General features: G+C 47.8%; 3 protein-coding genes and 1 pseudogene across 3 annotated transcripts; 1 reads left to right on the forward strand and 3 right to left on the reverse strand.

The window, feature by feature from the left end:
- Window positions 1-19176: 19176 nt before the first annotated feature.
- On the reverse strand, window positions 19177-20410 carry LOC125506432 (LOB domain-containing protein 41 pseudogene; annotated as a pseudogene).
- Window positions 20411-27077: 6667 nt separating this feature from the next.
- On the reverse strand, window positions 27078-28199 carry LOC125506433 (LOB domain-containing protein 41-like). The gene has a single exon (XM_048671248.2). It carries the CDS (start codon window positions 28118-28120, stop codon window positions 27299-27301), a length of 822 nt encoding a protein of 273 aa, XP_048527205.2. The 5' UTR covers window positions 28121-28199; the 3' UTR covers window positions 27078-27298.
- A 15083-nt stretch (window positions 28200-43282) lies between these two features.
- On the forward strand, window positions 43283-44973 carry LOC125506434 (uncharacterized). Its single transcript, XM_048671249.2, has one exon. It carries the CDS (start codon window positions 43388-43390, stop codon window positions 44501-44503), a length of 1116 nt encoding a protein of 371 aa, XP_048527206.1. The 5' UTR covers window positions 43283-43387; the 3' UTR covers window positions 44504-44973.
- A 422-nt stretch (window positions 44974-45395) lies between these two features.
- On the reverse strand, window positions 45396-48794 carry LOC125506435 (uncharacterized). The gene is made up of 6 exons (XM_048671251.2): window positions 47922-48794; window positions 46720-47372; window positions 46386-46626; window positions 46139-46307; window positions 45923-46022; window positions 45396-45793 (listed from the first exon to the last, which is right to left on the reverse strand). The coding sequence occupies exons 1-6, from the start codon at window positions 48792-48794 to the stop codon at window positions 45676-45678; spliced, it is 2154 nt and encodes a 717-aa protein (XP_048527208.2). The 3' UTR covers window positions 45396-45675.
- Window positions 48795-72089: the final 23295 nt, after the last annotated feature.

Here is a 72089-nt window from a genome sequence, read left to right on the forward strand (position 1 = left end):
GTCCGTTTTGCATTCCGGCGCTCCTATCTCCTCCGGTGGTCCTTTCTACCTCTTTTTTATGTGCGGGTGTTAAACGTTTTCGGATTGGACCGAGACTTGCCAAGCGGCCTTGGTTTACTACCGTAGACCGCCTGTCAAGTTTCGTACCATTTGGACTTCGTTTGATGCTCCAACGGTTAACCGAGGGACCGAAAAGGCCTCGTGTGTGTTGCAGCCCAACACCCTTCCAATTTGGCCCAAAACCCACCAAAACCCTCTCCATCATCTAGAGCGTTCGATCACGATTGCGTGGCTGAAAACCGCACCTTATTTGGACTCTCCTAGCTCCCTCTACCTATAAATATGTGCTCCCCTCCCGAAATTCGCGGATGAAACCCTAACTCCGTCCTCTCCGCGCCGCCGGACACTTCTCCACCGCGCCGGACAATGTTCGCGCCGCCGTTCCCGTCCAATCTGCGCCGGCCACATCACCCTCGCCACCTTCTCTCTCCTCCAGCCCCGTCGGCGGCCTGCGCGGCCCGGATCGGGCCCGCGGGGCCCAACCGCCGCCGCCCGAGCGCCTGCTCCCCGCCGCCGCCGCTGCGCTCGCCGCCGGTCGCCGCCTCCACCGCGCGCCGCCTCTACCGCTGCGCCACCACCTCCCGCTCGCCGTTGTCACCCGGCCCGAGGCGTCGCTCCTCCGCCGCCCTCGTGCAACTCCGACGCCGGCGCCGCCCTCCGTCGCTTCTCCGGCGTTCTCCGTCCGCTGGAGCTCCGCGCCACCGTGTCCTCGACGCCGGCAATCGCCGGAGTTCACCGCCCGCGTCGCCGGCGTGCACACCGGCTAGATCCGGCCCGAGTGGATCAGATCCACCGGGTGCCCGAACCAAACACGCCCCGTCCAGATCCGGATCCGTGCCGTCCCGCTTCTCTCCGTCCCGCGTTGACTTTTCGCGGAGGTATAAATTCCACTAAGTCCCCGATTTCCAGATTCAAATGCCCTTGTTCTTCATGTAGTAACTTTGCATCCATAGCTCTGATTCATGCGTGTAGCATATCAAAATGTTCGTCTCAGGGAGCACCTCATTTCATCTCATTGCATCATTTTCATTTGAGTTCATCTTGATGCCCGAAATGCTGTTGGAAGAGTGCTATTTGAGTTAAATTGTCAGATCTGTTGTACCAAATAGCTATTTGTCATTTTTGCCATGATTAATGTGTGCATGATATGCTCCTGAGCTCTACATGTGTTTTGTTATATGCCATGCCATCTTTCCAGAGGTGCTATCCATGTATTTTTGTGATGTGTGTGGTGACTAGCACAAGCTTGCAAAGTGGTGCATTTGTTAATGCTGATTTCAGGGACTTAGTAATTCCACTAAGTCCTTGATCTGTTTATCTCAATATGCCATATGTTCATGTTGTTTTTTAGTGATCCGTGCCTCTTTTGAGGATGATCAGTAAGGATGTTTTGTTAATCTTATAGTGCTCTATTCATCCATGTCTTTGTTTGCATTTATGGAGCACCCTAGCTTGAGTCAATCGAGCTCTACTTTTGCTATTTCGTGAATCTGGGCAGATTGTCTACTTGTTAGCGATTTTGCCGAGGATGTTGTTGTTGATCCGTGCATGCTATGTTGTTGTTCTTGCCATGTTCTAGCTTATATAATATGTATCCTTGATGGGTGTATGCTTTGTTTGTCATGCCTTGCTCTGTAGTGAGTACATCGAGCTCGTAAACATGCCTACTCGTTAACTGATTTGTATGCTCCAGTTTTTCACTAAGTCTGAGATCTATTAATGTTTTTGCCATGTTCACATGCTTGTAATTGTATTTTCCGATCCCTTTTGGCTCAAGGTCACTAAGGGACTTTTGTTAAGCTCTTTGAGTAGCGTCATGCCATGCTTTTCTTTGCCATGTTAAGTTCCTGTAGCATATACTTTTATTGCTCCAAAGTGTGCTACCTGATCTGAAATTTCAGGCTTGTGTTAATTTCACTAAGTCTGAAACCTGTTTACCAATTGCACTTTTGCCATGCTTGTTTGAACCTGTTAGTGGATGAATTGGCCGTAGCTCAGTGTTCATATTTTGTTAAGCATTATGAGTGGATCCCTGCCATGTATTTTTTTCCATGTTTGGGTGTTGTAGCATATTTATCTTGTTGCATTTAGTGGGTCACTCGCTGTTTATCGCAGACCGGTGCCATATTTGTTTTGCTTGCCATTTCCAAACCGTGCATCCGATTCCGGCGATCTTTATATCGATTTCAACCGAAATCACCTCAACTTTCCAGTGGCACACTTGGATTTCCAAGTTGAGGCCAGGTTCATTCATCTCTTGTCAAATCATGCATATGCATCGCATACCGCATCTCGCATATCATACCATGTTCATTTGTGGTTTGTTTACTATGTTGTGTGCTTCTTTCCGGTGTTTGCTTCTTCGGGTTGGTTCTGGTAACGTCGTGTTGTGAGGATCCGTTTGACTACGTCCGTTTGTCTTCTTCATGGACTTGTTCTTCTTCCTTGCGGGATTTCAGGCAAGATGATCATACCCTCGAAATCACTTCTATCTTTGCTTGCTAGTTGCTCGCTCTGTTTCTATGCCTATGCCGTGATACCTACCACTTGCTTATCATGCCTCCTATATTGCTGAACCAAGCCTCTAACCCACCTTGTCCTAGCAAACCGTTGTTTGGCTATGTTACCGCTTTGCTCAGCCCCTCTTGTAGCGTTGTTAGTTGCAGGTGAAGATTGAAGTTTGTTCCTTGTTGGAACATGGAGATGTTGTTCCTTGTTGGAACATGTATTACTTGTTGGGATATCACAATATCTCTTATTTAATTAATGCATCTATATACTTGGTAAAGGGTGGAAGGCTCGGCCTTATGCCTGGTGTTTTGTTCCACTCTTGCCGCCCTAGTTTCCGTCATATCGGTGTTATGTTCCCGGATTTTGCGTTCCTTACGCGGTTGGGTAATAATGGGAACCCCTTGACAGTTCGCCTTGAATAAAACTCCTACAGCAATGCCCAACCATGGTTTTACCATTTGCCTCACCACCACCTACTTTTCTCTTGGGAGGTGCTCTCTCGAGGATCATCATTATTTTAACCCCACCGGCCAGTGCTCCTCTGAGTGTTGGTCCAAACTGTCAGCCGCCGGTGGCCACCAGGGGCAACTCTGGGCTGGCCTACCAGAAGTTTGGACAATCTGAGTGTGCCCTGAGAAAGAGATATGTGCAGCTCCTATCGAGATTTGTCGGCACATTCGGGCGGTGTTGCTGGATTTGTTTTAACTTGTCGAAATGTCTTGTAGAACCGGGATACCGAGTCTGATCGGAATGTCTCAGGAGAAGGTATATCCTTTGTTGACCGTGAGAGCTTGTCATGGGCTAAGTTGGGACACCCCTGCAGGGATTTGAACTTTCGAAAGCCGTGCCCGCGGTTATGGACAGATGGGAATTTGTTAATGTCCTGTTGTAGATAACTTGAACCTTAACTTAATTAAGATACATCAACCGCGTGTGTAACCGTGATGGTCTCTTTCCGGCAGAGTCCGAGAAGTGAACACGGTGTTGGAGTTATGCTTGACGTAGGTTGTTCTAGGATCACTTCTTGATCATAGTTTCTCGACCGTGCTTTGCCTTCTCTTCTCGCTCTCATTTGCGTATGTTTAGCCACCATATATGCTAGTCGCTTGCTGCAGCTCCACCTCATACTTTTACCTTACCCAAAAGCTTAAATAGTCTTGATCGCAAGGGTGCGAGATTGTTGAGTCCCTGTGACTCACAAATACTTCCAAAACCAGCTTGCAGGTGCCGTTGAACCATGCAGCTGATGCAACCAAGCTCAGGAGGAGCTCGATGAAGATCTTGTCCTTTGTGTTGTTTCGCTCTAGTTGATCAGTAGTGGAGCCCAGTTGGGGTCGATCGGGGGACCTTGTCGCATTTGGGGTTCTTCTTTTCTTTTGGCTCCGTAGTCGGGCCTTGATTGTAACTGGTTGATGTAATGCTTTATTCATGTAATTGTGTGAAGTGGCGATTGTAAGCCAACTATGTATCTCTGACCCTTATGTATTACATGGGTTGTGTGAAGATTGCCTCACTTGCGACATTGCTTTCAGCGGTTATGCCTCTAAGTCGTGCTTTGACACGTGGGAGATATAGCCGCATTGAGGGCATTACAGAAGTGTTCATGTACTCACATTTAATGTCGTGCAAGCATGCAAAATCTTCTGACATGAATGAATGCGATGCACCTGTATCAAATAAAACAGATGATGGTACTGAATTTATGAGAAGTGTACCCATCATGGTAGCAGGCTGGTCTAGAACTTCATTGAGATCAACGTGGTTGGCATGAACACGACCATAAGACCTGGCATTGTTGTTGCGAGGCTGGTTGCTTCCACGACCAGCTGCAGGAAGGGCCAGTTGATTCTGGTTCTAAAGGCAGCTCCTAGCGAGGTGACCTGGTTGGCCACACTTGTAGCACAGACCATTATTGGGAGTGGGAACAGGAGCTTGGGGTGGTGGAGTTATAAGCCTTGGCTGCCTAGTTGGTGGGGGAGGCAGACGCGGTGCAGCATAGGACTGCCTGGAGCATGTGCAGTTGGCTGGTACATGCTGTTGGGAATCCATATCCTACGCTTCTGCGAGGATGGACCCGAAGATGAGCCCGGGTCACGGTTGCGCCTGTGAGAGCTCTGGTGTTCCTGTAGACCAGTTTCGGCATTGATGGCCTTGTTCACCAAGGTGGCGAAATCAGCAAAGTCATGCACAAGAAGTGCGAGCTTGATATCAGCTTAAAGGCCATCATGGAACTTCTCCTGTCTGTGTGCATCAGTTGTAATGTCTTCTTCAGCATAGCGGGACAGATCCAGAAATTCCCGCTGATAAGCTTCCACAGTTTTGTTGCCCTGAGTGAGGTTGCGAAACTCGCGCTTCTTCCGGTCCATGACTCCCTGAGGAATGAAGCGAGCACGGAAGGCAGCTTGGAAGTCTGGCCAAGTGATGATTGTTCCAACTGGTAGAGTACGCCTGTGGCTGTCCCACCATTGAGCTGCGGGTCCCTTCAGGAAGGAAGCAAAGGTGACATAGCTGGCAGGGGCTACATCAGCAGACTCCATCTCATAGGTGATGTCACAGAGCCAGTCATCAGCATCCAGGGGCTAAGTTGAGCTGCGGTACACAGTTGGGTTCAGGCGCATGAAATCCTGCAGAGTTACTGGGGTTGGCTGCTGGTTCATATTGGGGCGAGGAAACTGAGCCATCATATTCTCCATGAACTGGCGATTCTTCTCAAGCTATTGGATCATACCAGCCATGTACTCAGGCGGCGACCACCTGGTCTAACCATCCTGCTAATATATAACAGGAGTAGTTCAGCATTGAGAAATTGCGAGGACAAGAATCATTCATGATGAAACATGCATAATGAAAGGAACACGATAGATACTACATAGTAGTTGGCACATCTTACAAAAGTGATCATGCATAAAGTTCGGTACACAGAGTTCAGTACATAGGCTAAGAACATCATAGGCGGCACGCAGGCTCGCGGCGAATGCATCTAACACTAACAAGCAAGCCTACATCAGTCCCAGGAGGAACTGTGGAGGTAGGTGTAGCCTGACAGCTGGTAGTGACGCGAAGGGAAGTCCTCCACTAGCCTGGGGTCTGCGGATACTCTGATGCGGAACCCGACGCGCAGGTGGCAGGAGAGGACCAAGTGCGGGAGAGTAGCCTCCCACATCTGGCCAGCCAACGCCCTGGGGCATCACGGTCCTGGAAGGGTAGATTGCAGAACGCGGCAGATCACCAGATCGGACAGAGGGGTGCAACAGCGTCAGAGCACGGTACAGGTGCCGATGGGTGGTGTACAACTCGTGGCGAAGAGCTCGGTTAGCTCTATCCAGCCCATCGGCATGCAGAACCAGGTTCTGATGGTAGAAGGGCTCTCGGGTGACAGTGGAGTAGGCAGCAGTGTAGTATCCCTCCGCACCAACATCGGATGCGATAGCAATGTGCCTGAAGGAGGAGGTGTCCAACTCCTGATACTCTCCACGAAGACATGTCAGAGCAGCATAAGCAACATCGTGGACCGCCATGTCGATAGTCACTCCAACACCATGAGCATTGTGCAACACGGTAGTGGAGTCATACTCCCGAGAGTAGAGGTGGACGATGGCACGGTACTTCCCCTGGTTGAAGTCCTGGTACTCCTCATAGACGGTGTACTCAGGGTGCCGCGATAACCCAGATAGGTCATCATCCCAACCAACATAGCAAGTGATCCTGAGGCACCAATGGCCGTCGTGTGGCGCACGAGCTGTCTCGTGGGTTCCATCTAAAAACAAAGATGTTTCAAAGGAGTCAACTGACAGTGTGGATAATTTTCAATATACTACTCTAAAGAATAGCTAGGGCTTATCCAACTTTGGGGTGAACGTGGTCACGGGATCCTAATGTTAAAGTTAGTAAAATCGTTTAACCCGAGTAGGAGAGATTTCAGAGTCCCAGAGTAAGGATCGAGGAGTAAAAGATACTAATACCACCCAGATGGCGACGTGGGCCCGTAAGGCACACAACCATGTTATAAAAAGTTTTTGTAATGTCTAGACTCAACTTCGGCTAAGGACTGTGGAAGGAGGATTCCTACAGGCAGTCGGCTCTGATACCAACTTGTGACGCCCCCGATTCAATCGTACACTAATCATACACGCAAACGTGTACGATCAAGACCAAGGACTCACGGGAAGATATCACAACACAACTCTACAAATAAAAATAAGTCATACAAGCATCATATTACAAGCCAGGGGCCTCGAGGGCTCGAATACAAGAACTCGATCATAGACGAGTCAGCGGAAGCAACAATATCTGAGTACAGACATAAGTTAAACAAGTTTGCCTTAAGAAGGCTAGCACAAATTGGGATACAGATTGAAAGAGGCGCAAGCCGCCTGCCTGGGATCCTCCTAAACTACTCCCGGTCATCGTCAGCGAGCTGCACGTAGTAGTAGGCACCTCCCGAGTAGTAGTAGTCGTCGTCGACGGTGGCGTTTGGCTCCTGGGCTCCAACGTCTGGTTGCAGCAATCGAGTATAGAAAGGGGGAAAAGAGGGAGTAAAGCAACCGTGAGTACTCATCCAAAGTACTCGCAAGCAAGGAGCTACACTACATATGTATGCATTGGTATCAAATGGAATAAGGGTATCATATGTGGACTGAACTGCAGAAAGCCGGAATAAGAGGGGGATAGCTAGTCCTTTCGAAGACTACACTTCTGGTAACCTCCATCTTGCAGCAGAAGAAGAGAGTAGATCGTAAGTTCACCAAGTAACATCGCATAGCATAATCCTAACCGATGATCCTCCCCTCGTCGCCCTATGAGAGAGCGACCACCGGTTGTATCTGGCACTTGGAAGGGTGTGTTTTATTAAGTATCCGGTTCTAGTTGTCATAAGGTCAAGGTACAACTCCGGGTCATCCTTTTACCGAGGGACACGGCTATTCGAATAGATCAACTTCCCTGCAGGGGTGCACCACATTTCCCAACACGCTCGATCCCATTTGGCCGGACACACTTTCCTGGGTCATGCCCGGCCTCGGAAGATCAACACGTCGCAGCCATACCTAGGCACAACAGAGAGGTCAGCACGCCGGTCTAAATCCTATGGCGCAAGGGTCTGGGCCCATCGCCCATTGCACACATACACGTTGCGTGGGCGGCCGGAGAGCAGACCTAGCAACCTCCATTACAAAGAAAGTTGCGTTACGCGGTCCAACCCGGAGCACGCCGCTCAGTCGCTGACGTCATGAAGGCTTCGGCTGATACCACGACGCGAGTGCCCATAACTGTCCCCGCGTAGATGGTTAGTGCGTATAGGCTAGTGGCCAGACTCAGATCAAATACCAAGATCTCGTTAAACGTGTTATCTTGAAATAACCGCGAACGCCGACCAGGGCTAGGCCCACCTCTCTCCTAGGTGGTCTCAACCTGCCCTGTCGCTTTGCCACAAAGATCCACATAGAGGGCCGTTGGGACAAAGGTCCTTTCAGCCCCCAATCCGTGAATCACTCGCGGGTGCTCCACGAGCCGACCCGACTTTAGTCACCACATGTATCATGTATAAAGTATATAGTATATACCCGTGATCACCTCCCGAGTGATCACGGCCCGATAGTATAGCATGGCAGACGGACAAGAATGTAGGGCCACTGATGATAAACTAGCATCCTATACAAAGCATTAGGATTGCAGGTAAAGGTAACAACAGTAGTTGCAAGGACAGGCTATGCATCAGGATAGGATTAACGGAAAGTAGTAACATGCTACACTACTCTAATGCAAGCAGTATAGAGTAGAGTAGGCGATATCTGGTGATCAAGGGGGGGCTTGCCTGGTTGCTCTGGCAAGAGAGAGGGGTCGTCAACACCGTAGTCGTACTGGGTAGCAGCGGCATCGATCTCGGTGTCTAGCGAGAGAAGAGGGGGAAGAAACAATAAATATTAAGCAAACAGATGCATAGCGATGCAAGACATGACAAGTATCGGCGCTAGGGGTGCCCTAACGCGGTACGAGGTGGTACCGGTGAAGGGGGAAAACATCCGGGAAAGTATTCCCGGTGTTTCGCGTTTTCGGACAGATGAACCGGAGGGGGAAAGTTGCGTGTTTGCTATGTTAGGGATGCGTGGCGGACGAACGGGCTGCGTATCCGGATTCGTCTCGTTGTTCTGAGCAACTTTCATGTACAAAGTTTTTCCATCCGAACTACAGTTTATTTTATATTAATTTTTCAAAGTTTTAAATGATTTTCTAAATTTTTGGATTTAGTTTAATTTGAAATTAAGTTGGTATTTAAATGCTATGGATACACAGGAAGTGTACCCAGAAGTGTGCACCTGACGCTGACAGGTGGGGATAGTTGACTAAGTCAACTGCCTAGTCAGCACCCAGTCAGCAGAGGCTGAAAGATGGGGCATGTTGACTGAGTTGACCCGGTCAACATCTGACTGGTCAAAGGGTGAATAGTAAAGGTGGGTCCCGGCTGTCATAGACTGTTTAGTTAACTAACAATAGTTAACTAGGTTAATTAAACATAATTAATTAAGTTAATTAATCTAGTTAATTAATTAATTAATTTTTTTATTAATTAATTATATTTTTTATTTTTGTTTTCGTTCTGGGCGACGAGCGCCAGCCCGACAGGGCGCCGCGGGGCAGCGGGCGAAGGGGCGGGCGCGCGGCCTGGCTCCGGCGGCCATGGCCGCGGCCGGAGCAAGGCGACTCGGTTTACCGGAGAGGGTCACCGCGACGGACGCAGCGGGAGTGGGGTGAGGCCCTGGCGGACGCGGCCAGGCGCCGCGGGGCGGAGACGGCGGCGGGCGCAGGCAGCCGGGACAAGGACCGGGCGGCGATGGTGTTGAGCTGGGCGGCGGCGTCGCTCGTGCGCGGACGGGGATGGCGGGCACGACGAGGTCGCAGCGGCAGGCGGGCAGCGGCGGGGAAAAGCAGGAGCATGCTGGAGCGAGCGGGTGCGAGGAGTGAGAGGCGACGGCGCGGGGCGAGGCCACGGCGGGCGCAGGTGGGCGCGTGCAGGGCGAGCCCCGAGCAGCGTGCAGGGGGCGGGCGAGCGGCGTGGTGGCGCTAGGTGAGGGCGGGCGCGTGCGCGCATGACGGCGCGTCGCTCGGTGAGCAGGGGAGGGCGCGCGTCGGCCGGGAACGATGCAGAGGAGAGGAGAGGGGGGTAGCGGCTCACAGGGGGCCGTAGGGTTCGCGGCAACGGGCTTGGGGAGGAGGACGGAGACGAGCGACGGAGAGGACGGCAGGGCAGCTCCGGCGATAGTGGCCTCCGGCGAGGTCCTCAGGCGGCAGGCGCGTCCAATCCGGGCGGTGACAGACAAGGGCGAGGTGGAGGCGTCGAGCCCGATCCTAATTGGATCAGGGGAGAGTGAGAGTGGGGGCGCGAGTGGGGGGGAGTGGGTGCTGTTGGATTAGGGTTTCGGGATCGGGGGGGATAACGGGCGGCCGGATGGGTCGCTTCGACCGGGCCGGCGGAAGTGGCCAGCTGGGCCGGTTGGCCCAGTTGGGCCAGGGGCACTTTTCCTTAGTTTAGTTTTTTTTCTTTTTTATTTTCTTTTCTTTAATTTATTTACTTTTATATTTTAAATCATTTTAAATTATTTAGGCCTTTTATAAAAATGTGTTTACTACACCATAAATTCCTAGGCATTTATTTGCACACATCGAACAATTTTGTTTTAATTTTTGAAAACTTTTATTATTTAACCTTATTTTAAATTTGAATTTGAATCGGTTTTGAACTAGCGATAGGTTAGCAACAGTAACCGCGGTGACGTGGCATGATTAGCGTTGGATTACTGTAGCACGATTATCCAGGTGTTACATGAACGATGATGAAGGAGAAGCGGGGTGGAGCCCTGCTGCAGCGCTGGAGGTGATGGATGAAGGAAATATGCCCTAGAGGCAATAATAAAGTTGTTGTTTTAGATTTCCTTATATCATGATAGAAGTTTATTATTCATGCTGGAATTGTATTAACCGGAAACTTGATACATGTATGGATGCATAGACAAAATACCGTGTCCCTAGTAAGCCTCTACTAGACTAGCTCGTTAATCAAAGATGGTTAAGTTCCCTAACCATAAACATGTGTTGTCATTTGATGAACGGGATCACATCATTAGAAGAATGATGTGATGGACAAGATCCATCTGTTAGCTTAGCATATTGATCATTCAGTTTCATTGCTATTGCTTTCTTCATGTCAAATACATATTCCTTTGACTATAAGATTATGCAACTCCCAGATACCGGAGGAATGCCTTGTGTGCTATCAAACATCACAATGTAACTGGGTGATTATAAAGATTCTCTACAGGTATCTCCGAAGGTGTTTGTTGGGTTGGCATAGATCGAGATTAGGATTTGTCACTACGAGTATCGGAGAGGTATCTGTGGGCCCTCTCGGTAATGCACATCATAAGAAGCCTTGCAAGCAATGTGACTAATGAGTTAGTTAAGGAATGATGTATTACGGAATGAGTAAAGAGACTTGCCGGTAATGAGATTGAACTAGGTATGAAGATACCGACGACCGAATCTCGGGCAAGTAACATACCGATGACAAAGGGAATAATGTATGTTGTCATTACGGTTCGACCGATAAAGATCTTCGTAGAATATGTAGGAGCCAATATGAGAATCCAGGTTCCGCTATTGGTTATTGACCGGAGAGGTGTCTTGGTCATGTCTACATAGTTCTCGAACCCGTAGGGTCCGCACGCTTAAGGTTCGATGATGATTTTGTATTATATGACTTATGTGTTTTGGTGACCGAATGTTGTTCAGAGTCCCAGATGAGATCACAGACATGACGAGGAGTCTCGAAATGGTCGAGAGGTAAAGATTGATATATAGGACATACTATTCGGATACCAGAAGTGTTTCGGGGGTACCGGGTACTTATCGGGTCACCGGAAAGGAGTTCCGGGCACCCCCAATAAAGATATGGGCCTAATGGGCCAAGAGGGGAAACACAACAGCCAGCATGGGTTGCTGCGCCCCCCATATAGGCCAAATCAGAAGGGAAAGGAAAGAGGAGAAGAGAGAAGGAAGGGGAGGGATTCGGCCTCCCCCTTCCTTCCCTTCTCCCTCCTCCTTCCTCCCCCCTCCGGAAATTATGGTAGGGGGCGAATTGGACAAGGCCCCCAAGTAGGATTCCTCCTACTTGGGGCGCCCCCTTGGCTGCTCCCCCTCCCACCTATATATATGAGGGGGGGAGGCGCCTAGAAGAGATATCAACTGTTGTTAGCCGTGTGCGGCGCCTCCCTCCACAGATTACACCCTCGGTCATATTCTCGCAGTGCTTAGGCGAAGCCCTGCGCGGATCACATCACTATCACCGTCAACACGGCTCGTGCTGATGAAACTCATCTACTTCCTCGACACTTTGCTGGATCAAGAGTTCGAGGGACGTCATCGAGCTGAACGTGTGCAGAACTCTCCCCTTCTCGTTGCTCTGCATTTCCTAGATAGATCTTGCGTGAGCGTAGGAATTTTTTTTTGAAATTGCATGCTACGTTTCCCAACAATGGAGACGTAGAGTTCTGGCAGGGGTGTGGCGTCGCGGCTGGGGTGGTGGAGCGGCGACGAAGGCAAGAGAGAAATAAGGACGAAGAGAAAATGGGGAGGGTGGAGGCGCAGGGTCCGGGAATGGTTTTGGGTGGGCCGAGGGTGTTGGAGTCCTACGTATCTGGTATCCGGGCTCCAGCACACTTCCCCCACATAGTCTCTGGTTTGCAGGAGAAAAAGCGTCCGGATCGCCCCGGGAACCGATACATGCCCGTGTTGGATGGCTTCGACGGTCCGGACAGATGCGGGCGGTTTTGTGGGTCCGCCTTGAAGATGCCCTAAGGTTCTTTTCCGCTTTGTCCCCTCTTAGGTGGTGCTTCCGGTGCCAACGGGAGACGCGTGAAGATTATGTTCAACCGGGTTTTGTTTGGATCCTGTGGCGTGTGCTGGTGCAGCCGGTGCCGCTGTGTCGAGGCTCGTGAAGTTCCGAACTACCTCTAAAAGTACATGTATCTCTAAGGTGTACACGCCATGTTCCGATTTTAATAGTGCAATCAATCACTCACCCCCACTCCCTCTCACGCCATTAGTAGGGCTTCTGTTTCTTCCTTTTTACGTTTTGTATCTGTTTCGGGGCGGCGAGAGACTGTCACGTCCTAGAGTTGGAATAAGTTCCTTTCCCGCTTTGTCCCCGTTCGGGTGGTGCCTCTAGTGTTGGCAAAGGGTGCGTGAAGGTTATGTTCCACCAGGTTTGTTTGGATCCTGCGGTGTGTGCTGGTGTAGCCGGTGCTGCAGTGTCGAGGCTCATGAAGTTTCGATCTACCTCTAAAAGTACATGTATCTCTAAGGTGTACACGCCATGTTCTGATTTTTTTGAGGGTGGAATATCTATTCCATTAAACTTAGTGCACCAGATCGGCATTCACTAATACAGAAACAAAGTCAGGGGCATCCATCGCCCAAACGGAAAGAGGAACCTCAGCCGCTAGGCCAAATTGTGCCAGGGCATGTGCTACGCTATTACAACCATGAGGACAAAAAAAGAAGTCAAAGAACTCAAAGGATGCATGGCTCAGACTCCTTACTTCCCTGAAGAGAACTCCGAGTACGGCCGCGTCATAGTCCCTGGACTTGATGACGTTGATCAGTGTGAGGCAATATGATTCAAAAATGACTCGCTGTGCACCCAGATCAGCAGCACCCTCGATTGCATTCAGACATGCCATTGCCTCAGCCTGCAAAGGGCTTTGCACATGTTCCAGCTTGCCTGCAGCAGCTGCAAAGAAGCTTCCTATTTCGTCGCGAGCCACAAAACCCCAGGCACCGGACCCTGTCTCCACTCGGTAAGCAACGTCCAGGTTTATCTTAACAGTATTAGAGGTAGGTGGCTTCCAACAAGGCTGTGAATTTGACTATGGAGCTTGTGTAGGGGACTGGGGTTGCCCACTTGCAAAGTCCAGTAGATGTTTAGAGACGAGGGCACTCACTTCTGCTGCTGATTGTTGTTTCTCGCCTGCATTTGTTTTGTTCCTGGTAGTCCACCACTCCCACAATAACACCGCTACACGGAGCTTCTTCTCGACTGGAAGCGCATAAACCTCATGAATCACATCAATGGAGTCTCGGCACTGACATAACTGAAGCCTAACATCTTCTAACCGTTGCTCCCTCCAAACTTCTTTAACCGTCTTACATCTCAAGAAAAGGTGTCCTCCATCCTCGTCCAGTCTAGCACACATGGGGCATCGAGTGTCAAGTTCGATCTTCCTGCGTTTGATGTTTAGTTTTGTGGGAATACTATTATGTGCCAACCGCCACAAGAACATGCAGACTTTCCCTGGGAGATTCAAGCTCCATATATGCTGCCACTTCTCTGATGTCAAAGTGTGGGCGCTGGAGGTTCCAGCATCCTGGTACTTTCTTGCCTCTTTGAGACTCACCCCAACCTGATACGCCAACTTGACCGAAAATACCCCTTTCTTATCATAGTGACATGATAGAAAATCCTCCATACCGGATCTCAAGGGAATAGCCAGAATGGTTCTTGCATCCTCTAGTGTGAACAATTCCGTCACAAGCTCAACATCCCAGTTCTCCGTCATTGGATCAATCAGTTTGTGTACCTTGGTTATGATTGCCCGCCCCTGGTGTGCCACCGGCTTTTGAGTAGCCCCCCTTGGAATTCATGGATCAGTCCAGACATTGACCTGCCGACCATCGCCAATATGCCAAATGACCCCTTCCTTGAGCAGATCACATCCCCTTAATATGCTTCGCCAGGTGTAGGACATACCTTGTGGTTCTGGTGCTTCCAGAATGGAGCAGTCCGGGTGGTACTTGGCTTTCAGCACCACAGAACACAGTGACTTTGGATTTTTTATGAGCCTCTACACCTGCCGAGCAAGCATGGCCATGTTGAAAATATGCAAATCCCATAAACCAAGGCCGCCCTTCTTTTTCCCTCTCATAATCTTATCCCAGCTAATCCAATGGCATTTGTGCACTCCTTCTTGTTGGTTCCACCAATACTTGCTAATCATTGCATTGATTTCATCAGACAAACTTTTAGTCCAGTCAAAACAGGACCATAAGTGGGAATGGCCTGTGCAACTGCCTTAATTAGAATCTCCTTTCCCGCCTTGGACAAGAGCCTCTCAATCCACCCCTGAATTCTTCTCCATATGCTCTCCTTTATGTACTCAAATTCTTTGCTCTTTGCTGATCCCAGGTGAACCGGCAAACCAAGGTATCGTTCATTCTGTGATTCAGATGGGATACCTAGGACATTCAGTACTTGCTGTTTGTTGGTAGAATCAGTCTTCTTACTGAAAAAGGCCGAAGACTTCTCTCTGTTTATTTTCTGTCCAAACTGGGCCTCATATAATGCAAGTATCTCCTGAAGACGGGCAACACTTGCTGCTGTAGCTTTCATCACTATTAAGGAGTCATCAGCGAAGAACAAATGGTTGATGCTCGGGGCGCCAGGACAGACTTTAACTCCCGCAATGGTCTGATCCACCTCCGCTTGCTGCAACAACACTGAGAAAGCTTCCGCACAGAGGATAAACAGGTACGGTGACAAAGGGTCGCCTTGTCGCAAACCCCTCTGAGGGAGGAAAGCCTTGGTAACCTTATTATTGAACTTAACCCGATAGGAGACAGACCTCACACACTTCATAACCAAATTCACCCAGGCAGGAGCAAAACCCATCTTGTCCATCATTCCTTCGAGGAAACTCCACTCCACCCTGTCATATGCCTTGCTCATGTCTAGTTTCACATCCACAATCCCTTGTTTGCCGCCCTTCTTGTGATGCATTAGATGGGTGATCTCGTAGGCGAGCAACACATTATCGGTAATCATGCACCCAGGAACAAAGGCAGATTGGGTTGGGGAAATTATGTCTGGCGGGATCAACTTCAACCGATTTGCCAAAACTTTTGAAATGAGCTTGTACAGGACATTGCAAAGACTGATTGGGCGATATTGTGATAGAATTCTGGGTCCTTAACTTTGGGGATCAGCACTATTGTAGTCTCATTCCACCCCTCCGGCATAGGGTTACCATTAAGAACACCGAGTACTTCCTCTTTCACCTTCGGCCCAACCTTCTGCCAAAACTTCTTATAGAAAACCGCCGGCATGCCATCAGGTCCTGGAGCTTTTAAATCACCAATTGCATCGAGAGAACTTTCCACTTCCTCCCCTGAAAAAGTTTGGTGAGGATATCATTCATTGGCGGGGTCACTGACAGGGGAACATGCTTTAAGATATCGTCTTTTGGTGTTCCTGCAGAAGATACGAACAAACTTTTGTAGTAGTTATATGTAAAGGGTCCTATATCTTCCTCCCTCTCCACTACACTCCCTTCTTCCTTCCTCAATCTTCTAATTAAATTCTTCCTCCGTCTCTCCGACGCGTGTGCGTGAAAGAAACATGTGTTTCGGTCGCCGTACTGCAGCCAATTTGCATGTGCTCTCTGCTGCCAATACAAGTTGTGTTGGCTCTCAAGGCAGTTCATCTTATACCTCAGTAAATGCTCTCGGGAAATGTTGTGCTTGTCTTCCTCCTCGTCTACACCGCTCAAGTTCCTTTTTGACATTCTTAATTGTTTCAACTCCCCCAGCACCTCCCTATCTCACTTTAGTAATCTTGCACCCACCCTTCTCACCGCCTCTCCCACCGAACTAACCCCCTCCTAAAACACTTCATTCCAAGCCTCCTCCACCACCTGGCCACATCCCTCTTCTTGGAGCCACAGCGCCTAAAATCTAAAGCACTTTGGACCCCGACCCGCAGCCGCCTGCAGACTTTGTCCGTTAAGCTCAACAATGATTGGGCGATGGTCCGAATGTCTTGGGTCGCCGTTAATAATTTTATGCAGAGGGAACATACACCTCCAATCCACGTTCGCCACTGCCCGGTCTAGTCTCTCCCGCGTGTACCCCTCCGCATCCGTCCAATTATTTCTCCAGGTGAAAGGATCTCCAAGAAACCCCAGGTCCTCCAGCCGACGGTGTTCAAGGCATCTTCAGAAAGCTTCCATACAGCCATGGGCCCGAGCCGTCCTCCTTCCTTCTCACCCCCAAACAGGATCTCGTTGAAGTCTCCTAGGCAGAGCCATGGTAGGTTTGACTGCCCATGGAGAGCTCTAAGAAGCCTCCACGTGTTTTCCTTCTCTCCTACACTCGATTCGCCATAGACTCCTGCCAATCTCCACTTGCTGCCATCCTCATTTACTACATCCGCATCAATATGGTACCTCCCCTTCCATCTCAACCGTACCTCCACACCCCTCCTCCAGAACATCGCCAACCCGCCACTACGCCCCACACTATCCACCACCACCATGTTTGCCAGATTCAAACGCCACCGTAGAAAGTCAATCTCCCTCTCCCTCATCTTTGTTTCGGACAGGAAGAGTATGTCAGGATCTTCAACCCTCTGGAGCTCCAGAAGGCCCCGAACTGCCGCTGGGTTCCCAAGCCCCCGGCAGTTCCATGCGATAACCTTCATTGGTGGCTGCAGTGTTGTTCCGACAGCCCCGCTTTAATGGTGTTGGTCATGTTCCCCTCCGCCTTGTACCTCTTAGCACTCCCATCCTCCTCTCCCTCCCACTCCATGTCCACTCCCCCCTCTTTGCACCCACAGTTACGTCCAGCACGGTGCTATCATCCTTCCCACTTTTGCGTTCTTTCCTTCTGAAACTGCGCCCTCCCCCTTTGCCACCGTCCTTGCCCTTTCTTGTGTCCTTTGTTGGCTCCCCCCCACACGCGCCTCCCTTTCCCCTTTCTCCTCCCTTCTAGCTACACCAACAAACTCGCCAGGACCCCCTTTCTTCATCTCTTCAAAAGTACCCGCTGGCATTCTGGATGCACTTAGATCCCTTCCCAGGCCACTCCTCCCCAACCCATCTTCCATGGGTTCATTCTGTTCTCCTCCAACACCAAAAATTAGTTGTTTTTTGCTGGTCTTGTCCTGCCCCACATTGTGAAGATCTTTATCCTTCTCCTCAATCTACATATTTTCATTCGATTTTTTTGCGGGCTCGTAACCTCCTGGGATACATGCTCAGATATACGATGCCGAGCACCAGTCTTTTCTTTCCTCCAACTATCACTGTCACTCCCTGGTTTGCTCCTGTTGTAACCCCAGCCAAAGCTCTTTCCGCTCCCGCTGTTATGCCCATCATATCTTCCTCTGCCATCACTCCAGCTCCCCCGGCTCATTTCATTTGTAGCCTTGGGTATGCTTGCTTTAAGCCAGGGTCCGAACTGCTTGACTTCCCCTTTTTTCAACCTTACTGAGCACTCATTCTCCACATGGTCGAGCCTGCCACATATATAACAAAAGTCTGGTAGGAATTCGTACTCGAAACGCCTCCAGTTCTCTTCCTCCTCCTTCTTCTTTTCCTCAACGGTTAATATCTTCTTCTCCTTCTCCTTATCATCTTCAACATCAAGCACAAAGCCTCTCATAATTGGCCTCGATATGTCCATGCGCACCTTAATTCGCAAGTACTTCCCTGCTGCCATACCATCTGCTCCCGCATCTACTTCTAGTGCTTCACCAATAATCTCCCCAATAGCCAGTCCTGCATCGCGACACATCATTCCCAGCGGTAGATCGAAGACTCTCACCCAAATCGGCACCCGTTTGAACTCATACTCCTTGGTGCTTTTGTTCGGATCAAAATCGTCAACCACCAACAACGACTTCCCAAACATCCATGGTCCTTCGTCCAGGGCCGGGGTGGTGGAGCGGCGACGAAGGCAAGAGAGAAAGAAGGAAGAAGAGAAAATGGGGAGGGTGGAGGCGCGGGGTCCGGGAATGGTTTTGGGTGGGCCGAGGGTGTTGGAGTCCTACGTATCTGGTATCCGGGCTCCCGCAAACTTCCCCCACTTAGTCTCTGGTTTGCAGGAGAAAAAGCGTCCGGACCGTCCCGCAGACCGATACATGCCCGCGTTGGATGGCTTCGACGGTCCGGACAGATGCGGGCGGTTTTGTGGGTCCGCCTTGAAGATGCCATAAGGTTCTTTTCCGCTTTGTCCCCTCTTAGGTGGTGCTTCCGGTGCCGACGGGAGATGCGTGAAGATTATGTTCAACTGGGTTTTGTTTGGATCATGTGGCGTGTGCTGGTGCAGCCGGTGCCGCGGTGTCGAGGCTCGTAAAGTTTCGATCTACCTCTAAAAGTACATGCATCTCTAAGGTGTACACGCCATGTTCTGATTTTAATAGTGCAATCAATCACTCACTTCCCTCTCACGCCATCAGTAGGGCTTCCGTTTCTTCCTTCTTTTTTTACGTTTTGTGTCTGTTCCAGGGTGGCGAGAGACGATCGCGTCCTAGAGTTGGAATAAGGTCATTTCCTGCTTTGTCCCCGCTTGGGTGGTGCCTCTGCTTCCGGCGAAGGGCAGGTGAAGGTTATGTTACGTTGAATCTTGTTTGGTCCCGCGGGTGTGCAGGCGGAGTCGATGCCGGTGTGTCGAGGTCCGTGAAGTTTTGATCTACCTACAAAAGTACATGTATCATAAGGTGTACACGCTATTGTTGTATTTAATAGCACAATCAGTCGCTCACTCCCCCTTACGCAGTCATTTATGTTCTGAAAATTAATTGATTTTATTGATGTATACCCAGGAACAAAGCACTCAGCATACACAGATACTTCTTGAATTTAATTTGAAAAATCTCCAGGTTTCAGGTACGGCATTATTCTTCTCTCTTATACTCACTGGTGTCAGTATGACACGAACGATGATCCCAAAAAAACTGCCATTTTTGTCTCTTTGTCTCTCTCGGCCAGCAGTACGAAGGACGGCACTGTCGCCGCGTCTCTTGTCTCACACCGGCAGGTCAAGCAGCAGGCCGATGTGGCCGCACTCGGCGCCCGAGCTGCTGGCCGCGTCGGAGCGCGCCGGCGGCGACCTCATCACGCGCGTTGACGGCCCGAACCCGAGCGTCAGCTCCAGCCCAATTTCGTCGTCGTCGCGGGCCACCTGCGGCAGCACTGGGGGGTTCCGCTCTGCCTGGCTGACGTGCGAGGCCGCCTCAGCCTCGGTGTCCCCGGACTCTCCCCTCACCTGCTTGGCTGCCACTGCCACCGCCACGCCGTCGTCTTCGACGTGGTCGTGGCTGCCGGCCGACTCGCCGTGGCTCGGCACGCGGTCGAGGTCACCGTCGCGCTTGGCGCCGGAGGGGCTCTTGGATTTGGCCGTCGAAGAGGAGGACGCGCGCTTGAACATGGTGCGCCCAGCGTGCGAGACGCCGAGCGGGCCGGCGGCGTTTGCAGGCGCAGGGACGACATTGGGCCTGGGGACATGGCGGCGGACGTCGAAGGCCGCCACGAAGCCGGGATGCCTGAAGGCCCCGGACGGGACGGGGATGCGGCGGCCCTCGAAGACGGCCTGGACGGCGTCCTGGCACGCCTCCCACTGGCCCGTCGTGAAGAGCCCGGTGGCGCCGTAGACGGGGTTGGCCACCCGGCCGCACGCCTCGTAGAGCAGCGAGCGGAAGAGCGCCGGGCGGAGGGCGGGGTCGGTGCCGGCGGCGAGGAGGTTGAGCAGCCCGGCGCGGCCGTAGAACTTAGCGAGGAAGACGGTGGCGTTGGCCTGCGCGTCGGCGCCCCGGATCCAGGTCAGGCAGGGGCGGATGGTGCAGTCGTCGGCGCAGCCCTTGCGCAGGGCCCGGCAGCCGTTGCAGCTCGCCCGCATCGTCGGTCGGTCGGTCGGTGGAGGTGGTTCTGTGTTCCTGCTCCGGTGAAGTGGTGGTGGTGATGGTGATGTGGGACGGCGGAGAGGGCCGGAGGGTTTTATAGGTGTGTTGGCCCACGGTTTTGGGAGGGTGGGTTCGGCGCCGCTGCCAAAACAATGGGAGATCGATCATGCCGGCCGGTGCTGTGCTCACCCGGGGGTTCCACAAATGGAAGAAACAAAGAAACGGATGCGGCTATTCTCTCATATGAGCAACAGTAAAATCGTCTTAAATAGTAAATTTTTTAATCTATTTCTTTTTGTGGTTCAAAATGCTCATGTGTGTGAGCATATTGCACCACAAAATAATCGGAATTTTCAATTTTTTCATGCTATTTTATTTTATCTTATTGTTCACCGGGTCTAATGAGTTCGGGCTCATCCAAAGGTGCCGGTCTTCTATGGTAGGAATGGGGTGTTTGGAAAACATAGTTACTGCATTCACTTTTCAACCGAATTGATTTTTCAGAAAGAAATGGATTTTAGCCGAGAAACAATAGGCGGAAGGGAGCTTTCGGTGGAGTATCTTTCCGGGGGGTGCCGCCGCGGTTTTCTTGGAGTGCTGTGTGCGCGTTGTATGGTAGGGGACATCCTGGCCAACCCGAGAGGGAGGGATATGGTGAAGACAGGCAGGTTGCCTGTCTGACAAGAAGACCGCGGGCATCAGGCTTCAACCTCTACCTTTTCGGCAACAATCTACGCCACTTACCAGAGCATGTCAAGGAGGTATCCTTTTTTTTAATATTTAATAATTACAATTGTGTTCTAAAAAATATAGTCCTTCATAAAATTATTGTGTCTTAAATAATGTTCACAAATACTACTTTAAAAGTTAGTGTTTTTGAAAAAAATTCAAAAACAGTTTCACCTTTTAGCAAACATGTTCTCAATTTTTTTTAAATTCACCTTTTCTAAAACTAAATAAAGAACCGACTAAACAATATGCTTGCTACTATCCAAGTCAAGGCTACACAATATTCGGTCAAGTCACTGCAGTACCCTGGGTTGAAAACTAAATGTTCGACAATATTCAAACCACAATATTTCACAATGTTCACGATTTCAAAAAATAAATCACGAATTCAAAAAATGTTGACGAATTTTTAAAATGTTCACAATTTCAAAAAATGATCATGATTTTAAAATATGTTGATAATTTCAAAAGATGTTCACGAATTAGCAACATGTTCGCAAATTGAAAAAGAAAGGAAAAAATAAGAAGAAAAAAGGAAAAATAAAATCACCACTATGCTTCACACGAAAGTAAACATGTACTGCCCACTCGTGACAGAGAAGAACCTGGAAAAAAAATCGAGAAATGGAAAAAACCTAAGAAAACCAAAAAAATTAAGAACCCTAAAAACTCGAAAGAACAAAAACACCATGAAAATAAAAAGATAAAAATAATCATACAATAATTTTTAGCTTTCATCATGGTGCAACTTATTTTTCTCTCTAAATTTAGCTTTCATCACTTTTCTAGGTGTTCTCGTAATCATACTATATTTTTTGCGGGTTACAAAAAGGATTTATGAATTAAAAAATAATTGCGGTGTTTCAAAATGTTCACAGATTTAAGAAAAATGCACATGAAATTTAGTTTTTCATATACTTAAAAATATTAATGTTTTTTTGCAAGTGTTACAATTTTAAAATACATATGGACTAAAAATTGTATGTGAATTTTAAAAAAAAGTTCATGGGTTTTAAAAATATGTTCAAGGGTCTAAAAAATGTTCATGAATTTTGGTTCATGAAATTTACAAGAGATAGTTGAATTCTTTCTTTTTCTGTTGATATATTTCAAATTTTAAAAGATAGAGACAAACAAAAATAAAAAATAGGTAAATATTAAAGACCATACATCTTCAGTCCAAATTTAAGACAATACATATAATCATAGATAAATATTATAACGCTTTTTATGACCGAAATATTATAGCTCACTTAGTCAATTTCTATGTTTGCCATATTTTTATTTATTATTTACTTGTTGATTCATATTTGTACACATGAGAATCATCCCCTCCTTCCAGTATTTCTGTTATGCAAAGCGGCGCTCATCACCTGTAATAAATGTTTCTAGTCTCACCCACAGTTCGCAACCACAGTAAATTTGATACATATGTGGGAACATGTATGCATGCAGGAAGACACACGAGTAGGATTGAGTGCGTTAAGGGAGATCATGATTTTCGCTAGTTTGTGATTAATGAGCTTGGTATACGAGTTGTCCATAAAAAGCATTGTATAACCAGTTCATCTTGGAGTCATCTTTAGTCCAGTTTTATAACTATACATCTAATAGTACATAAATATTATACCTCACATATTATCATTTATATTTATACATAGTGCTGTGATTGTAATTATTATTCGCTTGCTGATTTAGATTTCTACACGTCAAAATAACTCCCTCATCTCCACAGCCAGAGGCAGGATTTCTCAAAGCCTAGGGCTAAGTTAAGTTACTAAAAATAATGTCAAATACCACACATACCAAAGTATGTTAAAAAATCACATTAAAATGAAGCATGAATTCATTATTACCACGAGAAAAAAAAATCAAAAAACATAGTTTTAACAAAGTGCATCATTGCAAGCGTTGGTACCAAATTAACGAAGACTTGCTCAACTTTAGGTCATCATTCCTTCACCAGAAATGAGAAGGACCTTCAGCTGCAAACATAAAATGAAGTATTTAGAAACAAGACAATAGACATGGACCAAGTCGATCGTTCATATGAAATTTTGCACATAGAAAGATAACACATAATACATCATTCTCACAAAGTGCACGAGGTAGTAGCCTCTTGCGTTTCTGCATTTATGATAGCACTGTTTGATCTTAATATCATTAACGCTTGCAAATACATCAAGCTCCATATAGCACACCACCTTGGATTTCTAAATCATTGTTCACAATGAAATAAAATTGACTAAGTAATATATTTAAAATCAGCAACTCACTGAGTTTGACTGATATGGAAGGAGTAGCAAAAACGAATTTAGATGGTACAAGTTACAAATTACTTGTTTTAACCGGGTGTGTGCGCACTGCAGTTTAGCAGGAGTTGGAGACTTGCAGAATAATGGGAAGAATGAGAGGCAAACGGGGCGTAGCGTGGGTTGACTAGGGCGGCGGCATAGTGCCTGATCGAGGTGAGGTTTCCTCCGCTTTCAATCGGGTGAGAGATTCTTTTTTAATAATCCTACACTTACGAATAGTTACGCAGTAAGATTTTACGTAACCTTCCCTGGATAATACCCCCCCCCCCCCTCCCGCAAGATTTTAATCGGGGTGGGCCCCTCCTCACCCTAATCCCAATCACAAATTTTGACATGTGGCTAATCACGTAAGATTACATTAAATTTCTTCGTAAGTGTAGCATTACTCATTTTTTTTAGGAACGATCGGACGAGAGATGGTCGAAGTGTTATCTGCACAGCCGTGGAGGGATTACAGTTGGGCTAATGGGCTGGCAAAAGCCTGGGGCTGGGGGTTGGGTTTGTTTGTATGTCAAATTCCAAAATAATAGTTCCTCGCTTTCTCCATGTTGATGGCCTTCCTCGGAGGGGTAGGTGTTCCAACGAGTTTTAGGTTGGTGTCAACCGTTGGGCATACGTTCTGGTGCAATTAGTGCTTGTCCAAGGCAGCGACGTCCTAGAAAGGGGATGTCATTGCATTAGTGTTTGTTCCATCTTTGTCCGATGAAACTCGATGAGATACAACTCCATCGTAGGACTTATGAGGTTTGTGTCCTCCTCCCATGTCTTTCCGACTCATTTCAGTTGGGTGGACCCAACAAATTGATCTCATCCCAATTTTCCAATCATAGCCAACTTTTTCTTTCTAAAAAAAGACAACTTTTGCTACCCCTAAAAAATACTTTTGCTGCAACTTGAGTGGGTGATTTTTCCCTATACGAATCTCACCCATCTTTAAAGAAAAATCATGTCTCCTCACATCCAGCAGCCCTCGCTTCTCGTAGTTGTCGCTCACGGCCCGCCTCACCTTCGATGGTCCTATGAGCCTTGGAGGTGCAGCGGATCCAGGTCCACCACCAGTAAGAGGGTCTCGTTTAGGTTTTGTGTGGTAGTGAGGCATCCACATCCTAGAGTTGGAATAGGGTAATTTCTGCTATGTCCCCATTCCGGTGGTGCGATCAATGGCAGTGAAAGGCGTGTGAAGGTTATGTTCCATCATGCGTCATGCGCTCATGTAGTCAGCACCATTGTGTCGTTGAAAATTTCATGCTTACTTGAGTCGTTGTTCCTTTGATGGACCTTAATATATTGGAAATTTCTCGCATCAAATGATATGGAGATTGGGGGCAGTGGACAGATGAGTGGAGGGGGGTTGGGGAGGACATACATACCATCAAATTCAAGGAACAGAAGACAAATATGGCGGGCGATAGTGACCGGGCGGCAAGTGTTGCGGCGATTGCAACCAGTGGTCGGCAATAGAAGGAACCTTGGCAATGTTCCACATCCTCTTAGTGTCAGAAAGATGTAGCAGCATGCACTACATGGGGACGGGGATACCTCGATCTAAGGTCGGCCATGTGAGTCGGCGTAGGCCCAACTTCCGGCCCATTCCCAACACATTTCGCTCATTCCCAACTTCCCGAATACAACCAACTTTTGCCGCATAACTTTATCAGTTGTGATCTTAGTTCCAAATGGTGTGAGTTGAATTATGAAGCCCATAACCTTGCCAAGTTCTCTCTCCATTGCAGGGTCCCGATCTCTAGCCTGGTGTTCCTCATGACCCTTTATGTATCTCTATGACCACCTCTTCTCATTAATAAAGCTCCAACTTTTACTGCAACTTAGTGGATGACTTACCCCCTATACGAAAATATCCCTCTCATATCTTAGAGGTGCGGCGGATCACGATGCCCCGCCAGCAGGAGGGCTCCCATGCCTTCTTTTTTCCAGGTTTTTTGGCAGGAGTACATTTTTTTATGTTTTGTGTCTGTTTGGGGCGACGAGGCGGTCACATCCTAGAGTTGGAATAAGGCCCTTTCCTGCTTTGCCTCGGATTGGGTGGTGCGTCGAGTGTTGGCGGAGGATGCGCGAAGGTTATGTTCTGCCGGATTTGGTTGAATCATGCGGCATGTGCAGGTGCAGTCGGTGCCGCTGTGTCGAGGTCAGTGAAATTTCGATTCACCTCCAAAAGTACTCCCTCCATTTCTGTTTAGTCTGTTAGTACAAAGTTGAGTCATCTATTTTGGAACAAAGAGGGTAGCTTAGTATTGTAGACCTTGATATTTTTTGCAACAAAGTTGGTCAAACTTTACAAAGTTTGACTTTGACCAAATTTTATATGCAGACTAAAAAGAAACGGAGGGATTACATGTATCTCTAAGGTGTACACGCTATTGTATTCACTCCCTTCTCACGTATAGTCTTCAAAATACCAAAACAAGACAGAGATAGTCATTTATTTTTGGAAATTAATTAATAGATGTATCCCTTTGAACAAATCCCTCAGCAGGTTTCTTGATTTAATTTAATTTTTACAGGTTCTAGGTACTACACAATTTTCTTCTCTTCTAGTAAGAGATATCTCTATCCCAAAGGTGTTGATATGGCACGAACGATGATCCCAAAAAACTAACATTTTTGTCTCTCTCTCTTAGTGGCGGGTGACAGTGACCGGGTGGCGAGTGTTGCGGCGGTTGCAACTAGTGGTCGGCAATAGAAGGAACCTTGGCAAGGTTTTACATCCTCTCAGTGTCAGAAAGATGTAGCAACATGCACTACACGGGGCGGGGATACCTCGATCTGAGGTCGGCCATGTGAGTCGGCGTAGGCCCAACTTTTGGCCCAGGTTCATTTCAGTTGGACCTACCCAACACATTTCGCTCATTCCCAACTTTTCAAATACAACCAACTTTTGCCGCATAACTTTATCAGTTGTGATTTTAGTTTCAAATGGTGTGAGTTGAATTATGAAGCCCATAACCTTGCCAAGTTCTCTCCCCATTGCAGGGTCCTGATCTATATATAGCCTGGTGTTTCTCATGATCCTTTATATATCTCTATGACCACCTCTTCTTATTAATAAAGCTCCAACTTTTGCTGCAACTTAGTGGATGTCTTACCCCCTATACGAAAATATCCCTCTCATATCTTAGAGGTGCGGCAGATCACGATGCCCCGCCAGCAGGAGGGCTCCCATGCCTTCTTTTTTCCAGGTTTTTTGGCAGGAGTACATTTTTTTTACGTTTTGTGTGTGTTTGGGGCGACGAGGCGGTCACATCCTAGAGTTGGAATAAGGCCCTTTCCTGCTTTACCTCGGATTGGGTGGTGCGTCGAGTGCTGGCGGAGGATGCGCGAAGGTTATGTTCCGCCGGATTTGGTTGAATCATGCGGCTTGTGCAGGTGCAGTCGGTGTCGCTGTGTCGAGGTCCGTGAAATTTCGATTCACCTCCAAAAGTACTCCCTCCATTTCTGTTTAGTTTGTTAGTACAAAGTTGAGTCATCTATTTTGGAACAGAGGGAGTAGCTTAGTATTGTAGACCTTGATATTTTTTGCAATAAAGTTGGTCAAACTTTACAAAGTTTGACTTTGACCAAATCTTATATGCAGACTAAAAAGAAACGAAGAGAGTACATGTATCTCTAAGGTGTACACGCTATTGTATTCACTCCCCTCTCACGCATAGTCTTCAAAATACCAAAACAAGACAGATATAGTCATTTATTTTTGGAAATTAATTAATAGATGTATCCCATTGAACAAATCCCTCAGCAGAGACCAAAAGGTTTCTTGATTTAATTTAATTTTTACAGGTTCTAGGTACTACACAATTTTCTTCTCTTCTAGTAAGAGATATCTCTATCCCAAAGGTGTCGATATGGCACGAACGATGATCCCAAAAAAACTGACATTTTTGTCTCTCTCTCTCTCCCAGCCAGCAGTAGGAAGGACGGCACTGTCGCCGCGTCTCTAGTTTCACGCCGGCAGCCCAAGCAGCAGACCGGCGTGGCCCGACTTGGTGCTCAATCTGCTAGCCTCGAAGCGTGCCGGCGGCGACCTCAGCACGCGCGCGGCTGGCCCGAACCCGAGGGTGAGCTCCAGGTCAATTTCGCCGTCGTCCTGTGCCACCTGCGGCACAGGGGCGCTCGCGCTCTGCTCTGCCTGGCTCACGTGCGAGCCCGCCTCGGCCTCCGACGAGAACGATTGTACCCTCTTCTGCTTGTCTGCCAGCGCCTCGCCGTCGTCTTCAACAGCGTGGTCGTGGCTGCTGCCGGCCGTCTCCTCGCCGAGGCCACCGTTGCGCTCGGGTCTGGCCGTGGAAGAGGAGGAGGACGCGCGCTTGAAGCTTGCGCGCGAGGCGCGGAGTGCGGCGGACGCACGGTCGATGCCGTCCTTGGGGATATGGCGGACGCCGTAGGCCGCGAGGAGGCCGGGATGCGGGGCGGCCTGGTCGGCGGCGACCTGGGGGATGGGGCGGCCCTCGAGCACGGCCTGGACGGCGGCCTGGCAGGCCTCCCAGTTCCCCGTGGAGAAGAGCCCGGAGGCGCCGAAGACGGGGTTGGCCGCGCGGCCGCACGCCTCGTAGAGCAGCGAGCGGAAGAGCGCCGGGCGCTGGGCGTCGTCGGAGGCGGCGGCGAGCAGGTTGATGAGCCCCGCGCGGCCGTAGAACTTGGCGAGGAAGACGGTGGCGTTGGCCTGCGCGTCGGGGCTCCGGATCCAGGCCAGGCAGGGGCGGATGGTGCAGTCGTCGGCGCAGCCCTTGCGCAGCACCCGGCAGCCGTTGCAGCTCGCCCGCATGGTCGGTCGGTCGGTGGAGGTGGGTCTATCTTCTTGCTCCGGTGAACTGGTGGTGGTGTGGGACGGCGGAGATGGGGGGCAGGAGGGTTTTATAGGTGCGTCGGCCCATGGTTTCGGGAGGGTGGGTTGGGCGGCGGTGCCAAAACAACGGGAGATGGATAGAGTGGGTTCCGGAAAAAGAAACAAGAAATGGATTTTAGCGGGCAAACAATCGGCGGGAGGGAGCTTTCGCTTTCGGTGGAGTTTCTGTGCGACGTGCCGCCGCGGTTTTCTTGGAGTGCTGCGTGGTACGTGACATCCCGGCCGGCCCACCCGGGCGGGAGGGATGTGGCGCAGGCCTTTTTTTTTTGGTGAGGGTGGCAGGTTGTTGGTCTTTTTTTTTTTGGAAAACTTTCTATCTATCAGAAATAATAAAAAATACATCCAGATTCATAGATCTTCTAATCACGACTACAAGCACTGAGGCTAGCCGAAGGCGCGTCGTCGACGGAAGACAGAAAACCTAGCCGCCTTTCCTTGCAAGGAGAGACGAAGGGAGGAGAAGTTTGCACACGACAGGTTGTCTGTCTGATGTGAAGAGGGCACACATCAGGCTTCTTCGACCTCTTCCTCTTTGACGACCACCCACGCATCTTACCCTGGCACGTCTAGGAGGAATCCTGCATAAATGTTCACGTTTTCAATGAATGTTGGCCTTTTTTTAAATGTTTCATAATTTTAAATTATGTTTGTACTTTTGAAAAAAGTTCAAAGTCACTTTAAAATGTTTGTGTTTTTGAAAAAATGTTAACTATTTTTCAAAAATGGTTTAACAGTTTACCTTAAATGTTCTCAATTTTTTTGGAAACATTTCGCTTTTCTTAAAACCAAATAAAAAAGTGCTCGCTATAGTATCCAGCCAAGTCGCTAAAATATTTTAGTCGCAATTTTCGGTAAAGTCGCTCTAGTACCCCGGTCAAGTCGTTGTAGTACCTGTTGAGTCGCTAATGGGCTGGCCCAATCGGAGCGGGCTCGTGTGAAACAACGGTCATTTGACGCTAATCACGTCAAATAGGAGGACCCCGAAATCACTAATTAAAAAGTACTCTTTGCAACATTACTCCCACCACCCAGGTTGTGACAAGTGTCACACTGCATGTGCGCCACTCGTTGGAGTAGCCAGTTCCCTACAACTATCCTCATGGGCCGGCCCACTACACCTTGGTACCGGTTTTATCAACATTGGACTAAGAGCGAGGATATGTCATTATGTATAATTTTTCATCTTCCTCCTCTTCTGTTTTTTCTTTTCTTTTTGAAAAATGTTTTAATTAATAGTTTTGAACATTTTAGAAGAGTGCTCCTATAATTTCTAAAAATGTTTGATAAAATGTTCATCATGTGATTGTGTGTTTGACAAAGGATCATCGGGTGATTTTTTATTGTGTATTTTAGATAACTGTTCATGTCTTTATACAAACATTTTCATCATGTATTTGAAAATTCTTCATTGTATATTAAAAATGTTCATCATGTATTAAAAAAATGTTGGTCATGTATCTTATACTTAAAAAACGATCACCATCTTTTTAAAAGATGCTTAATATGTTTTTTTAATTTTGTCATGTGTTTACAAAATGATTATTGTGTATTAAAAACATTCACCATGTACTTAAAAATAATCACCATCTATGTAAAAATGTTAAGTACTCCCTCCATTTTTAAATATAAGATCTTTTAAAAATCTCAATATTAACTACATGTGAATGTATATAGACATATTTTAGAATATAGATTCACACATTTTTCTTCGTATGTACTTCATATTGGAATCTCTAAAAGGTCTTATATTTAGGAACGGAGGGAGTATATTTTAAAAAATGTGACTCTGTAAAAAAAATCAAATATGTTTTAGAAGTGTTGACTATGAATTTGAAAATGTTCAATATATTTGAAGAGCATGTTCACTGTGTATTAGAAAGATGTTCAACATGTATTTGAATTTTTTTAATGGGTGACTTGTATTTAAAAATGCTGAGCGTGTGAGGGAGTCCTGGATTAGGGGGTGTCCGGATGGCCGGACTATACCTTCAGCCGGACTCCTGGACTATGAAGATACAAGATTGAAGACTTCGCCCCGTGTCCGGAAGGGACTTTCCTTGGCGTGGAAGGCAAGCTTGGCAATACGGATATGTAGATCTCCGACCATTGTAACCGACTTTGTGTAACCCTAATCCTCTCCGGTGTCTATATAAACCGGAGGGTTTTAGTCCGCAGGACAACATACAGAACAACAATCAGACCATAGGCTAACTTCTAGGGTTTAGCCTCTCCGATCTCGTGGTAAATCTACTCTTGTACTACCCATATCACCAATATTAATCAAGCAGGACGTAGGGTTTTACCTCCATCAAGAGGGCCCGAACCTGGGTAAAACTTCGTGTCTCTTGCCTCCTGTTACCATCCGGCCTAGACGCACAGTTCGGGACCCCCTACCCGAGATCCACCGGTTTTGACAACGACATTGGTGCTTTCATTGAGAGTTCCTCTGTGTCGTCGCTGTTAGGCTTGATGGCTCCTACGATCATCAATAGCGATGCAGTCCAGGGTGAGACCTTCCTCCCCGGACAGATTTTCGTCTTCGGCGGCTTCGCACTGCGGGCTAATTCACTTGGCCATCTGGAGCAGATCGAAAGCTATGCCCCTGGCCGTCAGGTCAGATTTCGAAGTTTAAACTACATGGCTGACATCCGCGGGGACTTGATCTTCGACGGATTCGAGCCACTGCCGAGCGCGCCGCACTGTCACGACGAGCATGATCTAGCACTGCCACCGAACAGTGCCCTGGAGGCCGCACCCGCATCGGCTTCGACCCTTAATTCGGAGCCAACTGCATCGATCGAGGATGGGTGGTTGGACGCCGCCTCGGGGGCTGCGATCCCAACGGCGATCGAGCCGAACACCAGCCCCGCACTCCGCGAGACTCGTGACTCCACGGAGCCGGACTCCTCTCCGGACTCCGAACCCTCCGCGCCCCTGCCGATCGAATCCGATTGGGCACCGATCATGGAGTTTACTACCGCGGACATCTTTCAGCACTCGTCTTTCGGCTATATTCTGAAGACACTAAAGTCTCTCTCTTTATCAGGAGAGTCCTGGCCGGACTACGGTCAGCAAGGTTGGGATACGGATGATGAAGAAATTCAAAGCCCACCCACCACCCACTTTGTAGCCACTGTCGACGATTTAACCGACATGCTTGACTTCGACTCCGAAGACATCGACGGTATGGACGCCGATGAAGGAGACGATGAAGAACCAGCCTCTATTGGGCCCTGGAAAGCCACCTCGTCATATGACGTATACATGGTGGGTGCACCAAAAGATAACGACGAGGAGCGGAAGGACGCACCGAAGGCTTGTTCCCTTGAGAAGCAGTCAAAGCGGCGACGCAAGCGCCGCCCCAAATCCCGCCTCGACAGAAATAACGATCACACAGACCCAGCGCTGGAGCAGGGCGAACCGCTGCCAGACAACGGCAATCCGGATAATCAAACCGAACAAACAAATTCTATCAAGTATAATGGTCCGTACGACATAACGCCGGACAGGCACCCGGAGCAGCAGAATGCCCGTAAAAGGCTTGTTGCCACCGCGAGGAGTCTTAAAAAGCAGAAGCAAAGGCTCAAGGCTGCGCAAGACACACTCCGAATCAGATGGAGTAAAATACTCAACACAGCAGCGAGGTACGGCGACAATCGCCCCTCCAAGAGCTACCCAAAGCGGAAGCTGCAACCTGAATTCGATGAGGAGGCCTCAGACCCCCCAAAACCAAATATCAAAGCAGCCACCTGGCCGGATAGACGACCCCTCCACCAACATAGAGCGGCATACAACGCCACTCACAATACAACACGCGACCCATGCGAGGGCTCGCACCCAAAGGACGGCGCAACAAGATCCATCTATGGACCACGCAAGCGCGCCCCAGCATACAATGCAACACAACAAACATCCGAACAACGTGGTACACCCAGCTACAGGGGTGCCGCACACCCCCTATGTTTCTCCGATGAGGTGCTAGACCATGAATCTCCAGAGGGATTCAAGCCCGTAAACATAGAGACATACGACGGAATAACAGACCCTGGGGTCTGGATTGAGGACTACATCCTTCATATCCATATGGCTCGAGGAGATGATCTCCACGCCATCAAGTACTTACCCCTCAAGCTCAAAGGGCCAGCTCGTCACTGGCTTAAAGGCCTCCCCGAAAGCTCCATTGGAAGTTGGGAAGAGCTCGAAGACGCCTTTCGGGCAAATTTTTAAGGGACTTATGTCCGACCTCCGGATGCGAACGATTTGAGTCATATAACTCAACAGCCCAGAGAGTCAGCCCGAAAGCTTTGGAACAGGTTTCTTACTAAAAAGAACCAGATTGTCGACTGTCCGGACGCCGAAGCCTTGGCAGCTTTTAAGCATAGCGTCCGTGACGAATGGCTCGCCAGACACCTCGGCCAAAATAAGCCGAGAACGATGGCCGCATTAACAAGCCTCATGACCCGCTTTTGCGCGGGTGAGGACAGCTGGCTAGCCAGATGCAGCAGCAGCGACCCCAGTACATCTGGAGTTAGAGATGGAAACAGGAAATCACGGCGCAACAGCAATAACAAACACCGGAATAAAGAAGACAGCACGAAGGGCACGGCAGTAAACGCCGGATTCAAAAGCTCTCGGCCAGGTCAAAAGCCGCCCTCTAAAGGCACCAGGGATGAACTGTCCAGCCTCAACAAAATTCTGGACCAAGTATGTCAGATCCATAGTACCCCTGGTAAACCTGCTAATCATACCCACAGAGAATGTTGGGTCTTCAAGCAGTCCGGCAAGCTCAACGCCGTACACAAGGGGGAGGATACACCAAGTGAAGACGAGGACGAGCCTCCCAAGCAAGACACTGGGGAACAAAAGAAATTTCCACCAGAAGTCAAAACAGTAAACGTGTTACACGTGATCAAGGGAAAAAACAACGCGGCACTCCCAGGAAAATATACCCAAGTGCTTGTCACCGCGAAGTCCTGCCACTGGTCGTCTCAACCGATCACTTTCGACCATTGCGATTACTCAGCAAGTATCCGATGCGCAGGATAGGCTGCCCTGGTATTAGACCCAGTAATTGGCGGATATCACTTCACACGAGTCTTGATGGACGGTGGCAGCAATCTAAACCTAATATATCAGGATACAATCCGCGGGATGGGATTAGACCCAACAAAAATTCGCCATAGCAATACTATCTTTAAAGGAGTAACGTCAGGCCCAGGGGCTCGTTGTACGGGCTCCCTCCTACTACAAGTTATATTCGGCTCCCCCGATAACTTCCGTCGCGAGCATTTAACCTTCCACATCGCTCCATTCCAAAGTGGCTATCAAGCACTGCTCGGACGCGAAGCTTTCACTCGCTTTAATGCAATACCACACTATGCCTCCCTCACACTCAAGATGCACGGTCCACGTGGCATCATTTCAGTGAACGGAAATATCAAGCGATCTCTACGCGCCGAAGAGAGTGTGGCTGCCTTGGCAGCCGCACACTAAAGGCGCCCGAATCAGCGAAAGCATCCAATAGGTCGTCAAGACCTCAGACACAACTAATAAAGTCCGGCGCCGCTATTTATACCGAATAAATGGTCACACCCCTATTTGTCAATACAAGGGGCTCAACACGCGCAGACAAGTGGCAATTTCTTCTCATCTTGAATTATACATAGTTTCTTTAAAAACTATCTTTTTGCACGACAACTTTTTCACCTAAATTCCTCTCTTCTACAGACGATCATCGTGCTACACCCGTCCAGGATATGGCACAACAGAGACACAGGCGCAGACGTGCAGCAGGGACCCGCTCCAAGGATTCTTTTTAGATTAAGACCCTGCATAAACCTTTTTTACTGTCGCTTGTTGATACATATCCACCGTTGAGAAGGATGCTGACGTCTTGGCATGTGGCCACGCCAGAACAATGCACGTATCTGGACACAAGGGGCTTCTCACAAAGGCCATTATTAGGCCCGGTTTATACCACAAAGACCGAATATCTTAGGGAGTGTTCGGCGTCGCGAGTTTGGCCCTATATGCATCAGCTCCGAATCATTGTCTTTGGTCAAATGTTGGGTTTGCCCGGCTCCTGTGTTTTGGTGCCTTACGTTCCGCTTTACCGGCTAAGGTAGCACCAGGAGAACTACCGCGATTGTGCCCTGATTCATTCGGACGAGCACCTCAGTAGAGAAAGCCGAAAACTGACTGTCATGATATAGCGTGAGACTGGTCAACCACTCAATGACCTGTTGGAATGTTAGAATTCCTCCGCCTTAACGAAGGGCCGTTTTCCGGCCAGGCATGTACGCACCCCAGGATCGGGAGAGTGCGGAGCCACCAGGGGCTATCTAGTAGCCCCACTGTCAAACTCCTATGGCTAAGTGAAAGTGCTAAAGCATTATAGTCCGATTGCCTCGCTTGCTCCGCTATCACCTCCTTAATAGGACCAAGACGTTGGGTTAAGTGTGAACGCGTGTTTTTTACGAGCACCTCCGCATTATATGCGTGGGGGTTGAAGCCGACGACTGCAATCTTTCAGGTTATACACATGTATACATAAACGGCCGCCCAGGAGGCATCATGTTACTTTCAGGCAAAAGTATAAAAATAGCCTTATAAAAATTTATAAAAGCATTTCGCTTACAATGAGATTACATATCACTCAAACATAATATTTTTTGAGCACTAGGTCTCTATCAAACGAGCACCCTCAAGAACTTCTTCAAAGTAGTGCTCAGCAGCCATTCGACCTATGGCCGAATCCCGCGTTGCAACAGTGGTAGCATCCATCTCCGCCCAGTATGCTTTAATACGGGAAAAGGCCATCCGTGAGCCCTCTATGCACGCCGACCTCTTCATCGCATTAATGCGTGGCACCACGTCAAGAAACTGCTGCACCAAGCTAAAATAGCTGTTCGGTTTTGGCCTTTTCGGCCATAGCTGATCCACAATAGACCTCATGGCGAGTCCAGACAACCTATTCAGTTCGGCCCATTCGGCTAATTGGTCAGTCAATGAAAGCGGACGTTCGGGAGAATGGAATTGTGTCCAAAACAGCTGGTCCACTTCACGGCCCGTTTGACCCTGGAAGTACTTGGCCGCATCGGCAGCGCTCGCCGCCAAATCCATATACACATCCTCCGAACTCCATAGCTGATCCAGAGAGGCATACCGTGGATCTCCGAACTTCCTCCGCAACATAAAGGATTTCTCAGCTACAATATCCCCGGCTTCCCGCAGCTCCTCCTTCTTCGCCCTCATAGTAGAGCGGATGTCTTTTCTCGTCGCAGCAGCCTTCTCAAGGTCCAATGCCTTCGCTAGATTTTCCTTTTCAAGAACCCGACAACGGTCGGCGGCGGCTTTTGATTCTATGGCCATCTTGGCCATCTTATCTCGGCTCTCGCCATGCGCGGCCTTCTCAGCTTTCAACTCTTCGGCCGCCTTCAAAGCAGCCGCATTACCAAACCTCGCTTGTTCCTTGGCTCGGGCAAGTTCTGCCCACAAGGCTTCAACAGTGGCAGCTTCATCTGCAGTCACAACATATTAAAGATACTGGCATCATGCTGCTCTTACTATGTGGCGTTTACCAGATAATGACACTTACCCTGTGCCTCGTCAAGCCTTTTGTTAACAAGCTCGATGTCGGCGTATGCCGCATCCAACTGCCGTTTTAAATGGGCAAATCGCTAGTCCGGCTAGCCACCGGAGCGTCCATCACCTGCACATAGAGGCAGTATGGTTATTACCTGGGAATATGATCCTCTGTTCGTCGTCGTTTCCGACAACAACCAGAGTCTCAGGGGCTACTATCTACACAGGGCACACCTAGCATGTGTAGGACTATCATACATTATTTTACCTACCTCAAAGTCTATCAGTAGACTCATAAAAGCTTCATGCAATCCGCTTTCAGCGGACGAGATTCTCTCCATCACCGTATTCATCAGCATCCGGTGTTCATCTGAGATGGCCGCTCGCCCCACCAACTCCCTCAGAACATCCGATCGCGCACCAGACGGTGCCGGACTCTTTTGTCTGCTCTCTTCGGGAGCCGGACACTGGGAGCTTCGGGGGTCAATGGGATTATCTTCTGGCCTCACCGGACTCGGAGAGGCCCTCCGCGACGACACTTCGGGGTCGCCCGCTTCCGAAGCGGAGGAGTCCAGAGGAGGCGTTTCGCTCTCCATCATCTCTGGAAGAAGATCCCCCGAAGACGAGCTCATTTGAGAGGGGCTAAGGCCCAAACTGCAAAGATATATGCGGTGGTTATTTCCTTAGAAGAAAAAGATGGCATACCTGTACTATTAGAGTATTTCGGGTCACTTACGACTCGCTGGAGAATTGATCCCCCCGCGGATGTGGCAAAAGCACCCCCAAGGTAGGACCCTCTGTGGGAGACTTCTTCTCCCATTTGGAAGCTTCAGCTTCCGAATCCCCGGACGCAGTCCTTTTCCTCCTCTGGTCGTCTTCCTTCATGGAGACGCTCACTCCCTCGGTTAGAATGGGCAGCGTTGGGGGCCCGCGTCCGCCCCTATTATCCTCCCCAGTATCTTCCTTCAAGGGCTCCGGGCAAGGTGCGACCTGGAGCATCTTTTCCAATACCGGATTGTCCAAACCCTCAGGGAGGGGGGCCGAACACCGAATCAACTTCGCCTTTGTTAGCCAGTCCTGGTCAGAAAGCGAACTCTTAGAAATAACTTCGTAACAAATGAGAGATAGTATGTTCGGCCGGAAGATTCCTTACCTGTTCGGCGGCGCGGTTACTGCTCAGGCCCACGTCCTTGGTGATTTCCGGACACTCTACCTGAGGTCTGAATAATGACTTGTACATCTCCTCGCGCGTCAGGCCGAGGAAATTTTGAATGACACGCGGTTCCTCGGGATTGAACTCCCACAAGCGAAGGGGCCGGCGTTTGCAAGGCTGGACTTGACGAACCAGCATAACTTGTATTACCGCAACCAAACTAAAATCTCCATTGAAGAGATCTCGAGTGCGGCTTTGCAGTATAGGCACGTCCTTGGCTGGACCCTAGCTCAGACCTCTGCTGATCCATGACATCAGTTGTGGTGGAGGGCCCAAGCGGAAAACAGGGGCGGCCGCCCACTTGGCACTTCTAGGAGCCGTGATGTAGAACCACTCCTGTTGCCACAATTCAGACACCTCTGGAATGGAACCTTTGGGCCATGGAGCTCCCGTCATCTTGCATATTGAGGCACCTCCACACGCTGCATGTTGCCCCTCGATCATCTTCGGCTTTACTTCAAAGGTCTTGAGCCACAGGCCAAAGTGAGGGGTAACCCGGAGGAAGGCCTCACACATGACAATAAATGTCATGATATGAAGAAAGGAGTCCGGAGCTAGATCATGGAAATCTAGCCCGTAATAAAACATCAAACCCCTGACGAAAGGATCCAGAGCAAGGCCTAGACCTCGGAGGAAGTGGGAGACGAACACGACGTTTTCGTTGGGTTCGGGGGAGGGGACGGCCTGCCCTCGGGCAGGCAGCCGATGCGAAACCTCGGCAGTCAGATATCTGGCCTCCCTCAACTTTTTGATGTCTTCTTCCGTGACGGAGGAAGGCATCCATCGGCCTTGAAGGCTAGATCCGGACATGATTGAAGGTTCGGAGCACCTGACCTGAACTTTGGGTGTTTGAGCTTGAGGTGGGGGAAGGATTCGATTGAGCACGGGAGGAAAAAAATAATAGCCTTGTCCCTTTATAAAGAGGGTAAATATCAAGCGTCCTCTCCGTGGCCGTTTGGACTTGCCTACAGTCTAGGAGTCTTAGAAGCGGTTGGGTTGCCCACGCCCGTATTGATGAGAATTCCAGAATAAGGGGACACGATCTCTGCTTTAACAAGATGTGCCAAGGAACCGCCTCGCATGACACGCCGAGGTGGGACAATAAAACGATTCGAATGAAGGCTTGGCCATGGTGCGATGTCACACTACGGAATACGTCAGCAGATTAGATTTGTGTAAATATTATTCTCTCTATGGAAATATGTGGAAACTTATTTTGCAGAGCCGGACACTATCTTTGTGTTGAAAATCTTCTATGAAGTATTTGGAGGAGGAACCTGCCTTGCAATGCCGAAGACAATCTGCACGCCGGACTCGTCGTCATTGAAGCCTGGTTCAGGGGCTACTGAGGGAGTCCTGGATTGGGGGGTGTCCGGATGGCCGGACTATACCTTCAGCCGGACTCCTGGACTATGAAGATACAAGATTGAAGACTTCGTCCCGTCACTACAAGAAAACCCCCTATAATGCAACATATATTCTTCAACGTTTTGACTGTATGTTGCAAAATTCACAATAGATACAGATAATAAGCATTGTAGCATATGCGTTTTAGATGTGTGCTCCACAACTCCAGACTCTTGTGGCCCGGCCCAAGTTGGCTTCACAATTAATCTAGGTCATTACCTTTTCCCAGCCTCCCTGTTCCTCTCGATCTCTCCCACGCCGCCCACCGCCCCTCAGCCTACCTGCATACCGGAGCGCCGCCGCTCACCGCTCCCCTGCGATCCTCCGTCTCGGAAGGCCGCCCCTCACCACCCCCCTGCGATTCTCCATCCTGGCGCGCCGTCCCTAGTCAACTCTCCTATGCGACCTTGCTTCTTGGCGCGCCGCCCCTCGTCACCGCTTCCCTACGACCAACTGCGTCTACTACCTCTGCACGAGGGCGTGCGGCTACGGGCAGAGTTACCGCTACAACAACCCTCGCGATCGCGCTGCCGTGGTGAGCCGGACCGCTTTTCTTCTCCAATTTTATTTTCCCCATCTTGCTCTACTTGACTTGAGTCTAGTTGGGAATTGCTACTTACGACTTGCTCGTCCCTGATAATGACCGAGAGGTTGAATTATAGATGGTTGGTGTGGAGGGGAGCTTCTAGCTGAAGCCTCTTGCTGTGATTGAATTGTTTCTAGTTATGGCTCAGGAGCTTGTCACCAGCCTATGGAAGTGAAACTTGATTGTGCAGCCGTTGGTTGTTCTCTTTGATTATGTGATTGACTGATTGTATAATAAGGCTTGTTGTCTTAGTCTTGTGGTTGATGTTGATGCTTCAAAGTTCAACTTTCTGCTTACGGTGCCACTTGCTTATGTTGTAGGCCTGATCAGTCACGCCGTCATATGCCCATATTTCTTTCCGAGACTTCGGAGCAGGTTACAATATCAAATTTCTCTACTAAGTAATAATTACCTACACTCGGTGCAGAGAAATGCAATCGCACTCAAGCACTGAATATGTTGCAATGGACATGACCCCAAAACTTTCTCCCTGTCTTTTATTTGAGACACAGTTCTGTAACTTTTTGTTACATATTTTCATTCGCTTAAAAGACCATTTCGATCTCTATGTTCTCTGCTACTACAAACCGAGGAGCAGCTTGACAACTTTACGCAGCTCGGTCGACTAAGCCACTGCGACGCTGGGGGAGAAGGACATCGGTGCAGAGCATGGCAAGGCCGAGTACTTGTTGGATCTTAGGGCTTCTGATCCACAGTTCTCCGCATCATCATCCATCAGCATCTGGTGACATTATTAGCACTCAGAGCTTCATAAGGCTTTCTGCCCACTACAGTTGGAGTTCAAGAGCGTAAGGAAGGTAATCTGGTGATCAATCACTGTTGCTTGTCAGAAAACTCTGAAAATATTATTGAGTACATCTACCATAAACTATGCTTGCCATTTTAAAAGATGTTTATGTGAGCTTCATGTCATATCAATTTTTTTGAAGCAAGCAGATCTTGCGATTTACTTATGATTTATGAACAGAAAATGTTTACTGTGTAACCCCTAAATACAGTAGAAGAGATTAGAGAAGCAGTTCTTATAAAACTACGCTGAGACGAGTAGTACTTATTTAGTCAAGTGACATGTTAGATAAAATTCTACACCTATTACAACTTATCTGACTTCTGTATTTCTTAAAGATAGCTGAACTAGATTGTGTTCCATAAAGGGACATCGCCACTAGGGATTAAGGGACATCGCCACTAGTTGATGATTAGTGAGCTTGGTATACTAGTTGTCCATAAAACACATTATATAGCCTGTTCCTGTCGAAGTTATTTTTAGTCCAATTTTATAACTATACATCTAATAGTAGATAAATATTATACCTCACTTATTATCTTCTATATTTATATAATGCTTTGATTCTAATTATTATTGGCTTGCTGATTAAATTTGTACACGTGAGAATAACTCTCCTTCATCTCGGTTTTTCCGTTATACAAGGCGACGTGCATCTCATCTTCTCAGATAAACGTTTCAAGTCTCACTAATGGTTCATGAACGCAATTAATATGATATATGTGTGGGAACTTATGTGAGTGCAATAAGATACACATGAGTGAGTTTCAAGCTTTCAGCGAATTAAGGGAGATCATCATTGTCGCTAGTTGGTGATTAATGAGCTTGGTACACGAGTTGTTCATAAAATGCTTTTGTATACCCTTCTTGCCGGAGTCATCTTTAGTCCAATTTTATAATTATACATCAAATGGTAGATAAATATTATACCTCGCTTATAATCTTCTATATTTATACATAATGTTTTAATTTTAATTATTATGTGCTAGCTAATTTAAATTTGTACAACAAGAATCACTCCCTCCTTCCGGTATTTCCATTATGCAAGGCGGCGTGCATCTCATCGCCTCAGAGAAATGTTTCAAGTCTCACTAACAGTTCACGAGTGCAGTTAATACGATATATGCGCGGGAACCTCTATGCATGCAATAAGAGACACACGAGTGGGTTTGAGCGCGTTAAGGGAGATCGTGATTATTGCTAGTTGACAATTAATGAGCTTGGTATTCGAGTTGTCCCTAAAACGTCCTGTATGTTCATATTGGGGTTATCTTTAGTCCAAATTAATAACTATATACCTGATCATAGATAAATATTATACCACATAATTTCTTATCTATTTACACATAGTTTTTTTTAATATTATACCTCGCTGATTCAAATTTTCTTCATTTTTTGTTAGCTCACCCTTATTAAAAGGGCAGGACATGTGAGTGCGAAATTTTGGTTCCCAAACACCTCAGAGCCATGTATTTTTTTAAAAAAGATTTGTATTTTTTTAAAGTTCAATATTTTTTTATGTGAAAACTTATAGTGTCTTCTACATATGTGTAAATGCATATCAAATGATGTGGTAACTTGTAAGCTGCACAAGAGAACAAATTTCCGGCCCCGAAGCGAAAAACAATAAGCCAATTTTAATATATGTGTTTTTGTGTATAAGTAATGTAGTATGAACATATATTATCATAAATATTGTATTAATCAGCAAGTGTGTGTGTGTGTGTGTGTGTGTGTGTGTTGTGTGTGTGTGTGTGTGTGTGTGAGCACGCGCGAGAGTACTTTTTTCAGATGTTTTTGGATGTGTAAGTACGGCGGGTCTTCTTTTCTTGGGTGTGATTGATCGAATTATGGATACAATGCAAAGTGGTATCAGTGATATATACTATTGTTGAATGGACGCTGCTGTGTTCAAAAAGAAAATGGGAGGAATGGGCGCTGCTGTTGGAAGTCAACTTCACATAGCACTGGTGCACACGCAAATAAAAGCTTTTGCTTGCTTGCTTTCTTGCTTTCTAGTAGGAGCATCTCCGATCCGACCGGGCATGTCCTCCTTTACACGCACGACCGTGCCGTCTGCCGGCGACTGTGTACGTAAAGTCTTGTGCTACTAGTCACCTCCATCGTCCAGAATGCCAAGTCATACACGACCATGCAAGTTCAGGCGGGCGCTTTCTAGTTTTGTTTCAATTATCGTGTCTAGGAGCGAGTATTCTTTATATTTATCATTGATAAGGTGATCACTGAATAATAGTACTAATAATCTATTTCCTCCATTTCTAAATATAAGACTTTTTAGAGGATTTTAATATGAACCACATACGAAGCTAAATGGATGAATCTCACTCTAAAGTTCGTCTATATATATCCGTATCTAATCCACGTTGAAGTCTTTTAGAAGATTTATATTTAAAAACAGAGGGAGTACTATCAATACTAACAACCACTTGGTGTCTGTTGCTTCTTCCTGGATTAAAAAGCCCAAGAGAAGGCCGTTTTTCTCTTCGTTTAAAAAAGAAAAGACCGTTTTTCTCTGCTAGACATGCCTCAAAGAGACAATTTTGTTATTGCCCCTACTAAATAAGGCGATTCCTAACCAGTTACACGAAAATGATATTGCTATTTTTTTGTAAGAAAAATGTATTGGGGAATGTTTGATTTATGATTTATGACTAACTTTGCCACAACTAACCTCAGGCAAATTATAGCCGCAAACAAAAATGTGACAAACAAAATGGCCACTACAAGTGCGGCAAGATTTGCCAATAAAAATTGTGCTTATGCCATATGGACCATGTAGGTGGAAACAAATGTGGCACTGTACCAAACACAGGCCTGAGCTGTTGTGGCATTACTAAGCTTAGGCGTGGCGATCTTAAACCAAACATGCCCTTGATGTATTTGAGACTGACGCGGTTGATATTGATGTATTTGATTGCATCGAGTCTAATGGGGCCGTATATACATTGCAAAACTTGGGCGCCAAGAAGCCTAAAAAAAAGTCTGTAGAATGACAATGCCCGTATGTACATTTCCGAAAGCTAAGCACTAAACTGATTTATCCCCGGGAATGATGATGGAATCCTACGCCACAAAGCAACCAGCACACGCAAAAGCTCTTTCTCCTTGCCTTTTCTTCTTCAAGTCAAAAGGTACAAGACTCATATGCAATCTCCATTTTATAACACATGACGTCCCTATACATCTCTGTCTACGACAAGCTAACAAAAGATTATTTAAATTCATTTAGGTGCCACTAAGTCGCGCCATTGGGTTTTTCACGAAAAATATATTTGGCATATCATTTGACCTACAAATATTTGGAGCAAGACGCGCAAAGTAAAAATGTCTCGTGCACTCTTAAACAGAAGTATAGTTGCTAAAAAAAAGTGGCTTCGACGTCAGTGCAATGGGAGCCAGCTAGAATCCCACGGTGGCGACGCGGCGGTGACATGTGAGACGAGTTCTTCAGTGCACTGCCTTTAGCTTAGCTTGGCTCTTCCATCTCCGGCTGCCTGGCTACATATACCCTTCCATTTGCATCTCAGCCTGTGCGAAAGATTCCACACGGATCGGGATCGATCGCACATGGCCGCGGCGGCGCCGCCCCGGCGCATCGGCAGGTCGACCGTCCACATGGACGGCGGTGGCGCCGACAGGCCGACGCCGGCGATTGATGGTGTAGGCCGCACGTCCTCTGGCGCCGGGGCCGGGCGGCGGCCGGGCATCAACCTCTTCTCGGGGCCGGTATGTGCCGGCGTGTTCGTCTCCTTTGCGCTCTGCATCGTCGCCTACTGCGTCTACTCCTTCCTCGCTCGTCGCCGCGCCATCTTCGACGCCCGCCGCAGGTTCCTCGGCCGCGTGCGCGACAGCTTCAACCGCCTCTCCGAATGGTCAGCCGACGGGCCAGCGACGCCGCCTCCGCCAGCATCAGTGACAACGGCCGACCGCGTTGACGAGCCACCGCCTCCTCCAGTCGCGACCACGCCCCCCGGCTTTGACGTGCCACCGCCGCCTCCAGTAGCGACAACGACCACATGCGATGACGTGCCACCGCCTCCTCGAGCAGCGCCGGCCCGCCCTGCACGGGGAGACGCCTCCAACTCTGGCCTCGGGAACTGCCCGGTGTGCCTGGAGCCATTACACGGGCGTACCAACATCATGGCGGCGCAGGCATGCGCCCACGTGTTCCATGCGTATTGCATCGAGCCATGGCTCCACAGCCGGGGCTCCTGCCCCGTGTGCCAGTGCACTGACAACCCCACCTCCATCCTCATCCCTGACCCCGCCTCCACCTCCACCTCCATCGGCGAATGTCCGGTGTGCCTCGAGGCCTTGCGCCTTGATTGTGGCGACGTCAGGGCGGCACACGCTTGCGGCCATGTGTTCCACTCGCATTGCATCGAGCCGTGGCTCAACCAACAGGGCTCATGCCCTGTGTGCCGGTGCACTGTCAGCTTCAACCCCAACTCCACCTACAACCCCGCCTCCATCTCCACCTCCAACCCGACCCCAGACACGAACCCCACCTCCATCCCGACCCCAAACTCCACCTCCAACTCCGGCCCCGTCGGCGAATGTCCGGTGTGCCTCGAGCCCCTATGCATTGGTGGTGGCGACATGAGGGCAGCTCACGCGTGCGGCCACGTGTTCCACTCCCGCTGCATCGAGCGGTGGCGTGGTGATGGTGCTCGCAACCAGTGATGGTGCTCGCAACCCCCAAGAGACCGTGGTCATGGTGATTGCGGAACAAACGGGAGAGTAGGGGGACCGGAGCTAGCCGACGACGGTGACATGCAATGATCCATGACCACTTGCGCTGAACTACTCTCAGTGACTAAGACAACATGCAACAATGTTGGTAATGACAATGAGTGTGACAGATTGCCAGAAACCAATTGTATTGTACGGTTGTTTTTTTGCTTTTGGAGTGAGCTTGCTTAGACATAGTAGATTTGGTCAGCAAATTGCTTGGATATATTTCATGTATGTCTTGTCATTTGTTCAGTGACAAAATTCTTTTGTTATTGGTGTTATATAGAGTTTGTTACAATGTAAACCAACCCGTAAAGATAAGGGTTTGGAATTCGATTTGATTCTTTTATTGTATCTCAAGCCTTGTAATCTCTGGATGTAATTTGTTGCATATATAAATAACACGCACGCATTGTGGAGGCCTCTTAGGGTGCGCCAGACCGGTGTGTGACCCAATCCCGGCATTGTGGCTTGGTTGGGGCATACGGTTTTAGATGTTAGGCTTTGGTGCGATGTCTGTTTGATATTAGGCTCGGACATTTGGCACCCCTACATCAAGGAGATAGGAGTAGCGACAAGTGTGTTGCCAAGATGATGGCTTCAGACATAGTGCCGTATTACTTTGTAAGGTCTTTATGAATAATTAATAAAAATGACTGCATGCATCGTCCAGATGCAAAAGTCCCGCGTATATCCTCCCTTTCAAAAAAAAAACACACGCACGTGTCCCTGCTAAGAGGCATACGCTTCAACCCCATCGTTCAACCGAAAGTTTACACTTGGTTCAGTACAGATCAGGGGACTGAATTAACAATCCAAGAGACATTTAACACATGGCAGACCTAATTTTTTATTTCCAGCAAATAATCTCTTTGATAACTTATTGCATTACAAGGCTATTGGATTAAAAGTTTGTATGATGGCACATCGGCATGGTAATGGAGGCCACAGAAAACAAATAGATAAATTCAACACTAGTTTCAGAAACTAGCAAAACCCCTAGCGAGTACACAGACAACTCCTGCCGTCAGAACATAAACCCTCCGTCCAGTCAGCCTAAGAACCACTCCTCTCCTCTAGTAGACAGCTTATGTTTGTTTTTCTTCTGTTGTAAAGATCTGTCAGATTATGCTGTAAGCCCGGACGACCTCGACGATGGGCGCGCGGCACAGCGGGCACTTGCCGGCCCCGCGGAGCAGCTCGCGGGCGCACTTTGAGCAGGTGCACATGTGCCCACACCTGAAAAAGTTTGCAGAAGATGAACCAATGTCACATTTTTGTGTTACCGAGTAAGTCCTTGTGCAACTAATGTCACAAAATGTGTGGAGATAATTAAGGTGAGAGATGGCACATGGAAGCATAACAGACCTGTAGAGAAGCGAGTCGATCTGGCTGTCGCAGCAGATGCAGCAGGTCCCTTTCCTCACCAGCTCCCACTGTGATCCATCATCATACCATCTAACTGTCCCTGGAATAAGTTCAGAATCCAGATTAGTCCTTTTGGTCAATCACCATGGATACATAGATGCCAGGAGATGAATGATGAGGAGCAAGAAGAGGGGAGAGTGATATGATATGACAGACCATGGACAGACAGAGAGCGGTGCATGGCAGAGGCGACCTCCTGCCGGATGGACCTCTGCAGCTCGACCTGCATCTCCATGCACGCCTGCAGCATCTGCTGCGTGCTGGCCATCCCGCGCTGGAGCACGGCCATGTCGTCCCGCAGGTCGTGGATGGCCTCATCAACTTCCTGCCAGACACATTCCTGCTCCTCAGCAATAATACCCCAAGATGGCATCCTGAAGAAAGAGGGGGAGGGGAGACTCACAAGTTCATCTGGGCGGTGCACGGGTTGCCGGCTCCAGTCACGACGAGGCGGCACCATCCGCCAGCGCCGCTGCTGCCTTTGGCCGGCGGGAGGCTGCGCGGCTGCGGCGGCGTCCCCGGCCCGATCTGGTCCATTGTTGAGTGGAGCCGGAGGATCATGCTCCTGCCTCTGAGCGTATGAGTGCACGAGCTGGTCCAGGCTCTCGCGGAAGCCGCTGCTGAGAAGATTGGAGACGCTGCGCCTACAAACCAACAGAGATGATTATGTGATCTTTATCAAGCACGATGATGAAACAATTTATACACTGCAAAAAATTATGTGATCCTTAGTCTACCTGCTTAGGAGTTCTCTGAGCTCCGCCCTGTACATTCCATAGAGCGCGTCTTCCTGGAGACGGTTATGCCGAGCGAAGCCGCCTATATCTTCCGGCCGCCATTGCTGTGCTTCGGCTGCTTCTGGGTTATCAATGACATGCCATTCCTCCTCCTCCTCCTCCTCCTCCTCCTCCTCCTCTACTTCCTGGCCACTGGCACCCGATCCCGATGTCTCCCCTGGCCACTGCACACTGGGTGGAGGCTGCACGTAAGCTATGGCTTCCTGCCGCGCGCTGCCGTTGCCGTCGGAGGAGGAAGAGCCGGACTGCTCGCCGCTCTGCTCCGAGGTCCCCGAGTCCGACGAGTACTCCTGGTACCCGTGCATGCCTTGTTCCTGATCAAGCTGGCCATTCTCCAGAGCATCCCTAGTGTTCGGTACGTTGGCGGATTGATCTTGTGTTGACGACTGAAGCGTCTGGATCTCATGGCTGGCAGAGGCATTCTCCATGTCATGGACATGGTCACGAACGACTTGATCACTGGCAATGTTTTCTGCTCCAGAGGCAGGATGACTCTGTGTAATCTGTCCTGCTTCTCCGGCCGCCGCCGTAGAAATCGGCCCGCCGTCCTGCGCAGGCCTTCCGCCGCGAGAGATTCTGCCTCGCAGAATGGACTGGAAACAATAACATTCAATCATATGAAAGATAAAAATGGAAACAGTGCTCACTTTTCCAGATCAGCAGATAAGATATGATCTAGTAAATCGGTACTACTTGATAGCCGTAAATTATGCCCGTTAACGTAGCTTCTTGTAGTGCAACACATGATCCAACATAAAAAGGGAGAACAATGGGAATGTTCAGCTTCAACTCATGTGTTTCCAGAGTGAGAAGTGCAGGCACAATAGGCATGAATCAAGTACAGGTGGGGTTTTGGGGCAGAAAGATGCAAACTTTTCAGCTGCTATCATCAGGTGCTGCAAACAGCAATGTGCTGAGGACCCCATTGTGATGGATGACGATCATGTTGACATGCCAAATGTAAAGGAAAACATAAAATACTCCCTACAAATGTTGAAGAAGATTAGAAAATACGACTACTACTCCTGTTTCTGACACTCTGATCGTCGACCAAACGAAGTTTTTTTTAAGAGGAAAAATTTGTATTTTGGGGCAGAGTGAAGAGGAGCAGAGGATGCCGGGGTTTGAGTTGACGGACGGACCTGGATGCGGCCGCGGTGGGCGAAGGAGGACACGGCGCGGTGCTCCGAGAGGCCCTGGAGCTCGCGCAGCCGCTCCATAGACATGCGCCTGGCCGCGCTCGGCGCGCGCGCCTGCCGCCCGCGGAGCCCCGGCGCGCGGCCGTCCACGCCGTCGCCGCCCTGGCTGGCCCGGCGGACGCGCTCCCGCACCGTCCGCACGCGCTCGCGCTCCGTCTCGCCCAGCCACTCCTCGCCTCCGCCGACGCCGACGCCGTCGCCTCCGCGCGGGGCGCCCCGCGGCTGCTGCGCGGGCGCGGAGGCGGTCCACTCCCGCGCGATCCGCCGCACGAGCGCGCGCTCCGGCGACCGCGCACGCCTCCCGTCGTCGTCGTCGTCCGCGGCGTCGGCGCGGGCGCGGAGGAAGGAGGAGGCGTCGAGCATGGTGGAGACGGCGTGGAGGCGCGCGAGTGCCATGAGCTCCGAGTCGCGGTCCCGGCGGTCGAGCCCGCCGAGCACCATCTGCTCGCAGGCCTGCCGGCGCCGCGCCGCCCACTGCGCGATGATCCTGGACGCCGCGGCGCTGGCCGATGACGACGACGACGACGACGTATCGCCCCCGACCCCGGCGCACGCCATGCTCTTGGGGCGGAGGTCCTCCATGGCGCTGGCCGACATGCTCCTAGCTAGGCGGGAGGGCGAGTGGTGGGTATAAGTAGAGCAGCAGGCGGGGAGGCGGAGGCGGCATTTTTCCACGGGCGCGCGAGCAGAGGAGGAGGAGGAGGAGGAGTTCGTCCAGAGCAGCCTAGCAAATCCCGAGGCGGGACGCTGGCCCGATCGAGAGGTGGAGGAAGAAGAAGAAGAAGAAGAGTGGTGTGGCCCTAGCGGGTTTACCATTGTTTTGCTGCTGATATTTACTCCTCTGGATTTGTTTTGTTTATCGGCGACCAAATCGGCACATATATATATATTGCTCAGGGTAAATGTAAAAATCGCAGGAATTAATGAGGTAATTATAATATGAGTCATCACAAAATCTTTAGTCGGATTTTATGCTTATTCATCGGCGCGTTTTTATGACTGTGCATCTAATAGTAGATAAATATTGTAACCCGCATTTTACGACCCAAAATATTGGGCCTCACTTATTAAGTTCTATATTTTTATATAGTTGTATATCTTTTGAATTGTATGTATTATTTACTCGCCTTGCATGATTTGGAAAAAACATTATTTACTACCGGATTTAAATTTGTACATGTAAGAGTTGTTCTCTCTCCTACCGGTGTCTTCGCTATGAATTTCTGTTATGCAAGGCGGAGTGCACCCCATCTCTTTTGATAAATATTTTTGGTTTTACACACGGTTCGCAAGCGCAGTTAATACAATATAGGTGTGTGAAACTATATGTGTGTAGGGAGATACACACGAGGGGGTTTGAGCGTGCTAAGTGAGATCATGATTGTCGCTACTCCACGCGAGCACTATGTATCTCAATGCCTATGATAAATGCTTCAAGTCTCACTAACGGTTCACGAGCATATTAATACGGTATATGTGTGGGAACCTATTTGCTGCATTAAGAAACACACGAGTGGGTTTGAGCGCGTTAAGGGGCATCGTGATTGTCGCTAGTTGGTGATTAATGAGCTTGGTACACGAGTTGTTCGTGAAACGCTTTGTATACCCTTCTTGTCGGAGTCATCTTTAGTCCAATTTTATAAGTATACATCCAATTGTTGATAAATATTATTCCTCACTTATTATCTTCTATATTTATACATTGTTTTAATTTAATTGTTATTTGCTCGCTGATTTGACATTTACACATGAGAATCAGTCTATCCTTCCGGTATTTTCGTATGCAAGGCGGTGCGCATTTCATCGTCCTTGATAAATGTGTCAAGTCTTACTAGCAGTTCACGAGCATACTCCCTCCTTCCATCTATATAGGGCCTAATATATTTTTCAAGGCTAAGTTTGACCAAATGTTAGAGCAATAATATATGACATGCAAGTTACACAAAGCACATCGTCAAATTCGTATGTGAAAGGGGCTTTCGATGATATAATTTTCACATTATGCATGTCATGTACTATTAATCTTGTCAATAGTCAAACGCGGTCTTGAAAAACGCATTAGGCCCTATATAGATGGAAGGAGGAAGTAGTTAATACAATATATGTGTGGGAACATATATTCATGCAGTAGGAGACACATGAGTGAGTTTGAGCGCGTTAAGGGAGAACATGATGTTCGCTACTTGGTGATTAATGAGCTTGGTATATGAGTTGTGCATAAAACTCCTTGTATACCCTTCTCGTCAGAGTCATGTTTAATCCAATTTTACAACTATGCATCCAATGGCAGATAAATATTATACCTTACTTATTATGTTCTATATTTATACATAGAGCTTTAATTGTAATGATTTGCTCATTGATTTAAATTTGTACACGTGAAAATCACTCCCTCCTTCCAGCATTTCCGTTATGAAAGACGTCATGAACATCATCGCCTCTAATAAATGTTTCAAGTCTCACTAACAGTTGATGAGCGCAGTTAATACAATATATGTGTGGGAAGCTATATGCGTCAGTAGAAGACACACGCGGGGATCTGAGCGTGTTAAGTGGGATCATGATTGTCGCTAGTTGGTGATTAATGAGCTTTGTATATGAGTTGTCCGTAAAATTCCTTGTATACCCTTCCTGTCATAGTCATCTTTAGTCCAATTTCTTTTTACTATACATCCAATGGTAGATAAATATTATACCTCACTTATTATCTTCAATATTTATACATGGTGCTTTACTTTCAATTATGATTTGCTCGCTGATTTAAATTTGTACACGTGAGAATCACTCCATCCTTCCGGTATTTCCATTATGCAAGGCGCTGTGCATCTCACGGCCTTGATAAATGTTTCAAGTCTCACTAACGGTCCACGAGCGTAGTTAATACATTGTATGCATGTGAAGCTATTTGCATGTAGCAATAGACACATGAGTGGGTTTGTGCGCGTTAAAGGGGTGGGGGGGGGGGGGTCGTGATTGTCGCTAGTTGGTGATTAATGAGCTTGGAATATGAGTTGTCCCTAAAATAACTTGTATATTCCTGGTCGGGTTATCTTTACTCCAATTTTATAACTATTCACCTAATTATATCTCACATAATCTCTTCTATATTTACACGTGTTTTAATTGTATTTGTTACTTACTCATTGATTCAAATTTGTACACGTGAGAATAATTCCTACCTTTCGGTATTTCCGTTACGCAAGGTGGCATGCGTCTCATCACCTATGATAAATGCTTTTTATTCTCATTCATGGTTCGTCGGTGCAGTTAATACGATACAGTTGTCATTGTATACCTTAAGCTACCAAAAAATTCTGCAACATGCAACCAGATTTGGATTGGCCCGGGCCCAACTTCGGTGCCCTTGGCTTTCGAACCCTCACTTGAGAATTCAATCAAAATTGAGATATCGTCTAACCAGTAATGGTTCGTCTAATAAAATAGAAAAAATGAATCGCTTTTTGAGTTGTTGCAAGACATGAGATGACCACGAGGCGACCAACATTTCTCCTCGAATCATCAGTGTTGCCGTGAGTTCCTCTATCCTGCGCTGGTTTCTAAGATGACAGGAGGGCAAGGAAACCCTGCATCCCTGTGTCTGGTTGTCCCGTAGGGTTCTCAATATTTTTGATGTCAGTAAAGTTGGGCCAGCAACGGTGATGGGAATAATGGTTACTCGGCTTTCTCCATGTTGATATAGCCTTCCTCACAGGGGCGTCGATTAGTTGGAGGATGGTGCCTACCCTAGGACATCCATTTGGCACAACTAGCGTTTGTCCATGGCAGAGATGTCCTAGATAAGGGATGGCATTGCAGTGTGTTTTTGTTTTTTAGTTCCATCTCCACCCTATGATACTCAACCAGATACACGTCCATCATAGAACTTATCAGGTTTGTGTCCCCCTTCGTTCTATGCCAGGAGTTGGGATTATCCTCTGTCTCTTCTTGTCACCAAGTTCTACGAAATGATGACATGTCCAGGTCGATCGTGGACATCAGGGTCTTCTGCTTTTCATCAACGACTTCCAGGACGTTGCTTCTGCAAGCTCATGGATTTCAACAAGATTGCTCCAGTAACACAGAGGTTCATCGTCCTGAGAAACAACTGCTAGGGGTGCAGAAGGAAGATGATGCAATTTTTCTTAAGAACTGGAATGCAATTTATTTATTTTGTAAGGTAATCTTTGAAGGAAATATGCCCTAGAGGCAATAATAAAATTATTATTTATTTCCTTATTTCATGATAAATGTTTATAATTCATGCTAGAATTGTATTAACCGGAAACATAATACATGTGTGAATACATAGACAAACATAGTGTCACTGGTATGCCTCTACTTGACTAGCTCATTGATCAAAGATGGTTAAGTTTCCAAACCATATACATGATTTGTTATTTGATCAATGGGATCACATCATTAGGAGAATGATGTGATTGACTTAACCCATTCCGTTAGCTTAGCACTTGATCGTTTTTGTTTACTGCTATTGCTTTCTTCATGACTCATAAATGTTCTTATGACTATGAGATTATGCAACTCCCGAATACCAGAGGAACACTTTGTGTGCTACCAAACGTCACAACGTAACTGGGTGATTATAAAGGTGTTGTACAGGTGTCTCCGATGGTACTTGTTGAGTTGGTATAGATCAAGATTAGGATTTGTCACTCCGATTGTCGGAGAGGTATCTCTGGGCCCTCTCGGTAATGCACATCAATATAAGCCTTGCAAGCAATGCAACTAATGAGTTAGTTGCGGGATAGTGCATTACGAAACGAGTAAAGAGACTTGCCGGTAACGAGATTGAACTAGGTATTGGGATACCGACGATCGAATCTTGGGCAAGTAACATACCGATGACAAAGAGAACAACGTATAGTGTTATGCGGTTTGACCGATAAAGATCTTCGTAGAATATGTAGGAACCAATATGAGCATCCAGGTTCCGCTATTGGTTATTGACCGGAGACATGTCTCGGTCATGTCTACATAGTTCTCGAACCCGTAGGGTCCGCATGCTTAAAGTTCTGTGACAATCGGTTTTATGAGTTTATATGTTTTGATGTACCGAAGTTAGTTCGGAGTCTCGGATATGACCACAGACATGACGAGGAGTCTCGAAATGGTCGAGACATGAAGATTGATATATTGAAAGCCTACATTTGGACATCCGAAGAGTTCCGGGTAAAATCGGGATTTTACCGGAGTACCGGAGGGGTTGCCGGAACCCCCCGGGGGCTAATGGGCCTTGTTGGGCCATAAGGGAAAGATAGAGGGGCCGGCCTAGGGCAGGCAGCGCGCCCCTCCCCTCTAGTCCGAATTGGACTAGGAGAGGGGGTGGGGGCGGCGCTCCCCTTTCCTTCTCTTTCTCTCCCTTCCTTTCCCCCTCCTAGTAGGAGTAGGAAAGAGGGGAATCCTAATCCTACTAGGAGGAGGATTCCTCCTCCTGGCGCACCTACAAGGGTCGGCCGGCCTCCCCCTTCCTCCTTTATATACAGGGGCAGGGGGCACCTCTAGACACACAAGTTGATCACAAAGATCTCTCCCAGCCGTGTGCGGTGCCCCCTCCACCATAATCCACCTCGGTCATACTGTAGCGGTGCTTAGGTGAAGCCCTGCCACGGTAGCTTCATCAACATCGTCACCACGCCGTCGTGCTAACGAAACTCTTCCCCGAGCTCTACTGGATCGTGAGTTCGCGGGACGTCACCGAGTTGAACGTGTGCTGAACGCGGAGGTGCCGTACGTTCGATACTGAGGATCGGTCGATCGTGAAGACGTACGACTACATCAACCGCGTTGTCATAACGCTTTCTCTTAACGGTCTACGAGGGTACGTGGACAACACTCTCCCCTCTCGTTGCTATGCATCACCATGATCCTGTGTGTGCGTAGGATTTTTTTTGAAATTACTATGTTCCCCAACAGTGCCATCCGAGCCTGGTTTTATGCGTAGATGTTATATGCACGAGTAGAACACAAGTGAGTTGTGGACGATACAAGTCATACTGCTTACGAGCATGTCGTACTTTGGTTCGGCGGTATTGTTGGATGAAGCGGCCCGGACCAACATTACGCGTACGCTTACGCGAGACTGGTTCTACCGACGTGCTTTGCACATAGGTGGCTGGCGGGTGTCAGTTTCTCCAACTTTAGTTGAACCGAGTGTGGCTACGCCCGGTCCTTGAGAAGGTTAAAACAACACTAACTTGATGAACTATCATTGTGGTTTTGATGCGTAGGTAAGAACGGTTCTTGCTCAGCCCGTAGCAGCCACGTAAAACTTGCAACAAGAAAGTGGAGGACGTCTAACTTGTTTTTGCAGGGCATGTTGTGATGTGATATGGTCAAGACATGATGCTATATTTATTGTATGAGATGATCATGTTTTGTAACGGAGTTATCGACAACTGACAGGAGCCATATGGTTGTCGCTTTATTGTATGAAATGCAATCGCCTTGTAATTGCTTTACTTTATCACTAAGCGGTAGCGATAGTCGTAGAATCAATAGTTGGCGAGACGACAACGATGCTACGATGGAGATCAAGGTGTCGCGCCGGTGACGATGGTGATCATAACGGTGCTTCGGAGATGGAGATCACAAGCACAAGATGATGATGGCCATATCATATCACTTATATTGATTACATGTGATGTTTATCCTTTATGCATCTTATTTTGCTTTGATTGAGGGTAGCATTATAAGATGATCTCTCCCTAAATTTCAAGATAAAAGTGTTCATCATGAGTATGCACCGTTGCCAAAGTTCGTCGTGCCGAGACACCAGGTGATGATCGGGTGTGTTAAGCTCTACGTCCATCTACAATGGGTGCAAGCCAGTTTTGCACACGCAGAATACCCGGGTTAAACTTGATGAGCCTAGCATATGCAGATATGGCCTCGGAACACTGAGACCGAAAGGTCGAGCGTGAATCATATAGTAGATATGATCAACATAATGATGTTCACCATTGAAGACTACTCCATTTCACGTGATGATCGGTTATGGTTTAGTTGATATGGATCACGTGATCACTTAGATGATTAGAGGGATGTCTATCTAAGTGGGAGTTCTTAAGTAATATGATTAATTGAACTTAAATTTATCATGAGCTTAGTACCTGATAGTATTTTGCATATCTATGTTGTTGTAGATAGATGGCCCGTGCTATTGTATCGTTGAATTTTAATGCATTCCTTGAGAAAGCAAAGTTGAAAGATGATGGTAGCAATTACACGGACTGGGTCCGTAACTTGAGGATTATCCTCATTGCTGAAGGATTACGTCCTGGAAGCACCGCTAGGTGTGCCACCTGCACCGGCAACTGCAGACATTGTGAATGCCTAGCAGTGGCGTGTTGATGATTACTCGATAGTTCAGTGTGCCATGCTTTACGGCTTAGAACCAGGACTTCAACGATGTTTTGAACGTCATGGAGCATATGAGATGTTCCAGGAGTTGAAGTTAATATTTCAAGCAAATGCCCGGATTGAGAGATATGAAGTCTCCAATATGTTCTATAGCTGCAAGATAGAGGAGAATAGTTCTGTCAGTGAGCATATACTCAAAATGTGTGGGTATCATAATCACTTGACTCAACTGGGAGTTAATCTTCCTGTTGATAGTGTCATTGACAGAGTTCTTCAATCACTGCCACCAAGCTACAAAAGCTTCGTGATGAACTATAATATGCAAGGGATGAATAAGACAATTCCCGAGCTCTTCGCGATGCTAAAGGCTGCGGAGGTAGAAATCAAAAAGGAGCATCAAGTGTCGATGGTTAACAAAACCACCAGTTTCAAGAAAAAGGGTAAAGGAAAGAAGAAGGGGAACTTCAAGAAGAACGGCAAACAAGTTGTTGCTCAAGAGAAGAAACCCCAATCTGGACCTAAGCCTGAGACTGAGTGCTTCTACTGCAAACAAACTACTCACTGGAAGCGGAACTGCCCCAAGTATTTGGCGGATAAGAAGGATGGCAAGGTGAACAAAGGTATATGTGATATACATGTTATTGATGTGTACCTTACCAGAGCTTGCAGTAGCACCTGGGTATTTTATACTGGTTCTGTTGCTAATATTTGCAACTCGAAACAGGGACTACGGATTAAGCAAAGACTGGCTAAGGACGAGGTGACGATGCGCGTGGGACATGATTCCAAAGTCGATGTGATGGTCGTCGGCACGCTACCTCTACATCTACCTTCGGGATTAGTTTTAGACCTAAATAATTATTATTTGATGCTAGCGTTAAGCATGAACATTATATCTGGATCTTGTTTGATGCGAGACGGTTATTCATTTAAATCTGAGAATAATGGTTGTTCTATTTATATGAGAAAAATCTTTTATGTTCATGCACCCTTGAAGAGTGGTCTATTTTTATTGAATCTCGATAGTAGCGATACACATATTCATAATGTTGAAGCCAAAAGATGCAGAGTTGATAATGATAGTGCAACTTATTTGTGGCACTGCCGTTTGGGTCATATTGGTGTAAAGCGCATGAAGAAACTCCATACTGATGGACTTTTGGAATCACTTGATTATGAATCACTTGGTACTTGCGAACCCTGCCTTATGGGCAAGATGACTAAAACGCCGTTCTCCAGAACAATGGAGCGAGCAACAGGCTTGTTGGAAATCATACATACTGATATATGTGGTCCGATGAATATTGAAACTCGCAGCGGGTATCATTATTTTCTCACCTTCACAGATGATTTGAGAAGATATGGGTATATCTACTTAATGAAACATAAGTCTGAAACATTTGAAAAGTTGAAAGAATTTCAGAGTGAAGTGGAAAATCATCGTAACAAGAAAATAAAATTTCTATGATCTGATCGTGGAGGAGAGTATTTGAGTTATGAGTTTGGTCTATATTTGAAACAATGCGGAATAGTTTCGCAACTCACGCCACCTGGAACACCACAGCGTAATGGTGTGTCCGAACGTCGTATTCGTACTTTACTAGATATGGTGCGATCTATGATGTCTCTTACTGATTTACCGCTATCGTTTTGGGGTTATGCTTTAGAGACGGATGCATTCACGTTAAATAGGGCACCATCAAAATCTGTTGAGACGACGCCTTATGAACTATGGTTTGGCAAGAAACCAAAATTGTCATTTCTTAAAGTTTGGGGCTGTGATACTTATGTGAAAAGGCTTCAACCTGATAAGCTTGAACCCAAATCGGAGAAATGTGTCTTCATAGGATACCCAAAGGAAACTGTTGGGTACACCTTCTATCACAGATCCAAAGGCAAGACATTCATTGCTAAGAATGGATCCTTTCTAGAGAATGAGTTTCTCTCGAAAGAAGTGAGTGGGAGGAAAGTAGAACTTGATGAGGTAACTGTACCCGCTCCCTTATTAGAGAGTAGTTCGTCAAAGAAACCGGTTCCTGTGACACCTACACCAATTAGTGAGGAAGCTAATGATGATGATCATGAAACTTCAGATCAAGTTACTACCGAACCTCGTAGATCAACCAGAGCAAGATCCGCACCAGAGTGGTACGGTAATCCTGTTCTAGAGGTCATGTTACTTGACCATGATGAACCTACGAACTATGAGGATGCGATGATGAGCCCAGATTCCACAAAATGGCTTGAGGCCATGAAATCTGAGATGGGATCCATGTATGAGAACAAAGTGTGGACTTTGATTGACTTGCCCGATGATCGGCAAGCCATTGAGAATAAATGGATCTTCAAGAAGAAGACTGACGCTGACGGTAATGTTACTGTCTATAAAGTTCGACTTGTTGCGAAAGGTTTTTGACAAGTTCAAGGAGTTGACTACGATGAGACCTTCTCACCTGTAGCGATGCTTAAGTCCGTCTGAATCATGTTAGCAATTGCCGCATTTTATGATTATGAAATTTGGCAAATGGATATAAAGACGGTATTCCTGAATGGATTTCTGGAAGGAGAGTTGTATATGATGCAACCTGAAGGTTTTATCGATCCGAAGGGTACTAACAAAGTGTGCAAGCTCCAGCGATCCATTTATGGACTGGTGCAAGCCTCTCAGAATTGGAATAAACGTTTTGATAGTGTGATCAAAGAATATGGTTTTATACAGACTTTTGGAGAAGCCTGTATTTACAAGAAAGTGAGTGAGAGCTCTGTAGCATTTCTAATATTATATGTGGATGACATATTGTTGATTGGAAATGATATAGATATTCTAGATAACATAAAAGGATACTTGAATAAGAGTTTTTTAATGAAAGACCTCGGTGAAGCTGCTTATATATTGGGCATCAAAATCTATAGAGATAGATCAAGACGCTTAATTGGACTTTCACAAAGCACATACCTTGATAAAGTTTTGAAGAAATTCAAAATGGATCAAGCTAAGAAAGGGTTCTTGCCTGAAGGAAATATGCCCTAGAGGCAATAATAAATTTATTATTTATTTCCTTATATCATGATAAATGTTTATTATTCATGCTAGAATTGTATTAACCGGAAACATAATACATGTGTGAATACATAGACAAACAGAGTGTCACTAGTATGCCTCTACTTGACTAGCTCGTTGATCAAAGATGGTTATGTTTCCTAACCATAGACATGAGTTGTCATTTGATTAACGGGTTCACATCATTAGGAGAATGATGTGATTGACTTGACCCATTCCGTTAGCTTAGCACTTGATTGTTTAGTTTGTTGCTATTGCTTTCTTCATAACTTATACATGTTCCTATGACTATGAGATTATGCAACTCCCGTTTACCGGAGGAACACTTTGTGTGCTACCAAATGTCACAACGTAACTGGGTGATTATAAAGGTGCTCTACAGGTGTCTCTGAAGGTACTTGTTGGGTTGGCAATTTTCGAGATTAGGATTTGTCACTCCGATGGTCGGAGAGGTATCTCTGGGCCCTCTCGGTAATGCACATCAGTCAAGCCTTGCAAGCATTGCAACTAATAAGTTAATTGCGGGATGATGTATTACGGAACGAGTAAAGAAACTTGCCAGTAACGAGATTGAACTAGGTATTAAGATACCGACGATCGAATCTCGGGCAAGTAACATACCAATGACAAAGGGAACAACGTATGTTGTTATGCGGTCTGACCGATAAAGATCTTCGTAGAATATGTAGGAGCCAATATGAGCATCCAGGTTCCGCTATTGGTTATTGACCGGAGACGTGTCTCGGTCATGTCTACATAGTTCTCGAACCCGTAGGGTCCGCACGCTTAAAGTTAGGTGACGATCGTAATTAGGGTTTTTGTATTTTGATGTACTGAAGGTTGTTCGGAGTCCCGGATATGATCACGGACATGACGAGGAGTCTCGAAATGGTCGAGACATAAAGATTTATATATTGGAAGCCTATATTTGGATATCGGAAACGTTCCGGGTGAAATCGGGATTTTACCGGAGTACCGGGGGGTTACCGGAACCCCCCCGGGGGTTATTGGGCCTACATGGGCCATAAGGGAGAAGAGGAGGGCCGGCCAGGGCAGGCCGCGCCCCCCTCCCTCCTAGTCCAAATAGGACAAGGAAGGGGGGAGGCGGCACCCCCCTTTCCTCTTTCTCCCTTCCCCCTTCCTTTTCCAACAAGGCAAGAGGGGGGGGTCCTACTCCCGGTGGGAGTAGGACTCCTCCAGGCGCACCCCTAGGGCCGGCCGCACCTCCCCCTCTCCCTCCTTTATATACGGGGACAAGGGGGCACCCCATGACACAAGTTGATCTTCGTGATCGTTCCTTAGCCGTGTGCGGTGCCCCCTTCCACCATATTCCACCTCGGTCATATCGTAGTGGTGCTTGGGCGAAGCCCTGCGTCAGTAGAACATCATCACCGACATCACGCCATCGTGTTGACGAAACTCTCCCTCAACGTTTTGCTGGATCGGAGCTCGAGGGACGTCACCAAGTTGAACGTGTGCAAAACTCGGAGGTGCCGTACGTTCGGTACTTGGATCGGTCGGATCGGGAAGACGTACGACTACTTCCTCTACATTGTGTCAACGCTTCCGTTGCCGGTCTATGAGGGTACGTAGACAACACTCTCCCCTCTCGTTGCTATGCATCACCATGATCTTGCGTGTGCGTAGGAAATTTTTTGAAATTACTACGTTCCCCAAAATTGCCTGTGTTACAAGGTGTGAAGTTGAGTAAGACTCAATGCCCGACCACTGCAAAAGATAGAGAGAAAATGAAAAGTGTTCCCTATGCTTCAGCCATAGGCTCTATCATGTATGCAATGATGTGTACCAGACCTGATGCGTGCCTTGCTATTAGTCTAGGGTCTTTTATATTTGTGTCCCTAACTCGAACCCACTACTCAGATTTGCCCTTAATTTCGAAGTGTGCTCAAATTTGCCCCTCTGCCGTTAAGTGTCCTTATAGAAATGCCCTTCCGTGCCGTTACCGTCCAGTCAAAGCCATTTGACCGCTATCTGACCGTTTCTTTGACATTTTTGCCCCTGTCTCCTTGTGTCACTTATGGGTGGGGCCCATTCTCAAAAAATAAAACAAAAACCCTTTCTCTCACCCCTCTCTCTCACACACACACTTATAGGTGGACCCAACTAGAAAAAAAGGGAAAAGGACAAGCTACTTCTCTCTCTCACGTCTCTCTCCCTGCCCAATGACAGGCCGACAACCACTCTCTCTCTCTCTCAACTCCGGCGAGGGTGTTGAATGGCCGCCGCCGCCGTTGCTGGTCTTCCTTGACGCCACAACCCACTCGCCCTCATTCTCTCTCTGTCGCTCACCCTTTTTCTCTCTCCCCTCCTCTAGCCCTCTCCCACAAGCCCACCGGAGGCCGCCCTGTCGCCGTACTCAGTCCAGCACATGGGCAACGGAAACCCCAGGCATCGCTAGCTCGCCAGGATGCTCGTACGGCATGACATCGCTGCCCCAGCCGACGAATTTGACCAGAGAAGTCCAGTACCAAGAGCCAGGATGCATCTGCATCGCCTCCGGCCTCGGATTGGCACCGTCGATTTGATGCCATTGAAGCACGCCGATGGATCCTAGCCGCTCCGCGGGCGTCATGGTGTACATCAGAGGCCGTGGGCATCCTCCATAGCAAGACCTATAACCTCGGGTCGTCTTCCCTGCGAGTTCTGTGCTCTACCATGGCCGCCATGGTTGAAGTCCTCGCTTTGGTCTTCTTCGAGCCACAGCGGCGCCGTCATCGTGCTCCTAGTGAGCTCGTTAATGTCACGGAGCTTCCCCTCTCCCCCTCGCATGGTAGCCCCCCCCACTTGCTTGATCCAAAGCCGCCGCGGGAATGGTCGCCACCGTTCGCTCCGGCGACCATATGGTCCGGAGAAAACATCCCTGGATGCGGCAGATCCAGGGCTAGCGCCTGCTTCCCTCGTCCAGCCTCCTCGCGGCCTCCCGACGTGCCACTGCCGTGGCAAGTGGTCGCCGTCGGTCACTGTTGGCCTAATCAACAATTAATTGAAACAAAATATGCAGAAAATATTAATAATCCAATAACAGTGGTCCTAATATCAAGTTTGAATAGTCCTTTTCTAGATTGGCCCCACATGTAAGTTATCAGTGAGAGAGAGGGGGTGAGAGAAAGTGTTTTTTCATTTTATTTTTTGAGAGTGAGACCCACCAGTAAGTGGCACATGGACACAAGGGCAAAAATGTCAAAGAAACGGCTGGTTAGCGGTCAAACAACCTTGACTGGACGGTAACGGCTCGGAGGGGCATTTCTATAAGACCACATGACGGCGGAGGGGCAAATTTGAGCAGACTTCGAAATTAGGGACAAATCTGAGTAGGTGGTTCGAGTTAGGGACAGAAATGCAAATGGCCCATTAGTCTAGCAGGGAGGTAACAAATTAATCCAGGAGTGGATCACTTGACAACGATCAAGAACATCCTGAAGTACCTGAAAAGGACCAAGGATATGTTTCTCGTTTATGGAGGTGACAAAGAGCTCATCATAAATGGTTATGTTGATGCAAGCTTTGACACTGATCCGGACGATTCTAAATCACAAACCAGATACGTGTTTATATTGAACGGTGGAGCTGTCAGTTGGAGCAGTTCTAAACAGAGTGTCGTGGCGAGATCTACATGTGAAGCAGAGTACATTGCTGCTTTGGAAGCAGCGAATGAAGGAGTCTGGATGAAGGAGTTCATATCCGATCTAGGTGTCATACCTAGTGCATTGGGTCCAATAATAATCTTTTATGACAATACTGGTGCAATTGCCTTGGCAAAGGAATCCAGATTTCACAAGAGAACCAAGCACATCAATAGACGCTTCAACTCCATCCGGGATCAAGTCCAGGTGGGAGACATAGAGATTGACAAGATACATACGGATCTGAATGTTGCAGACCCGTTGACTAAGCCTCTTCCACGAGCAAAACATGATCAGCACCAAGGCTCCATGGGTGTTAAAATCATTACTGTGTAATCTAGATTATTGACTCTAGTGCAAGTGGGAGACTGAAGGAAATATGCCCTAGAGGCAATAATAAAGTTATTATTTATTTCCTTATTTCATGATAAATGTTTATTATTCATGCTAGAATTGTATTAACCGGAAACATAATACATGTGTGAATACATAGACAAATATAGTGTCACTAGTATGCCTCTACTTGACTAGCTCATTGATCAAAGATGGTTAAGTTTCCAAACCATAGACATGAGTTGTTATTTGATCAATGGGATCACATCATTAGGAGAATGATGTGATTGACTTGACCCATTCCGTTAGCTTAGCACTTGATCGTTTTTGTTTACTGCTATTGCTTTCTTCATGACTTATACATGTTCTTATGATTATGAGATTATGCAACTCTCGAATACCGGAGGAACACTTTGTGTGATACTAAATGTCACAACGTAACTGGGTGATTATAAATGTGCTCTACAGGTGTCTCCGATGGCACTTGTTGAGTTGGCATAGATCAAGATTAGGATTTGTCACTCCGATTGTCGGAGAGGTATCTCTGGGCCCTCTCGGTAATGCACATCAATATAAGCCTTGCAAGCAATGCAACTAATGAGTTAGTTGCGGTATAGTGCATTACGAAACGGGTAAAGAGACTTTCCGATAACAAGATTGAACTAGGTATTGGGATACCGACGATCGAATCTCGGGCAAGTAACATACCGATAACAAACAGAACAACGTATAGTGTTATGCGGTTTGACCGATAAAGATCTTCATAGAATATGTAGGAACCAATATGAGCATCCAGGTTCCGCTATTGGTTATTGACCGGAGACATGTCTCGGTCATGTCTACATAGTTCTCGAACCCGTAGGGTCCGCACGCTCAAAATTCTGTGACGATCGGTTTTATGAGTTTATATGTTTTGATGTACCGAAGGTAGTACGGAGTCCTGGATATGATCACAGACATGACGAGGAGTCTCGAAATGGTCGAGACATGAAGATTGATATATTGGAAGCCTACATTTGGTCATCGAAAGAGTTCCGGGTAAAATCAGGATTTTACCGGAGTATACCGGAGGGGTTACCGGAACCCCCGGGGGGCTAATGGGCCTTGTTGGGCCATAAGGGAAAGAGAGAGGGGCCGGCCTAGGGCAGGCAGCGCGCCCCCTCCCCTCTGGTCCGAATTGGACTAGGAGAGGGGGGGCGGCACCCCCCTTTCCTTCTCTTTCTCTCCCTTCCTTTCCCCCTCCTAGTAGGAGTAGGAAAGAGGGGAATCCTACTCCTGCTAGGAGGAGGATTCCTCCTCCTGGCGCACCAACAAGGGCCGGCCGGCCTCCCCCTTGCTCCTTTATATACAGGGGCGGGGGGCACCTCTAGACACACAAGTTGATCACAAAGATCTCTCCCAGCCGTGTGCGGTGCCCCCCTCCACCATAATCCACCTCGGTCATACTGTAGCGGTGCTTAGGCGAAGCTCTGCCACGGTAGCTTCATCAACATCGTCACCACGCCGTCGTGCTGACGAAACTCTTCCCCGAGCTCTACTGGATCGTGAGTTCGCGGGACGTCACCGAGCTGAACGTGTGCTGAACGCGGAGGTGCCGTACGTTCGGTACTGAGGATTGGTCGATCATGAAGACGTACGACTATATCAACCGCGTTGGCATAACGCTTCCGCTTAACGGTCTACGAGGGTACGTGGACGACACTCTCCCCTCTCGTTGCTATGCATCGCCATGATCATGTGTGTGCATAGGAAATTTTTTGAAATTACTACGTTCCCAACATCTTTGTAAGGGCTGATTTTATATAAACCATTTGTCCTTGTGCCTTTTGCCACAAAAATTAAAATATTTAATCCTCTGGTCACGAATCATGACCATCACCATCACAGGGTGATCATTTTTCTAGAGTCAGTGTATATGTTTCTAAGTTGAATAAGATGTCTAAGCCCATATATACTAATGTTAAGGGAGGTTCGCTAGCTGATAAACCAAATTTAGCGCAGCGACCTGTGATGGAAAAAACGAAACGTTTTTTCTGACTTATAGGTGGCATACTCGGTAATTTGTAGCAACTTTGGGGGTGAATTATATAACGTACGGGCAGAAGCAATAGCCCTTTTATTATTACTAGTAAAGGTGCCCGTGCGTTGCAACGGGGCATACATATTTGAATGATATAACACCATATGGACCCTCTGCAAAAAAAACATCATATAGATCCTCATCTATCTCAGGTGGCATTGTCAAATTCTTTTTACCATTAAACTACTTTTCTTCTTCTCCTCCTCCTTCTCCTTCACCGCTACTCTTCGTGTGCTGGCTGGGCTTGAATTTTAAACTATAGCATTATAGGAGACAAATATGTGCTACAAAAATATTACATGTGCTTAAACCATAGAACGTGAGATCCACAATAAGGCATAAGAAAATGTGTAGAAAGCTCATCATCTTTTATTGTAGTGGCAGTCGATCTAAATATTGAGATACGACGATATGCATCTGCTTGCTATCCATGTGGGCTGGATTAATTCCCTTTGCTTTTTATTTAGATTTGCAAAGACTACTGAAGATGGTGTATCATTTACATGCAATGGCCAAAATTAGAGTTTGCGGAAAATAAAGTAATGCATCTGGTAAACATTTGAGTTACTCTGCCCTCCATGTTGCTACACTGCAATTTTGGCACGCTGGTGTCTTGTACCTGGCACTCCCAAGAAAAGAGTGATGTGATATTCTATCGGACACATTGGACTCAATTTTTTGTTCGCAAAGGTAGGGAGTTTGTGTTGGTAACCAAGAGAAGATCCACAATTTGATATAAACACAAAACGTGTAACTTAAAAGCTACTCCCTCCGTCTCAAAATAGATGACCCAACGTTGTACTAAAGTTAGTCTAAAGTTGAGTCATCTATTTTGAAACGGAGGGAGTAATAATACTACCTTCTCCCTCAAGGCTTCGTTAAACCATCATTTTGTCAACCATTAAATAAACAACATTAACGGAGGGAGCATGTAATTTTTGCTGATGAAGTAATACTTTATTCTGCAAAAACATGCTACTTTTGTCATAAGTAAGGCAAAACCACCAACAATAATGGAGGGAGCATATACACACACACACACACACATTTAACCTGAGTAACACTATAGAAATAATTCTTAAAAGATCAAATACGCATTCTTCATGGAACCAGGGGCTTTTGTCTATTAAAAACATTAAACCTTTGGACAAACCTTTAACTGGTGTAAATGCACGCGACAATCAGCTAGGAACTCCCAGGATCCTTCCTAGTTGATTTGGTGCTCATCCGGAAAAAAAAATTTGTAGCCGATGCTAGCAGCCTAGCATGGTTAGCACGCTTAGCAACATCCAGCAGCTTCCCCTCAAATCTCTATTAAATATAAATAAAACTCCAGCAGCTTCTAGTCGGTAGCAGCTATGAAGCACCGATACTTCAAAAATCGCTGTATCGGCGTACCGCACGCGTCCGATACTCCAATACGCATGATACGGCTTCGATATGCGTATCTGGGAAGTATCCTAGTTTTTCATTTAAAATAAAGAGAAAGTAAATCCGATACGCTGGGACACGCTGTGGACACGGCTGGGATACGACAAGAGCCCAATAAAAGCCCACGCACGAGCCTAACCCTCAACATTCGCTCTTCCTCTCTGTTCGACCACCTCGGGCGACTGCAGGAGCACGCCGCCGCCGCCGCCTGGAATGGCATGCCGCTGCCCCGACATGAGTGGCTCACCACCGCATGAAATCGTCGTCCAGCTCGCTGACTCGCCTCACCACCGCCTGAAGTGATTGGGTTTTTCTCCGCCATTGTGGCCCGTTGCTAGCAACAACAAGGTCATGGCTGTCTTTGCTCTCTGTAGGTTTGGAGATGTTGCCGCTGGGGTCATACACGAGGCTAGGATATGTCGGGTGATTATTCCTCGGTATCTTTGGATATTAGGATACGGTAGCTCTGCTGTGTAGAAGATTTTTCTTCGTCTCTCCGTCATTTATTTACATGTCATTTTATTTATTATTTATATATACTCACCGTATCGTCGTATTGCTGTTTGTAGAAATTATCATATCCCGTATCGCCGTACTTGTATCGCCGTATCGGTGTCGCCGTGTCGGTGCTTCATAGGGTAGCAGCAACAATTTCATCATTAAAAAAAAGCACAAGTCCCCATCGAGGAGCTATCTCACCGCTCCTTATCCACACGCATCGCCTCACCTAGCGCGGTCGCTCTGCCTCCATCCATGGCTCCATCTTCCTCCTCCTGCTACCTCATCAGTCACCACCCGCTCCTCTCCTCCTCTGCTCCATCCACCTAACCACTCGCTGCTCTTCTCTTCTATCCAGCCCACGAGGGCGGCTTGGCGTCGCCCCACCCCAAGTTCACTCCTCCTGGCCGTGCTCCACCGCAGAGCCACAACAGCCGCCCTCCCCTGCCCCTGATCTTCTATTGGCGACCTCTCCAAGCCGACGATGCACTCCACTCCTGGAGTGCGCGTCCGCGGTGGCCCAATAAAATACCCCCCCCCTATCGGTGCCGCACCAGGAGGGTGCCTGGGATCGGCGAGCACGGTCAGGCCGGTGCCGATGCACGACACCGAGGCGACAAAGCCGAGCGAGGCACCGGTTGCGCCGGGCACAGCCACCAGATATTCCACTGGCTGGCGCGCCTCCAGCCGCGAGGATGGAGAGCTCCCTCGATCCCCCACTCCTCCGCACACCCGAGCCCCACCTCGCGCCGATGGTCAGTGAGTCACCGGCGAGCAGCAGGAGGAGGAGGACGCTGCACCTCACCGCTCCCTTCTCTCGCCCTCCGGCATCCCATCTCCTTCCCCCGTCCTCCCTTCTCTCCCGCCCATCTTGCTCTGTACCCGACGCCATGCCGCGCCCGCCAGCTGTCGTGCTCCAAGCTCATGCCGCTTTCCTTCTAGATCCGCCGCCTGCGCACCATTTTTCACCGGATCCGAGGAGACCCGGCAGGTCCTCGCCGACCGCACCACCGCAAGGCCGCCGCCGGTCTCGTCTGTGTAATGGGCGCCCAGCCGTTGCCCAGCACAGTCCCACCTCCCTGCCATGGCCGCCCCTGCAAAAAACGAAACACTGCCTCAAATTAGCCATTCACACACGCACACAGAGAGGAGCAGGAGCCCCATGCGCCGGACCTCCGTTTCCTCTCCGCGAAGACCAGCACCATGGCCGCCGCCGTCCGCGCCAGACTGCCTCTGGCGCTGCCATCTCCGCCCCTGCCTCGCTCCACCTCTTCCCGACGCGACTACGACCAGGGGATCTTGCGGGCTGACGACGAAAGAGGCCGGGGATGGAGGCAAGTTGCGACACGTCCGCCGGCCGCCGCGAAGCCTCCTGCAGCATGCTCGCCCACGAGCCCACCCGGAGCTGTCGCCGCCGTGAAGGGCGCCGGCCCACCGCTCTCGGAAGAAAGCGTATGGATATGATAGAACAAAGGATCGCGGGCTGAATTGTTACAAACCTAGGGTCTGTTTCGTAAAAATGAATCGTTTTTCTAGATTCACTTAAACATGGTTTGCGGGTTGAATTCTCAGAAACAGAGGGGCTTTTCTATAAAAATGCCGATGACGTACGACCAGAAGCGATGGCTACTTTATTATTAGGGGAAGATTATTATTATTATAGGGTAGATGTTGGTTAGAGCATCTCCAATTTTGTTGCGTGCATCACAATGACGCAGAGGCCACGGCAAAGTCCCGTTTCCTAATATAATCCAGCTATTGGGGGTGTTGGGCCAAAAACATGCTTCAACATACCCACTTTGCCCAATAAAATATTAGGGTATTCCACTAATTCACCCCAACTCCCCCAATATCTAGAGAAATTTGGCTCTTCCTATGCCTCTTCCAATAAGTGCCACATCAGTGTGTCGCCACCAAGCCCACTGCGCATCCGCGCCACCATCATGGGCTGCCTGACATCCTCCTGTTGCTGCCAGCCCGTCATCACTGTCGGAGAGACATAGGGAGATCACATTGATAAAGTGAGGCATGTAGGCCAGGTTGGGTATTGCGGAGGAGATTTCCGACCATATGAGAAAGTATCACACCTGCAAACCCAATAAAAATATAATTTCGCTACAAATAGAACGCCAGATTTATTAGGATGGCAAAGCAAACATATTTGATGGCAAATTGTGTTGTTGCGAGGATGGCAATTTTCTTTAGCAAGCATGACATATCCTTGACATGTTCAATTTTTTTGCTAGGTTTTGCCATGCTTACTAAAGAAAATTGTCATCCTCGGCACAATAAAATCTGCCATAAAAAAACATTCAATTCGACATGGTTAAAAATCTGACGTCAAATTTCTAATATTACCATAAAATTACTGGAGAGGCCGAATAACCATTTGTTAGTGAAGATTTTTTCGGGAACCTATCGGAGATGCTCTTAGTGAGTACATGTAATGGCGACACGTGGTGGGCTCTTATTTGTTCTGTTCCGTGCACATGAACCAAGCAATTGTACTGTATATTTTGTTCTCGTGGATTTCTATACTACGGCGCGCTCAGGTTGTACATATACTAGTACCCCGCGCATGAGCGGATGGAATGTTGGCGTAGTTAAACAAACTACACATTATATGGCAGCTAGCCTGGAGTACAAAGGGTGAACTAGGGTAATGCGTGATTTCGTCCATCATTTACGAGATGGAAAGGTAAATTTATTTAAACTCACAATATACTCATGTAACGCATGGATATGATTAGGCTTGCACGCATGCATGGCTGGGAGCCGACATGCATGATACTTCATATGTCAAATTGTCAACTTTGATCCATGGAGACGATCGAGAGAACAGTGCATGTTTTTGCAGCTTCCCCTTGGCCTCCGGCGCCAGTGCCATCGACACCATGCATGTGCTAGCTAGCTTGTGGATCCGCAATTTTTCTTTTCTTCCTTCCGTGCGAGACCGAATACTATGCATATACACTCATCGGTCTAAACGTATGCATGCATATCCTACCTCTACGAGCAGCTCCGAGAGAGACCGAGCACCGATATCAAGATTAGGACTTAGAACCCGGCAGTGTGCAGATTTGACCGTATAAGAAACCTAACCAAGTCGGTCAGTTTGCGGCTTGTCTGCATTATTGGTTGCATGGGAGGCAGCATGGATGGATGGATCTCTATCGGCCATGTCTCCCGGTGGCTACGTAGTACCCCGCAACAACCCCGGCGTTGTTTCGGGATCCATCCATCCATCCATGGCGTGTCGTGATGCGTATGTAGTTGGCTAGCTAGGCTGTGAGCTCTAGCCGCCAAATCCACGAGTACTCTCGGGAGTCGTGGCCTCCTTGTTGCTTACCGCCAATTGCCCGATTCCCTGGCATCTATGCATGCAAGCATGGTGTGCGTGATTGACATTGACGCACGGGCGGGCAGCCGAGACCGAGATACTCCCTCCGATCATTTTTAGTTCGCATATAAGATTTAACTAAAGTCAAACCTCGTAAAATTTAATCAATTTTATATAAAAAAAGTAACAATATTCATAATCTGAAATCAATATCAATAGATGTGTCATGACTTAAATTTTCATATTGTATAATTTTAGCATGGCAGATGTTGATATTTTCTCATATAAATACGGTCAAACTTTATAAAGTTTGACTTCAGAGAATTCTAAACATTCGCATGATCAACATGATGGATTCTTTTAAGATGAATGCATTCTTCAGTCTCCACATCCGAGGATCTACACAACCTAATTAATTTCTTACGGCATCTCAGATGATCGGATTAAAGGGGAGAGAAAGGGAAAGGGAGCGCCTATTACAAAGGGCACGTGAAAAAAAATTGCGTCACTCGCTTTGCTTGGACCACTAGATTTTTCATCCAGCGGCCAGAAACAAATCGCACAGTATTTATCTTCTTCCTCCCGCCACCTGTGGTCGATGGTGCTCCCGCGCACGCCTCGCCGCAATGCCCTCCCCTCAACCGCAGCCCACTACCTCCCAAAGCACTCCCCTCAATGTCGGCGACCACCACGCAGTAGTCAAGTTTCAGACTCACCCTCACCGTCTCCGCGGCAGCGCCGGCTCCTGCTCGTTCACGGCTCGCACTCACCGTGAAGTCTATGGCCTCCCCCTCTCGTGCTCGGGGTGAAGCGGAAAGTGAATGATGCAAAGAAAAATAAATTCACATACCTTTTAGCAAATTTTGGGCAACGCATGTTCAATGCAAAATTGGATTTGCCGTCTCCACACGCAGTCGCCTCCACCTCTCCAAATATGCTTAGGGTTCCTCTGCCTTCCGTCGGCGCCACTGCCGATCCACCTTGTCCCTGGTGGCTCTAGGGCCATGGAGGTGCGGTGGATCCCGCTCCTTGCCGGTGGAAGGGCTTCATTTTTAGATGTTTCTTTGAGTTTTTGTTAGGATTTGTGTTATGCTTAGGAAGGTGTGATGGCGGCGAAAGATGGAATAACGTTTCTTCCCGCCTAACCCCCGTCCCGATGGTGCATCTAGCATCGTTAGAAGGCGTGTGGAGGTGTGTTTTCGACGGATCTCGCAGCATTCCGTTAGTGATTGTCTATGGTAGATCTACTCGGCTCCTGTCTTTGTTCGTCTACGTGTGTCTTTAGGTTCTATCCTTCCGATCTACGCATCTCTTTGTCGGCGGCGGTTGCTATTCTGGTGCGCTGGTCCTATGGGGTCTTAGCATAACGACTTCCTGACTGTCAACTACAACAAGTTTTTCCCAGCTCTAGCGAGGCAAAGGCGACGGCGGTGGTGCACCTTCGACTCGCTTCAGTGCTGGCAGTCGTCGTTCGGTGGCTACGGAACTAGATGTAATTTTTATTATTTGTGATTTTCGTTGTACTGTCATGATTGAAGATGAATAGATCAAAAGTTCTAGATGTAATTTTTATTATTTGTGATGTTCATTGTACTGTCATGATTGAAGATGAATAGATCAAAAGTTTTAGATGTAATTTTTATTATTTGTGATGTTCGTTGTACTGCCATGATTGAAGATGAATAGATCAAAAGTTTTTCGGCGGCAATTTTTTTTTGCAAAATTGGATTTGGTGCACAAAGAAGTTCCGTAGATTTGATTTGTTGTTGTTGTTGAAACAAAGGTTGGAATCAACGTGCGCCTGTGTTGGACGTACGTGATCTGATCTGGTCATGCATACATGCATGCTGTTCCTCCTGCTACTCATTGCACGATACCTACCTTCTGCATCATCTTCCTAGGTACAGTACAATACAACCAATCATGCATGCATGCACCCTGATCTCGATCGATGGATGGATGGTATCCCTCTCCATTCCTTGGAGCTTTCTTCAGCATAGATGCACTTGTCCTTTTCTCGGTGTACCGGCCTCCGTCCTACTGCTGGTATCCAATGTTGATGCTGGTCAAATGTACCAAAAAAAAAAGTGGAAGCTCAGATCGATCGTTATTGATCAGTGGGATGCCACTGTTGGTCTCTACGCTTGTCAAATTTGTAATACTACGTTGCACTTCTATGCTTGTCAAATTCGTAATGAATTCCAGATTTTACTCTCTATTTTGATATTTCTTGCGCCGATTAGCCCATTTGACAACCTCGCTACGTGTTTCTAATGGCCGGGACCCAGCTGGTGAATCGCTCAGAAAAGTTTAAATAAATGGGGTAAAATCTGGTAATGTTTTGCTA

Source organism: Triticum urartu, chromosome 5A (genome assembly GCF_056163025.1).
Source record: "Triticum urartu cultivar PI428250 chromosome 5A, HENAU_Tu73, whole genome shotgun sequence".
Taxonomy (NCBI): Eukaryota; Viridiplantae; Streptophyta; class Magnoliopsida; order Poales; family Poaceae; genus Triticum; species Triticum urartu.

Excerpts from the sequence above, each read along its gene's own strand:
- LOC125506433 (XM_048671248.2), bottom strand. The coding sequence starts at position 28,120 with ATGCGGGCGAGCTGCAACGGCTGCCGGGTGCTGCGCAAGGGCTGCGCC.
- LOC125506434 (XM_048671249.2), top strand. The coding sequence starts at position 43,388 with ATGGCCGCGGCGGCGCCGCCCCGGCGCATCGGCAGGTCGACCGTCCAC.
- LOC125506435 (XM_048671251.2), bottom strand. The coding sequence starts at position 48,794 with ATGGTAAACCCGCTAGGGCCACACCACTCTTCTTCTTCTTCTTCTTCC. Across the intron at positions 46,627-46,719 it reads CTCAGAGAACTCCTAAGCAG|GCGCAGCGTCTCCAATCTTC; the intron begins GTAGACTAAGGA and ends GTTGGTTTGTAG. Across the intron at positions 46,023-46,138 it reads CCGCTCTCTGTCTGTCCATG|GGACAGTTAGATGGTATGAT; the intron begins GTCTGTCATATC and ends AACTTATTCCAG.